Raw genomic sequence first — 68,790 nt, 5'->3', positions numbered from 1 at the left:
CACACAAGGAGGTTCAGGCGGGAGCGACCACCAGGTGGGGGGACTCAGCCGCCTGCAGGGAGACCCATCAGGGACACCAGCTGTCCAGGCACTGTCCTTGGTGCTGGCACACAGCTGGATGCAGGATCGGGGCTCCGTCCCCAAGGGTCACCCAGCCCCGGGACCCCCGCGGCAGCCCCCGGCCCTCGGAGCCGGGCCCCGGGGCAGCGCCGTCGGGCGAGGCTGCGGGAAGCAGCCCGGGCCTCGGCCCTCGAGGGGCCCCGGTCCCGGCGGATTCCTCTCCCCGGAGATAAGCCCCCGGCTCAGCCCGAGCGGGCTGGAAACCCAGAATCGCTGCCTTAATTGGCATTTTCCAGTTGAGAGAGCATCCCGGGCTTTTTTCGCCTGTGTCATTGAATTACCAAGTGTTTTCGTTTTTGAGAAGACCGAAAATTGCAGAGATCTCGGGGACTTAGCGGAGGAACGCGAGGCCAATTTTGCCTAATTACGGAACGTCTGGGCGGTCCCTCTGACGCGTCCCAGAGTAGGCGCTGCAGACCCCTGGGCCTCCCCGGAGGTGGGGGGCCCGGGCTCCGGCACAGATGTTTACCTGACGTCCCGGGGCAGAATCTGGTTTACATCGAGGAATCAGACTGTTTACAGCACGCCGCGTCTGTGTCTCCCTCTGCCCCCCTTTCGCCGGCGGTAACGTTCTGCAGGTCTCTCGGGTCCCCCGGGACCGTCTGCGCCATCGCGCCAGGCTCGCCACGTCCAGGCGGCCCCGTCCGGGGGACGCGTCGGCCCGTGGCCCGGCCACCCGCGTGGTCAGCCGGAGCCCGGGCAGGCAGCGCAGGTGGGGAGCGGGCCGAGCCACGTCAACCTGGGCAGCGGCGCCCCACGTGCAGGACGGGGGGCCTCCGCCACACCCCCAGTCCCCGCAGGCCAGTGCACGGGATGGCCGGCGCCCCCCGAGGCTGTGAGTGGGCAGCGGGACCTGGGGCGCTCCACAGCCCGAGAGACGCCCCGCTGCCCGGGGGACCCGGCGTCCGCACCCGTTCGAGGGGCCGCAGGGGTGTGGGGGGGTCAGGACGGCACAGGAGGAGCTGCCGGGGGTCCCACACGGGGCCCTGGAACAGCCCAACCACAGCGGGGACGAGGGGCCCCTGGACCCGTCTCCAGCCTCAAGCCGCAGGAGCCACGGTTACGGGGCTGCTCCGGGGCCACGGCCCCGCCCGTGCAGCGACAGAACCCCTGCCGGCGTCCCCAGAGCCCCGTTGCCCACCGCGGGCCGGCCATCGCCCGGCTGCACCCCCTTCCCAGAGGCCGGCCTCGGTCCTCCTTCTCCACAGGGTTTGACTGAGCCTCTAGCTCCAGTCCCGCGTCCTGCCACTGTCCCTTCCCCTTGTGGCAATTGCCCATGTCCTCCCATCATTCCAGAGAGCTGCCCCTCCCGGGTTTGCTGGTCGTGTTGTCCTCAGGACCTTCCCTCCCATCCTGGCCGGGGACCCTCGGCTGTGCCCTGTCCCCTGGGCCTCCTTCTCCCCCCTCCTGGCCGGGGACCCTGGGCTGTGCCCTGTCCCCTGGGCCTCCTTCTCCCCCCTCCTGGCCGGGGACCCTGGGCTGTGCCCTGTCCCCTGGGCCTCCGGTCCCTCCCGCCCTCGGACCCCAGGAAGCACCTGGTGCGTGGGCCTGGACCCCGGGGCTCACGGAGGCCGGCGCCCTCCTCAAACTCCCGGGAGCCCGTGCAGCCCCCACCAACACCCACTCTGGGGCGAGTGAGCCCTCCAACCCCACACGCTGCCCAGCATGATGTCCCGGGGTCTCCGTCCTGGACCGCTGGCCACCCCAGACGGTCCCATGCACCCAGGGGTGACTCCCAACTTGGCTGCAGACCCATGGTCTTCCTGAGCGCCAGCTGTGACACCCAGATGTGGCCGGACTGAGTCAGCACCCCCCTCCAAGCCTGTCTGAGCTGCAGCCCCCTGCCGTGTGATCATCCTTGAAGGACCCCTTGCCCTGCAGGAACGTCCTCTGTCGGGCGCCCCCACGAGCCATGTCGGGGTGGCACGTCGGGCCGGCTGCACGGTCCACACTGACATCCCCACCTGCAGTGGGGTCACTGCTCACTGTGGGGTCACTGTCACCGTGGGGTCACTGCTGACTCTTGGGTCACTGCTCACTGCAGGGTCACTGCCGACTCCTGGGTCACTGCTCACCGTGGGGTCACTCTCACTGCGGGGTCCCTGCTCACCTCAGGGTCACTCTCCCTGAGGGGTCACTGCTCACCCCAGGGTCACTCTCCCTGCAGGGTCCCTGCTCACCGCACCCTGACGTCCCCCTGCAGGTCTGGACACCCGGCACGACGTGTGCTCAGCCCCAGTGTTGGCTACCTGCTACCGTACTGCTGGCTGTGTGCTCATCATCCGGACCGTTGTGGTCGTGTCCCCATCCCTGCTGGGCACGCGGGGGCAGGGGTGCCAGTGTGCCGGGCCCTTCGACCTGGCAGTGCCCGGAGCCCCGCCCGGAGTGGAGCCCTTCGGGGGGACGCCGCAGGACACGGTTTCACTGGCAGCGGGAGGTTGTGGGCGGTGGTGAGGTCTGGGGCTGTGGCTCCCTTGGGGGACCCCAGAGTTGGAGGGAGGAGGGGCTGCTGTAGGACATGCTTGGGGCTCAGGGAAGGTGGGAGCCTCCTCTCCCCGATGGCTCCGAGCTGGTCCTGGTGGCATTTCCTGTGGCGTCTGTACTCAGGTCAGCCACGCGGCATCGGCTGCTCAGAACCGTGGGCAGCTTCATCCCGAGATCGTCTGTCCTGCATCATCTGCCGGAAACCTGTCCCCAAGCTTGGCTGAGGCCAGCCGTGGCCTGTCCCTGAATTCCCTCCCTGCCAAGCCTCTGAGCACCCCCGGGGCCAACGCCTCCCCTGGGACACGTCCTCCCACATCCTAGCCCTTTGAAATCCTCCCCGGGGTGCTCCCCAGAGGACTGGAGGAAGTGCTGGCACTTAGGGCAGGGCCACGAGCTCCTTAGCTGTCCCTGAAATTCTTGCGCTGATTAGACGGAGAACGGATTGAAGGATTACTTCTTTAGTGAAAAACAGACGAACAGAATAAACAAAATAACTAATTTCCAACTTCCGGGACAAAGCGAACTCATTAGCCTGGGCCTTTGGGACCTTGCCCTGCTCCCTCTAGGGTCAGCCCACCCCTGAGGGCCCTGGCCGGCCCCACACTCCTCTGCACGCCCCAGGCCCCCTCAGCTGGTGTGGGTCCCCTGGGGAGGGCGCTGCCTTCCCGTTTCCCTTCCCGGCTCTGCACACAGCTGGCGCCACATAAATGTTTCACGTAAGGAGTGGATGAGCAGCCGAGGGACAAAGGTGGATGAGACCTTGCCTCTCCTGCCAAGGCCAGGGGCCAAGGTGTCTGCACCACAGCGGGCCTGGGGGCCTGCGCCCCCGGGGCCTGATTCCCTGCTGGGGTCGGGGTCCGGGGAAGCTCCTGCAGACGCTGCCCAGGGTGGGCACATATGGGGCCTGGGGGCTGTGGGCACGGGGAGGGGGTGTCAGAGTTCCTGACACCTCCCGACTCTTAGCCGGCTCCTGGGTCAGGCCTAGAGCCGGGCGGGAGCCACCAAGGAGGGGGGACAGCAGGCTAGCCCTTGGCGGTGGTCACGCCGTCCTGAGCTGGTTGGGGGGTGAGCTGCGGACTGAGCTGTGTCCTCCCCCAAATGCACAGGTTGAATCCCCAGTCACCCACGGGATGGTGGTGGGATGGACGTGGGGGCCTCTGGGAGGTGACTGGGGGAGAGGAGGTCATGAGCGGGGGCCCCCGAGGTGGGATTAGTGTCCTTACAGAAGCAGAGACAGCCGTCTCTCCTCCAGGTAGGAGCCTAGAGGGAGGAGAGCCCTCAGCAGACCCCCCCACTACCCACTCCGACACCCTGACTCGGGCTTCCGCCTCCTGGTCAGCTAGAAGTGAACGCCCGCTGGTTAAGCCCCCGTCTGTGGCATCCGCTACAGCAGCAACGGCGGACCAGGGCAGGGCTGCTGTTGGGGCAGGTGCTGTCTGGGGAAGGAGAGCAGCAGAGGGACTCGTGAGGGACTGAGGCCAAGGAAGCTGCGGTTCCAAGCGGCGGGCCGCCAGGGACAGCCACGCTACGAAGGGCCAGCAAGCAGCAGGCATGAGCCTTCACGACTGTGAATCCTGCGGCGGCCCAGGGAGAAGGCGGGTGGCTTCACCCGGTTTGGGAACGCACCTCTCTCGATCCCTGGGTGCTGCCAGAGCCTTCCAAGAGGACTGACTCAGTGGTCAGTAGCCAGCAGGAAGAATAAAGTCTTTGGTGCATTGAAACGTTCTGGACGGAGAGAGACAATGGGGAGGGAGACCCCCCCCCCCACTCTGCAGGAGCCTCTCCCCGAGGCGGCCATGGCCCACTAGGTGGGTGGTGGAGGGGTATCGGAGAGAAGGGGCACAGACACCCACGCTTTCTGCATGCAGGGACGTAGCAGGGGGGTCCCGATGGCAGCCGGAAGCAGAAGACCCCCACTCGGGCAGGGTCCAGAGAAGACCCCCACTCTGGCAGGTCCGGGGCTGGACGTGCCCTCAAGGTTAAGATTTCAGCCTGCCCCACAGCACGTCCACCCCCAGGAGGCCACCCACCGCCCTTGGGGGTCCTCAGGCTTCCGGCCCCACCCCCGCCCATGTCCCCCGGGGCGTAGGGCAGGCACTTCCCCCGATCCTCGCTGACCTCAGCCAGACCTCTGGCTGCACCTGCTCAGCTGGTGACCCCAGGAAGAGGAGCCCACAGAAACCACATTTTAAGGATGTGTGATGTTATTTTTAAAAAACCATCAAAAGCACTGTGATTGGGAAGGACAAACTTCAGAGGACACATGGGCTAGTTTTGGTTCCGCATCATCTTTTCCAGATGGGTCAGGAGAGGACAGCCCAGGCGCTTTGGAGTCCGCAGGCGTTTCATCCGTCCCACCTGTCCAGCTGCGGACACGCTCCTTGAGAGGCCGGGGGACTCCTGCAGACCCCAGACCCCCAGGTCTGCGGGTCTGGTCGCTCTCTCCCCCGCAGAGCCCTCTGGGAGAGGAGCCTCCCTTCCACCGCCCCCGCCCCGCCATGGGCACATGCTGCCACCAGGTGGCGCCCTCCGGGGCGCGCAGACCCTGCTGCACCAGGGGAGCCCCCCACCCCAGCCCATCCCACGCACCCCCCCCCCCGCCCGCCCACGGACTTTGCTCCTTAACGTGGGCGAGCCCGGCGATTCCTGCTGCGACTCTAGAACGGAGAAAAGGAGGCGCAGAGAGCACGATTGACTTAGTGACAGTGCTGGTGGCGACCAGAGCCTACCGGGCACACAGCCCCTGAGAGATGGGGAGGGGTGCTCGGGCACCTGGAAGAACGAGTGGGCGGGGACAGGGGGGCCACGCGGAGTCCGATGGGCCAGGGCCCAGGGAGACAGGCGGAGCGTGCGGTGACCCAGAGGGCGGCAGACACGCCCGACCGCAGGGGGCACGCGCAGGAGGGGCTGGTTGCACGACCCGCACCTGCCTGGGGGAGCGGGGACAGCCCGGGGAGAAGCTCAGAGAGGTCGGGGACCTCAATACCGGGCTCTGGTCCCCGCAGGAAAGGCACCGGACCCGGCCTGGCCACGCCAAGGCCCTCACCTGCGGAGCGGAGCCGGGTTCCAGGCTGTCCCCGCCTCTGAGCCCCGGGGCAGGTCGGCTCCCTCCCTCGCGTCCCAGGCCAAGCTGACGCCAGGGGGCGAGCACGGCCCAGGCTTTCCGCTCCCACCTCTACTAACGCCAAGTGCGTGCGCCCCCAAGCCCCCCCACCCCGCCCTCAACCTTCAGGCCTGCCGTGGTGGGGGTGAGGGGGGTTGAGGGGAGTGTGGGGGGGTGGGGGGCTATGTGAGGGGCGGTTGTACTGGGGGGTATGGGGCGGTGGGCTGCGGGGGAAGGGGGAGGGAGGAGAGAGGAGGGAGGGGGGTGGGCTGTGATGAGGGAGAGGGGGCCAGGCCAGAGCACTGACCCCAGAGTCCACAGAGAGCAAGGGTGACCTGATAACTGCTCCCCCTGGGAGCCCGGAAAGGCCTGGAACTTCACTGTCATTGTCATTTGCCCTCCCCCTGCGTGCAACCCTTCCTTCACTTTGAACCCCACTTTACAGAGGAAGAAATTGAGAACCATAGAGGTTACGGGATTGCCTAGGGTCACATGACTGGAGGGGGAGGAGGCGGGGCTTGCACTCTGTCTGGTTGTACAAGAGACTGGAGGTCCCACCCCCAGGCCTATGGTCCCCACAAGCACGTCCTGCAGTCCCCATCTCACCCTGAGAGGCGGTGGACAGGAGTGAGGACAGGAGCAGGGCTTGTAGGCGACTTCCACTGGGATGGGTGTGTGTGTGAGTGGATGGGTGGTGGGTGGTGGGTGGCCAGCGGGGCTGGGTCCTTGGCGTGGTCTGCTTGTGACCGAGTCTGCTTGGAGGCACAGAATCTGGGGTGTGTCCTCCAAGGCCTGCTGGGTCTGTGGACAATCAGATTCCTGGTGGCCGTTGGACTGGGGCCTGGGGTGCCCTGTGCGTCTCTAGGCTGGCCACAGGCTTCTGTCCCTCTGCCCGGCGAGGCTCCCAAGGCTTCGTGGGTGCCACATGGCAAGAAAGGTTTGGCGTCCCCCTCTTGGCCGCTTGCCCTATGGATATCAGGGGCTGGCAGGAGGCTGGGGACTGTGGCTTGAGCCCCGCCAGAGCCACTGTCCTTCTAAGTCCACTATGAGGGGGTGCCAGAGGGGTCAGAGAGGCGGTCCCCAAGCCCCACCTTCCTGCCCAGACTGCCCACCCCTCGCAGCCACCGAGAGTCTCTGCTCCCTCTTCAGGAGCCCCGCTTAGCTCTGGGGCCACCAGGAAGAAGCCCTGCCTAGTGCTGGATCCCTCCCCATCCTGGGTTCTTGCTTCCCACCCCAGAGCCTCAAAGGGTGGGCGGGGCTGGGGCAGCGCCCCGACAAGGCCTGGAGAGGACCTGGGCTGGGCAGGGGTGCTCTGTGACAGGCTCGGCCCCTGCCCCCAGTGTCAGGAGCGTCAGAAAGGTGGCACCTTCCCGCCTGGCTGTCCTGGGCCAGGGGTGCTCTGCGGCCGGAGGGGTCCACCCCCTGTGGACCTAATCCAGCGTTTCCCTTAGCATGAAAACGGGTCACAAAACACTCAGAGCTAATCTTTACTGGGTGTCATGCACCAGGCCCTGAGTTAGATGTTTTACGTGCTTCATCCCAAGTGCATAATTAAAAACGCAGAGGACGTGAGCGTAAAGGAATTTTCCCCAAGCCATAAAGGCAGTAAGAGCAGAGCTGGGATCTAAAGCAATGGCCCTTTGTCCCCAAGGCCTGATGCCCCCCTGCCTTGCTTGGATTCCAGTTGACTCACCCAGAGGGTGTAGATTACCTCAGAACAAAAGCTCAGCAAGCATGTGACGGCCCAAAAGGAGAGAGAGAGTGGAGAACTCAGTGACATCGTGACATCCAGGTACACAGAAATGACAGCCAAAGAGCCCAGCTTTTGCTGTGAGCTCCCTAGCAGCCAGGACAAAAAGGGAAAGAGATGCCGCCTAGGCCTTGTCACCTGGGAGAGGGGGCGGAGAGGTTCACAGAAGAATGACTTGCATCTCATTTCGGAGTGAAGGGTCATGTGGGGTCAGGCCCCAGAATAGAGGACGCCCTCCAGGGCAGAGGATCCCCAGTGCTGCCTTAGGGAGACACGAGGACCAATTCACAGGCCTGATTTGGAAGAGCGGCACTTTTGCAAGCGTAAAGCTTGACGAATTCGTGCATGGGGCAATGGATTTGAGGTTAAAGTCCAGAGAAATCACGACCGATCCAACACAGAGCAAGGATGTGACCTGCGCATTCCCGACCGTGATGGCTAATCTTATGTGTCAACTTGGCTGGGCCGTGGTGCCCAGACGGTTGGCCAAACGCTATTCTGGATGTGTCTTCGGATGGGATTGAAACAGCAAGCAGGCTGCCCACATTGTGGGTGGGCCTCGTCCAGTCAGTTGAAGGCCTGCGGAGCATAAAAGACCGACTTCCCCAAGCGAGAGGAAATTCCGCCAGCGGACAGCCTTTGGGCTACAACTGCGACTCTCAGCCGAGTCTCGGGGGCTGGCCTCCCCGCTCGGATTTTGGGCTCACCGAGCCTCCGCGGTTCGTTAACAGAAGTACCGTTCTCTGTCTTCACATCCTGCTGGTGCTGTTGCTCTGGAGAACACTGCCCCACACACTAACCGATGGTTGCGGGGACGCCACCCACAGACACCTCTGGCCCCCCTGAGCCTCTTCAGCGCGATGGCTCCTAGGACAGCAGAAGCCAGAGCTCAACTAAGCAGTGCTGGGAAAGATGCCTCCCGCTCGGGAAGACCGTAGCCCTTCACCTCAGCAGGGGCTCACGCGTGCGGAACCCACGGGCCTCCTGGGAGACACAGGCCCCGGGGCTGCGGGGGGTCAGAGGCTCGTGAACAGCAGGTCGCCCACGCCAAAGGCAGGCAGTCTCAACATCAAAGACACGGCAGGGGTGTGGGAGAGGGCAGGCTGCCCACGCTGGTAGGAGGGGACGGTTCTCTGCTCCGTGCGATGGCTTCCGTTTCTAGAAACTCAAGAAGGCGCAGACCTGGAAAACCCTGCACCCTTAAAACCTTTGTAAAAATGATTGTGGGGTACGGTGAGCAAAATCCTTTTAAATCCTTCGCTAAGCTTATAGAAGCTCACGGTCACGGTGGAGCAACAAAGGGGGGCTGGGGGTGAGCGACCGCGCCCCTGGCAAAGGCCCCCCAAGATGTTGCTTCTCGTTTCTGGCGAACCGAATGGAAATGAAACCACAGAAAGGTGGACAAATCATGCAGGAGACCTCACCCGGTTTTCACAAGCCCCTGTGCACCCAGCCCTCAGATCGAGAACAGTCCGGCACCCCAGGAGACACTGCCCTCACCCCAGCTGACCGTCCCCTGACTCCCCCAGGTGAATGAGTCCCCCCTGTTGCTGGAGCCCATGCAAATGCAAACACACACTGCTGTCTCCTGATGCAGGTGCGCTCGGGGCTCCCCCCGCACGGCCGCAGGTGGCCACTGCTCTGGCCGAGGGCACTCCCCTGTGGGGGCACCAGCACCCGCACGCCGAGACTTTGGAGGGAGGGCAGGAGACAGACGCGGGGCAGCGTGGCAGGCGGTGGGGGCTGAGGGCTCTGCCTGCAGGGGACACTCCTGAGGCCCCCACCCTGGGCCCCGGGGGCAGGGTGGGCTAGGAGACTGCGTGGCATCCGAAGGAGAGGGCAGGACACCCCCCTGCTCGGAGTCTGAGGTCCGGAGAAGTGACATCTTCAGCTCCCGAAGGCGGGGGTCTAGGGGCAGGAGGGCGCCCCCACCTCTCAGCCACACCCACTCAGAAGGCAGCCCCCCAAACAGGCGACTGGGGCAGGAGGAGGGAGGTGAGCAGGGCACCCCGTGCTCGCGGCTGCGCCATGTGGGAACCCATTGGAGCTGTGGCGGAAAGGACAGCACACGTCTTGGTTCAAATACCACAGACCCCCGGTTGGCATCCGCGTTTACTAGATTTCACTGAATAAACGCTTCTTTTTAAAAAAAAATTTTTTATAATGTTTTTGTTTATTTTTGAGAGACAGAAACAGAGCACAAGTGGGGGAGGGGTAGAGAGAGAGGGGGACATGTGAAGCAGGCTCCAGGCTCCGAGCTGTCAGCACAGAGCCCGACGCGGGGCTCAAACTCACAGACTGCGAGATCAAGACCTGAGCCGAAGTCGGACGCTCAACCGACTGAGCCCCCCAGGCGCCCCGAGTAAATGCTTCTTCGTTTGAAGTGACTGTAGGGCCACGGCCAGAGACTAAGTGGCTGTTTTTGTTTTTTTTTTTTTTAAGATTTTCTCTATTTCAGCCCTTCCTCGAAGATGGCGCCGAAGGCAGAGAAGGAAGCCCTTCCTCAAGCCGAAGCCAAAACAAAGGCTTTGAAGGCCAGGAAAGCAGGGCTGAAAGGCACCCTCAGTCACAAAAACAGAAGGTCTGAATGTCACCTGCATTCCGATGGCCCAAGACACTGGGTCTCCGAAGGCAGCCCCAGTATTGTCCAAAGAGCCCCCAGGAGAAACTGACTTGGCCTCCAGGCCATCATCAAGGTCCCCCCGACCCCCGAGTCAGCCAGGAAGAAAGAAGGCACGACAGATGACACACGTGTGTTCATTGTGGATGTCACGGCCCAAACTCCAGATCCACAGTGCCATCAGGCCCGATGGAGAGAAGGCGTAAGTCCCCTGGCTCCTGACGAGGACGCCCCGCGTGTTGCCAGCAAGACCGGGGTCATCCAAACCAAGTCCAGCTGGCTAAATCTAAATATCAATGTTTTCATCAAAAAAAAAAAACCCAAAGAAACAAAACGATTTTCTCTATTTCACACGGGGGTGAACCGTGGAGCCCCCCTGACGTCACCCTGACGGCAAAACGCCCATAAGTGAAATTTTCCGATAACCACGAGCTCCCCCAAAGGCTTAAACATTTGGTGAAGAAAATGAAGAAAGCAGCTGTCCCTTTCGAAGGGACGCTTGACGTGACATCCCCAAGGCCAGCTTTCCCCTCCTTCCTTTGGGGAGAACAGTAAGGTTTTATTACCTTACCCCTTAGATTCAGAGCGGAATGAATTCCACTCAGTACTTTTGTTGCCTGTATGCAACAGTTCTCATTACTCAAGGTCATAAAGACCTTCTCGGAGGCTTCCTTCTCAAGGTTTGAGCGTTCTGGATTTTGCACGTACACCTGTGACTGACCGGGAGTTACTTCCGTGCAAAATTTGGGGTTTGGGCGCCACTGGTGGAGAACTCAACCTTCCCCAGTCGGCTGTCCCCGCTGTGTCGGAACGCGGTGGCCTGCTGCTGTCACCCGCATGCGGACCCGGTCCTTCCACGTCGGGGTGCGTGCGCCCCGGTCTGGACCGCCGCGGCTTTGCTGACTCGTGGTAAAGGAGCAAATACGTTCCTCCTACTTCATTTCCGTTTTCAAAATTGTTCTGGCTTTTCGACTGTTTTTGCCTTTCTACCCTAGATTTCACAAACACGCGAAACTTCATCTGGTCTGTATCTAGAGGAGAATCCTGCTTTTTATTGGAATTCCGTTAAACTAGCAGGTCAGGGCTGGGAGCGTATCTTTCAACCCGGGAGCACGTTCCCTGTGTTCACTCTGTTACGTCTCGTTCGATTTCTTTCACGGGTGTTTGTGCGGTGGTCAGCGGGCTGATTCTGGACAGGTTTTATTAGATTTACACCTAAATATTTCATCGGGGGGGGGGCTATATTTTAAAAACTGATGTTATTTATTTATTTATTTATTTATTTTTATTTTATTATTATTTTTAATATGAAATTTATTGCCAAATTGGTTTCCATACAACACCCGGTGCTCATCCCAACAGGTGCCCTCCTCAATACCCATCCCCCACCCTCCCCGCCCTCCCACCCCCCATCAACCCTCAGTTTGTTCTCAGTATTTAGGAGTCTCTTACGGTTTGCCTCCCTCCCTCTCTAACTTTTTTTTTCCCCTCCCTTCCCCTCCCCCATGGTCTTCCGTTAAGTTTCTCAGGGTTAAGAGTGAAAACATACGGTATCTGTCTTTCTCTGCCTGACTTATTTCACTCAGCATAATACCCTCCAGTTCCATCCATGTTGCTGCAAATGGCCAGATTTCATTCTTTCTCGTTGCCACGTAGTATTCAATTGTGTATATAAACCACAGTTTCTTTATCCATTCATCAGTTGATGGACATTTAGGCTCTTTCCATAATTTGGCTATTGTCGAAAGTGCCGCTCTAAACATTGGGGTACGAGTGCCCCTATGCATCGGCACCCCTGTATCCCTTGGGTCAATTCCTAGCAGTGCTATTGCTGGGTCATAGGGTGGATCTAGTTATCTTAAAATAGATTTTATTTTGGGGGGGTGCCTGTGTGGCTCAGTTAAGCATCTGACTCTTGATTTTGGCTCAGGTCATGATCTTACGGTTTGTGGGTTCGAGCCTCATCCTGGGCTCTGTGCTCAGAGCAGTGAGCCTGCTTTGGATCCTGTCTCCCTCTCTCTGCTCCTCCAGCACATGCACATTCTCTCTCTCTCTCTCTCTCTCTCTCTCTCTCTCAGAAACATATATAAACATTAAAATAAAATAGACTTCAGTTTTTAGAGCAGTTTTAGGTTCACGGCAAAATTGGGTGGTAAGTATGCAGGTTGACGAGCGGCCCTGCCCCCGCACCCACGTGGGCTCCCACTATCGACGCCCCCACGGGGTCGCTTGTCTGTACCGTTCGTGGACCTCCGTGGATATGTCATCATCAACCCGAGATGGACACTGGCACTCACTCTTCATGGTGTGTGTATTTTTTTCTGAAGAAAAAAAGGGTCCAATTATAGACGCCACCGAGCCAACCACACCCAGGAGTGTCTGCAAACGCCCAAAAGACAGAAACACGATGAAGTTCTCCCAGTGAAGAAACCCAGAATCTTCACTGGCCCAGTGCTTCTGAGGGTCAGGCCCGGAGCAGCCGCCTGCGAGGCTGGTTCTGTCATCACACACCTCTCGCCCCGAGCGAAGGGTGGGGGTTAGCGGGGGCCCTGTCCCCCCATGACGCTGGGCGCTCTTAGGAAGCCACCGGTAGGGCAATTGTTACGGGCTGAGCTGTGTCCCCCCAAATTCATGTTGAAGCCCTGACCCCCAGCACCTCAGGACGTGACCGTATCTGGAGAGGGGACTTACAGAGGTGATTGAGGTGACATGAGGTCCTGATCCCGTGTGACCGGGGTCCTTGTAAGAAGAGGGGATCGGGACACAGACACACACACAGAGATGACCCCATGAGGACACAGGAAGAGGACGGCCGTCCACACACAAGGAGAGGGGCTTGGGAGGCCCGGCCCTGCCCACGCCCAGACCTTGGGCTCCAGCCCCCAGGACAGGGGGACACTGAGTCTCTCCGGTGTCAGCTGCCTCGTGTGCCAACCCTCGTCACAGCGGCCGTGGCAGGTGACGCCAGCGGTGTCTGCAGACATTTCTGACTGTTACACCTGGCGGTGGGGGTGTCCAGGCATCCGGCCGGGGCTGGGCTGCTGCAAACAGTCTGCAGGGCACGAGTGGCCACGCCGTGGAGAGCCGCCTGGCACCAAGGGTCAGCAGAGCCGAGGCCCAGACGCCACACGGCACATGAAGAAACCTGCAGAGGGTCTGGAGACAGACACGCTTACACGGACGGCTGACGGTCCTCTCGGCAGAAGGCGCCGGAACAATTGGAATTCTGCGTGAACAATGCGCTTGGAGTCGTAGTTCAGACCATACGCAAAGATCACTTCCACTGGGTCCCAGATCGAAGTGCAGAGTCTGGGAGAAACTCTTGGTGACACTGGGGTTCAGCCGAATAGATGTGAAAGGAGAAAAAACGAGATACATTGGACCTCACCAAAACGGAGAGATTTTGCGTTCGGAAGGCACCGGGAAGAGAAGGGTGGGAAGAGGGCGTTTGGAAACAAGCGTCGTCGTGGGGAGCAATTCTCAACCACCAAGAAAAAGAAAACGGCGCAATATCAAGCCACGGGCCAAAGACGTAGGGACCCCTCCCCCCAGGGGCACTCGGAACAGCCCATGGCGTGACCCAAGGGAAGCCACGGTGAGACAGCCCCGTGCGGGCTGCCCTTGGCGGGTCCTTCCAGAATTAAGCGCACGCACATCGTATGACTCAGTCCTGCTGACAGACGCCGACTGAAGGGAAGGAGGAGAAAGCCTGTGTGCACACGTTGATCTGTGATCCCTGCCAGGAGAGGCGGTGTGGCCTGTCCCTCCCCCTGGGGGTGGACACACAGGGCAGCCACGTGGGGCGCCACCTCTTGGCGTGCAGAGTGAACGACCGCGGCACCAGCCACGGTGGGAGGGGCTCAGGCTCGGTCTGAGGACGGAGCAGAGAGCTTGATAGGGTGGATGCTGTGTGGTGCCATTTTGATGGTCTTCCGGAAAAAGCGACGTCTTAGGGACAGAAGACACACCCATGGTTGCCGGGGCCTGGGGCGGGGAGGGGCCTTGACCACAAAATGGCACAGGGGAGTTTTTTGGTGACGTGGCAACTCTTCCGTTTCTTGGTTCTGGTGGAGGTTATGCGGCCATGTATTTGTCCAAAGAACTGTGGCTTTTACTGCGTGTCACTTAAACGCTCCTTTTTTTCATGGAGAAGGAAGTCCAATCCCAGGAACACGTCCCTGTCTCCCGCCACTGTGCCCGCTTGTCCCGTGACTCTGGAGGGGCTTCGTCTGCAGCCTCGCCCGTCTGTCCGTCCGGGAAGTGCCAGCTCCGTCACGGGAGGGGGACCACCTCTGTCGGCTCAGAGTCCAGCTGGGTGTCCCCATCTCTGTCCTCAGGGTCCCTTACCTCCTGTCACAGCCATCGGTGTTTCTTTGTCCCTGGATGGGCATCGCTACAACTCTGCCCTAACCGCCATCTCTGCTGTCTCTCCGGGCCCCGTCCCTGTGTGTCCCCCAAACACCTGCATCGTCACACCCGCCCCAGGGCGCTCCTGCCCCGGGAGGGACTTCTCCTCATCGGCTGGGGTGAAATCTTTAACAAAACAACGGGGCCTCCAGGGTGTTCTAGGTGCCATCCGTGTCCCGTCTGACAACCAGATCAGGTGCCTCAACCCCCAGCACCCCCTCTCGGACCCTGTCAGTGGTGCTCCTGAGAGTTAGGGTCTTCTAGGGAACGGACACCAAGACAGGACCCAAGCAGAGGACTTCACTGAGGAAAGGCTGTGAGAGAGAAGGTGGGAAGGAGCCGTGGCCCAGAGACGGTGTGAGGCCAGATGCGCACCTGACCCCGACTCAAGGTTGGGGGAGGCGCGGGGGCAGGAAGCCTGTGAGACTGGGATGCACACTCAGAAGGGCCTGGCAAGGCCTCCAGGTGCCGAGGCCTCAGGCTCCGACAGAGGAGGGCGGCCCGGGAAGGGGTGACTTCGGTGTGAGCGACATGTGAGGTCTCGGGGCACGGCCACAGGGGCCCTGATCGACCGCTCCCCACTTTGCAAAGCCAGCAAGCCTACAGAAGACTGAACACCACAAGGAATGCATTTAACTGGAGGCCCCACAAAAAGCCCGACTCCAATGTTGTAAAATCAGTAAGTTTCTTGAGGGACATTTGGACACAGATTGACCCTAAAATAAGTGTCGAAACATCTCGAAAGGTTGAAATCTTACAGAAAGTATTCTGTGCCCACAATGCACTTATGCTACAAGTCTGTGAAGAAACTGAACTAGAACATTCACGTTTGGATATTGAGAGCCGTCCCTATGGACGTGCTGGGGTGGATGAAAATATAATGTGATGGGCGAAATGTTTTTAGCTGCAACTAATAATGTTACACCCTCTCAGGCCGACTGGATGCAGTTGCTAACACTTGACTCTTTTTACCTGGGAAAGCAGCCATTTCATTTTTTAGAAATTATTTAAAACGTTTATTTTTGAGAGAGAGAGAGAGAGTAGAGGGGCAGAGACAGGGACACAGAATCTGAAGCAGGCTCCAGGCTCTGAGCTGTCAGCACAGAGCCCGACGCGGGCCTGGAACTCACGAGCTGTGAGATCACGACCTGAGCTGAAGCCGGACGCTGAACCGACTGAGCCCCCAGGCATCCCTGAAAGTAGCCATTTCAATGGTTCCATCCAATGTCATGAAAACACTGCACGTCAAAGCTAGGAGAATGACTTTAATGAACGAGAGAGAGAGAAAAAAGGCATGGCTTAAATTAGAGCATTTTTTTTTTTAATTTTTTTTCAACGTTTATTTATTTTTGGGACAGAGAGAGACAGAGCATGAACGGGGGAGGGGCAGAGAGAGAGGGAGACACAGAATCGGAAACAGGCTCCAGGCTCTGAGCCATCAGCCCAGAGCCCGACGCGGGGCTCGAACTCCCGGACCGCGAAATCGTGACCTGGCTGAAGTCGGACGCTTAACCGACTGCGCCACCCAGGCGCCCCCAAATTAGAGCATTTCTGATCCCATGATGATTTTCTTTTTTCTCTGAAAACCCTGCCACTTGTGAGAAACTGGAGGCCAAAATAAAATTTCCCTTCATTTTAATGTGACAAATCACGATGTGTTTTGTCACAACCCAAAATGTCAAAAACTCTTTTAACAAACAGACACTTGGTTCCATCAAACAATGAAAACAGTCGGAAACGACTGTAGTTTGTGCCTAAAATGTAATGTCAGGGGGCACCTGGGGGGCTCGGTCGGTTCAGTGTCCGACTTCAGCTCAGGTCACGACCTCACGGTTCATGGGTTCGAGCCCTGCGTTGGGCTCTGTGCTGACAGTTCAGAGCCCGGAGCCTGCTTCGGATTTTGTGTCTCCCCCTCTCTCTGCCCCACCTCTGCTTGTGCTCTGTCTCTCAAAACTGAATAAACGTTAAAAAATTTTTTTTTGTAATCTATTTATATACTTAGGGGCGCCTGGATGGCTCAGTCAGTTAAGCGTCCGACTTCAGCTCAGGTCATGATCTCGCAGTTCATGGCTTCGAGCCCCGCATCGGGCTCTGGGCTGACAGCTCAGAGCCTGGAACCTGCTTCCGATTCTGGGTCTCCCTCTCTCTCTGCCCCTCCCCTGTGCACGCTCTGTCTGTGTCTCAAAAATAAATGAACATCACAAAAAAAATTTTTTTTTTTAATTTTTTTTTTCAACGTTTATTTATTTTTGGGACAGAGAGAGACAAAGCATGAACGGGGGAGGGGCAGAGAGAGAGGGAGACACAGAATCGGAAACAGGCTCCAGGCTCTGAGCCATCAGCCCAGAGCCCGACGCGGGGCTCGAACTCACAGACGGCGAGATCGTGACCTGGCTGAAGTCGGATGCTCAACTGACTGCGCCACCCAGGTGCCCCTCACAAAAAAATTTTTAAGAGGAAAATTACATAATCAAACCAGAAGAGGCAGGCAATGATTCCGTGGTATTCCGTATTAATTTAATAAGACTGAACCATTTCTGCTACGACGCACGTTCACAAATCGGCTCAAAAGCGATGCGTGAATACGGAGCTATGGGCCCGGCACGCGAATTAGGCCCGTGCGGACACACTTCCCCCCAGCGTGTCAATGAGTTTACATAACTGAGGTGGGCGTGTGCACAGTTCAAGAGAATCTCACGGACCCGTGGGGAAGGCCCCGGAGCCCCGGGCGGGCTGCAGCAGTCACGCGTTGGTTAGTGGATCCAGAGAGGCCCAGGCACCGATCAGGACCCTGGAAAGACACCCCCCTCGTGTGAAAGAAGGGCGGGACATGTGTGTGCTCTGGGCCGGACGATGAAGTCGGCTGAGACCTGGAGTGAGCGCCCTTAGGGACCTCGTGGAAATTAAGGGTGGCAAGTGGTCGCAGCCGGCAGAGAGTGTGGGTGGCCTGGGGCGCTGGCCGCAAGCCCAGTCGGGCCGCTTGGAGCCGCTGCCGCTATTTGCTGGGTCGCAAAGGTCCCCGGGTCTCGCGCAGTCTGCCCCCGCGTCTTTTCCCGTTGGCTCTTTTATTCGCAGTCTGTGCCTTTGCAGGGTGCTAAATTTCTCATGTCTGTGGCACTACAGCAAAAATGTCAATATTAGCATATTATGACTAACAGGGAAGTGCCTAAGCTAGTCGCGGAGGTCTCCAAACACCTAGAGCAAATATCATCCGAAATCATGCAGCCTGGCAAGATTTCTCTTGGAGATAAGGGTTACAAAAGAAAACCCTGCGGTCGCGACCTCTGTTTCCCAGTGTGACTGAAGTTCTAGCAAACGCACTGAGAAAAACAAGCATAAGGTACGTGGGTCAGAAAGGGAGAAAGGAAACTCTGATTTTGCACATCGACAGGCGCTGCGGCCGAACACGTGGAAAATCCAGACGTCACGAAAAATATCATGAAAATAAAAATCCTCTTAGCGAGGATGCCGAGTGCGGGATGGCTCCTCAAAAGGCAAACGCAACAGACGCTCAGGAAGGAAGACATTTCACACGGTAACATTTACCATAGCACCCAAATCAAATATCCGCAAGCAAGTCTCACGAGTCCTGTGCGAGACCTCGACGCGGGAAACCATAGCGCGTTTGGGGAGCGCTTTAAAGAGACGGAAGCAAACCAAAGCCGATGGCGCGCTTCCAGATTTGAAAAACTCAGTCTTCCAAAAATGTAAATTCCTCCCAAATGTATCTCTGTGGATTTAATCACAATCCCAGTCGTCTTTCCCCCCCCCCCCCACCCCGCTTGGTAAGTTCTCCAATTAAATGAATACCCTAAGTGCAATGGCCAAGAACCCCCTGAAGAAGACCGGTGAGGGGGGCCTCGAGATGTCTGGGCTCGCCGTAAAGCTACAGTGGTTCTGATCACGTGGCACCACGTCAAGGTCAGACAGTCCCTGCGAGAGCGGACACTTCCTGCACCACAGAGATGTCCACGCCGAGCCATCAACCGAGGGCAGCCGTCCAAACCTTAGATTAGAGGAAGCAGCCGGCAGCGTGAGAGGCGTCCGGGCGACGTGAATCCTATCAGCAAAAACATTAATCATGCGACAGAAAGCTTATGAATGAGACTTGATGACACGCAATCGCGTGGGTTTAGGGAAAGACCGCGCAGGCGCGGATCCTGTCGGTGGTGACCAGCTCTGACCGGAGCGGTGCCCCTCTTCCTGTGGCTCCCGTGGCCGCGAGCCTTCTGCAGAGGGCAGGACCCTTCTATTTGGTTACCCCTCGCAAGGGGCCTGTCTGGCACTCGCTTACGTATTTCTGGCCGTGTGTTAGTGAGCTCGGGCGGCGTGAGATCGCAGGGAACATCTCTGTGGGTCCCTGGCCGGGCTCCCGACACTGGCCTCCTAAAGCCCTTGGGATTTCCTGGGTGACGGGAGCATCCTTTGTTCTCCCGAGGTGACTGTGGGGTGGGGGTGGGGGGCCCGGGTGGGGGCGGCCACCAGAAAGACCGAGACCTCAAGAGAACCTCCAGCACGCGGTGGAGTTGACGGTCAGTCAAGCCTACGCGGGGAGGAGCCTCCAGGAACAGCCCGGAGACGTGCGGTCCGGCCGGCTTCCGGGCTGGGGAACACACGCAGGTTTGGGGCGAGGGCACGGGAGCCCCACGCCCTTCCCGCACGCCTCCCCCTGCCCGTTCGTCTGCAACCCCCAGGCGCCCCTCCCTCGCACACACTGACGAGTACAAGTGCGCGGTTCTCCGGGGTCCTGTGAACCGCCCTAGAAAATGGGGGGACGCCCAGGAGGGGAGGTGGGCCCCTCGGGGGTACCGCCCGCTGGGTCTCCGTCTCGCTCTGCAGTCGTGACCGTCCTCCAGGCTGGCCTCTCAGACTAGAGACCCCCTTGCTCACTGAGCCTCCGGTTTATTTATGGTTTCCTCTTTCATTCAGTGGATTTACCCTGAGGCCCAGTTGTCCCTGATTTGGCCGGAGTGGGGCTCGTACCTCATCAGGTCTTTGCTTCCTGGTCCCAGGTGCCTCGGGTCGTCTGGTACGTCAGGGTCCAAGCCCCCCCCCCCCCGGCACCGCCTGCAACCAGCCGTCCCCAGGGGGCCCGGTCCCTGCAGGGGGGCAGTGACCTTAAGAGCCAACATCTGGGTGCCAGTGAGCTTGTTGTTTTGGGGCTGTTGGGGGTCTTGCAGACCCTGCCAGTGGGGAGAGCTGGGGGTGCACAGGTTCCCCTAACCCCACCTTGGCTCCTCTCTGTCCCACTCCACTTTTGTCACAGACTCCCATCAGCCTTAATATATGTAATTATTGGCTGGGGGCGGGGGGAGGGGAGGCATCCGGGTGGCTCAGTCGGTTGGGCGTCCGACTTCAGCTCGGGTCATGATCTCACGGTGCGTGGGTTCCAGCCCCACGTCGGGCTCTGTGCTGACAGCTCAGAGCCTGGAGCCTGCTTTGGACTCTGTGTCTCCCTCTCTGTACCCCTCCCCCAGTCACACTCTGTCTCTCTCAAAAACTAATAAACATTAAAAAATATATATATATATGTAATTATTTGACCAAATCCTGTGTGTATCTGGCTTCCCGTTGTCTTTACTGACCCCACCCCATGCACCTGCCTTCTCCCCATAAACCTTGTTGGCTCCGGTCCCCCAGCGGTTCCCCTCTCTGGGGTGCAGCCACCGGCACCTGGGGGCCCCTCTCGCTCTTGTCTGTGTGGTTTCTTCCAGAGACATTCTGTCCTATGCATCGTGCTTATTTTGAATAAATAAAAGGCTAAGTTCCCAGGGACATTACAAGCAAGGCTGTGCATTTATCAACTAGTTTTCGTCCGTATGTGAAGATAGACGTTAACGCACATGAGTTTTTTCCCATCCGTGGCGTCTGTGAACATATTTGTGTAAGTGCACGGATGTCGTGCAGAGGGCTGCCATAAGGCATGACTACACAACATAATGACTCTTTAAAAATTGTTTTAATGTTTATTTTTGAGAGAGAGAGAGAGACAGTGTGAGCAGGGGAGGGGCAGACAGAGGGAGACACAGAATCCGAAGCAGGCTCCAGGCTCTGAGCTGTCAGCACAGAGCCCGACATGGGGCTCGAACTCACGGACCGTGAGATCGTGACCTGAGCCGAAGTCGGACGCTTAACCGACTGAGCCACCCAGGCGCCCGTATGACTTTTATAAAACAAACACTCACGTAACCACCACTGGAGTCCAGAAGTAGAACTTGATCAGTGCCTGAAGGCACCCACGTGTGCCCTGACTTGGCAAACGTGTTGGTGTTTTTCTCTCCACGCACTCCTTTCCGTGTCCTGGGCGAAAAGCCTCAACTGATGAGGACGGTGGTAGTTGTGACCGTATTGAAATTGGACACTTGTGTTTAGTAGAACATGCCAGGGAGAGAGGGCAGTGAGGGCCTCCGAGCGGGGCAGGGCTGTCAGGGGACGGAGGGGGGACGTGGGCGGAGACACCTGGGTGCCACTAAGAAACCCACAGCCCAGCAGGAAGGATGTGCTCTAGGTAATAAGACACGCGTTCAGCAAGAGGGCATCCGAACGGCAGTCCGCGTATGAGTCAGATGCATCAGGAGTGTGAGGGGGGCATAAACTGCAGCCACAGGGAGCCCCCCACCTTCCCCTTTCCTCCCCTCCCCCACGCCGTAGCCGAAAGGAAGGGAGCCGGGCACCGGAGGCGAAATTTCTCAACCGCTGCCCCTGCCGTGCTGCCCTTCAGCCCTGCTGGCCGGGCTCCAGGAGCCTCTCGTGTCCTTCAAACCACCCCTGAGCCACTGAGTCTTGGCCCCCGCAGCCCAGCAGGTGCCCTGGGTGGGGCAGGTGGGGGAAGGGATGGTGGCTCTTCCTATGGCAGCCGCCTCCCAGGCCCACCCCCATGAAGCGGGATTGAGCAGATCTCGGGGGGCCCTGCGGCCCGACGGGGTCAGCGACCTGTTCGTCTGCGTGCCCCCTGTCTGAGCCGGCGGTCGGTGGTCGCTATTCTGTGGGAGTAGGGGGCCTCCGGGGGGTATCTCCACACCCAGGAGGGAAGCCGAGGGCACGCGATGAAGAAGGAATCTTCTGCGCCTTTCCAGCGTGTGGAGAGGGTCAGGCTGGAGCGGGGGCGGCGTTTTTGGCCAGCGGATGACGGGGACCTGGAACACCTGGGGCCACTGTGGCCAAGGCAAGAGAAGCTGGGGACTAACCGCCCAGCAGCCCCTCATTGCACGGGTGCACACGCGCGCGCTTGCACACGGCCAGCGCCAGCCTCCAGACACTCTCTCCATCCTTGGGCCTTTCAAACCGGTCCGGGAGCTGGAGGTCACAAGGGCGGTGGCCAGGGCCAGTCGGGGCAGCATGGGGGAGGGGAGGGCGGGGAGAGTCCCCCCCGCAAAGATGCATGAAGCCAGGGGCACGCGGAGAAGGGCAGGAAGAGAGCAAGCCGAGGCGGCCGGCTCATTCGTACGAGTACCTACTGAGCGGCATGTTCCTGGCAGACACTGTGCAAAGCAAACGAAAACAGGGAGGGGGTGCGGGGAGGGGGTGGGGCGGGGAGGGTCGGAAGGTCAGGGCGGGGCCCAGAGAGGCAAAGACGCAGACCTGGAAGGCAGAGACCAAGGCAGGACCCTGTGCCCGCCCGCCCGCCTGCTGGGGTCTGGGCTGCACGGCCACAGACACCCCGCCCGGCAGGTGCCAGCACCCTCTCCTGAGCCCAAGGGGGCGGGGGGGGCCGGGGGGGGGAGGGAGCGCCTCCGCGGTGTGGCCCCCGCTGCCCAGGAATGGACACAAACGTCTGTGGGCTAAGCGTGCCTCCGGTGCCCGCAAGGCGGTCGTAACTTGTTTGCGACCGGAGCCCGCAAGCCTCAGCTGGGAGGGACGGGTTCCAGGGAGAGGCCAGGCCGAGGCCTCCTTCCTGAGGATGCGGTTCCCCCGGGTGACGTCCCGGGAGGTCAGCGGCTGCTGGCAGCAAAGGCTTAAGGAAAAGGAGAGAAGAAAACATTTTGCCTCCACTTTCCCGGCCCCGTCAGGGGTAATGAAGCCACCTGGACCCCAGGGTAGGGCCTGAGCTCATGACCTCCGGTCCCTGTCTCCCCAGATGCCCTCCCCGTGACCATCCCAGACCCGACTCCTCCGGGAAGCCGATGGGCAGTGGTGGGAACCCACCTGGGCCTGATCTGGAAGCTCCGGAAGGATCCAGGACTGAGCCCCTCCAACCGCCCTCCTGGGGGCCACCCGGAAGGCTCCCAGCTCCCCTCCACGGGTGGCCACAACATAACTCCGTGCAGCCCTGCAGGGGTGCCAGCCCCCCTGCCGTCCTGCCGCTGCCTGGGGTCAGGGGTCATGCCATGGTGTTCCGGCCCCTCCCCTGGGCTTCTGGGTGGGGCCGGGGCTGGAGTCTGGCCCCCTCACTAGTGTGCCTTTCGCCACCCACCCCGGCCCCCTTTGGCTTGAAGCCCCCACCCCCGGCCTCTTAGCACACTCACCTGGGAAACACCTCTCCGGACCTGACCCGCTGCTCTCGGAAGCCCTGACCCTCCCACGGCAACACTGCCCCACCCCCAGCGTCCCTCGGCATGGGGATTCAGGTCCCAGCAGCCCAGCCTGCTCCCGTCCGTCCTCGGCAGACGCCCAGCCCCACGTCCCGCTCCCAAGTCCCCTCCACGCTTCTGTCACCATGGAGCACCACGTGGGGAAACCACGGAGCCCCCGGTGCGTGCCCCCAGCTGACCACAGCCACACCGGTCCACTTGCCCAGGAAAGACCCCAAACACCTCACCCCTGCCCTGAGCCCTGCCCCCCCCGCGTGTTCCCCTCCCAGGGAGGTCGCAGGGGAACCCCAGTCCTCGGCCCCACGTCCACACGCCCACCCCATCGTCAGCACCTGTGCCTCTGTCCTGCGTGAGGGAGGAGTCTCTCTCCTGCTGTCTGGACGCTGCCCGGACAGGGCTCCGTCTGTGCTCTCCGCCCTTCTCTGACACCCATGCCCTGGTGGCCCCTCGGTCACCTGGCCTCCTCCCCGTGGCTGTCCATCACTGCCGACCCTGAGCCCCAGGCTTGGCACCCTGCTCTGATGACATCCCCGGGACTCTTCTCCCTTGGGGGCCACCTCCCCGCCCCACCAAACACACCTTTCCGCCCCTTCCTTACCTCCTTCCTTCCTCCATCACATTCCCAGAAACCTGATGGCGCCTCTGGCTTCTCCCTCCTCTGCCCCCGACACTCTGGGTGCTGGGACACCCCCTCTTCCTGCCAGCCTTCCGGAGAGAGGTGGTGTTCCTTGGGTTCCACGCTGGCTGTCACTGCTGGGCCCCTCTGCTTCCACAGGGCTCCTCCCCAGGTCCCCATGTGAGGGCATAGCCCCGGCCAAGTCGGACACGCAGGGACCCCCAGCTCCTCCCGCCCGCCTCACAGCACATCCAGTCTGTCACCAAATTCTTTCATCTGCCCCAGGCCCAGCCTGCACGGTTCCCACTTCTGTGACAGCCTTGTCCCCAGCCCCAGCCTGCACGGTTCCCACTTCTGTGACAGCCTTGTCCCCTGCCTCCCCCCCACCGTCCTCAAAGCCCACAAAGCAAGCCCAGTCCCTCCCCTGCGAAGCCACCCCTGGGCCTGGGGGTGAGGTCAGCAGGCCTTCCTCCTTCACTCTCTGCACCTGAGCTGCCCAGACGTCCTCTGGTTTCCCAGACCAGCCGTGACCCCGTGCCACGAGGGCTCTGCTCCCTCCCCGGGAACACGCTGGTTTTCTCCGCTCTAACTTACAGCTGGGCAGACAGCTCTGTTCGTGCTGCCTAATCCTCGAGAGGACTCGTGTTTGGGGCACGTTCTGCCAAAGTCCCCCTCGGTCCCCTTGCACCATGGGCAGAAGACCGCCAGGTCACGGAGCAAACCCTCCCCGGCGGTGTTGGCACTGGGGGGGGGGGCCTGAACCACCAGGCAGCACCTGAGTGGGGCCCCCAAAGCTGCCAAATCCACCCACCCCCATGCCCTGCTCGGCCCTGGGACAGAGGCTGGGCTGGAGCCAGACAGGTATTTTATTGAAAGTTCACAGATACAAGAGTTCTGAGCAGGGTCACAGCTTGGAGGAGGTGGGGTCGGAGAGGAGAGAGTGAGTCCCCAGATGCTGGCAGCCCCCCCAAGCCGGGGAGCTCCCACAGAAGCCCTTCTTGCTGGGTGTCGGGCCAGAGGGGCCCCAGGAGCCTGGGTGGGGCACAGGAGGGCGGGGCGGGGGGCAGCCGCTGGAAGCCAGGGTGCGGCAACACAGGGAGAAACCCAGACCCTGGGAACGGGCAGAGGCAGAGAGGGTGGGCTGGCCCGAAGCTCGCTGCCCCCTTACTGTGCGGAGCTTCTGGCGGCCTCGCTGCCCGCTTCACAGCTTCGGGGGGGTCCCAGGGCCCGCGCCCTGCTCTGCCCCAACCACTCCGCATCCCGTGTCGCATCAGTCATGACAACGGACGTGTCTCGGGGCTTCGTCTCCACGGCCGGCGGCGCCCGGCGGGGTCCTAGTAGTCGGTGAGCGGGTACCGCAGGAAAATGAAGACGAGGATGATACAAGAGGCCGCCAGGGCAGAGCTGGTGATGTTGAACAGCCGGGCGGTCTTGGCGTCTTCCACTGCTCCATTCAGGTCATTGAGAAGCTTCTTGTCTCGAACCTGCAGCCAGAGGGGGGAGGTGAGGCCCGAGGCCAGAGACCAGGGAAAGGCAAATGCGGGTAGGGGGCACCTCTGTGCGGAGGGCACCCGGGAATTCTTTGTGGTTCTTTTTGCAACTTTTCCACGTCTGAAATTATTTAAAATAAAACAGGACTGTTTAACAATACTGTACTATTCGATCGAAAGTTACTGAATCAAGGAGGCGGGGGGGGCGGGTGGTGACACCTGGGTGGCTCGGTCAATTAAGCATCCGACTCTGGATTTCGGCTCAGGTCATGATCTCACAGTTCATGGGTTCGAGCCCCGAATCGGGCTCTGCACTGTCAGCGCAGCCTAGGATTCTCTCTCCGTCTCTCTCTGTCCTTCCCCTGCTTGAACTCTCTCTCTCTCTCTCTCTCTCTCTCACACACACACACACACACACAATAAATAAACATTAAAAAAAAAGAAAGTTGGCGAGAGCAGATTGTAAGTGTTCCTACCACCAAAAACCCCACCAACCACAAAAACAATAATTATGTGGGGTGGCAGATGTGCTAACGAACCCTCTTGTTATGATCATCTTGCAGGATGTACGTGTATCGAATTGCAATGTTGTGCACGTTGGACTTCTCCAATGTTGTATGTCAACTGTAGCTCAATAAAGCTGGGATCGACAAATGAATTCACAAGATAAAGGAGAAAGTTGGCCTCAGAGAGTTATATGATCAGCCAATGGAGGTTGTAAGTGTGCCCTAGTCTGAGCGTCTCCTTAATCTAAAATTCACAGGGGTTACCTAAGAATAGGCACTAGACAGAACAGGCAGCGGGCCCCGTGGTCTCTGGGAAGGGATGTTAAGATACGGGGAAGACAGTGGGCAGAGCTGGACCCATTTCCAAGATTCTCTGGTTGTGAAGAGGTGTTCCCAAGGAGGAAGCCACCCTCACGCAGGGTAAATCCTAGGATTTCCCTCTCTTCAGCACGTTCTCCCTCCACAAAGTCCAAAGAAGCGTAGCTGGATTTGTGGATGGATGAGAAGGGAGGGAAAATAGAAAGAAATGATAGTGCATGGGTCATATGGATGGATGAGATGACATAATGGATAACAAGGTGAGAGTGAGCAAGGGTGAGTGTGAAGACAGGTACGTGATGAATGGATGCACGTGGCTCAGCCAGAGGAGCAGAGGAAAGAAGGGATGCTGTCAGCTTGAAGGATGAGTGGAGTTATTGGTGTGCTGGGTCAGAGGATGGATGGATGGCTGACATGTCGAGGTGGTAAGTAAAACAGTGAAAGTTACTGGGGGGAAGTAAGGTTAGATGAATAGTTAAGTGAACTGATGTACAAAATACATGGGGATGGGATGGGGCAGAGTATGGAAGGGAGGAGGAAGCAAAATGAACATGTATAAACACAGATGAATAGAGGAGTGGGTGACTATTTGAATGGACTGAAGGGAATAAAGGAGCAGGGATCAATGTATACGGGATGGTGGATGGATGGATGGATGGATGGATGGATGGATGGTGGATGGATGGTTGGATGGATGGATGTGTGTGTGGATGGGTGGATGGTTGGTTGGATGGATGGATGGATGAGTGGATGGATGGATGGTGGATGGTGTATGGATGGATGGATAGATGGATGGATGGTGGATAGACAGATGGATGGATGGATGAATGGATGGTGGATGGATGGATGGATGGGTGGATGGATGGTGGATGGATGGATGGATGGTTGGTTGGATGGATGGATGTGTGTGTGGATAGATGTAGATGGATGGATGGATGGGTGGGTGGATGGATGAGCGTGTGGGTGGAGGGATGGGTGGATGAATGGATGGTGGATGGATGGTTGGTTGGATGGATGGATGTGTGTGTGGATAGATGTAGATGGATGGATGGATGGGTGGGTGGATGGTGGATGGATGGATGGATGGTTGGTTGGATGGATGGATGTGTGTGTGGATAGATGTAGATGGATGGATGGATGGGTGGGTGGATGGTGGATGGATGGATGGATGGTTGGTTGGATGGATGGATGTGTGTGTGGATAGATGTAGATGGATGGATGGATGGGTGGGTGGATGGATGAGCGTGTGGGTGGAGGGATGGGTGGATGAATGGATGGTGGATGGATGGATGGATGGATGGGTGGGTGGATGGATGAGCGTGTGGGTGGAGGGATGGGTGGATGAATGGATGGTGGATGGATGGATGGATGGATGGGTGGGTGGATGGGTGAGTGGGTGGATGGATGGATGGATGGATGGTGGGTGAATGGATGGTGGATGGATGGATGGGTGGATGGATAGATGGTGGATGGATGGATGGGTGGGTGGATGGATGGGTGAGTAGATGGGTGGATGCTGTTGACATTCAGAAAGCAGGTAGTGGGCAAATATGTATATACAAAAACTGACACAATACCCCCCCCCCCAATCAATTTTTTTGACTTCCCTGTCACTGGGAAGTCCACAACCTCCTGGGCCCACATGGAACAACCACCATATCATTATATCTGCTCCTCGTCTCCTGCCCACCATGCCTGCCCTGGTTCAAGCCATGTGCCCCCTTTCCTGGACACCACACTGGGACCCTAGCTTTTCTCTGCCCTGGGGCTCATCCTCTTCCTTCAAACCGGCTGCAGATTTCATAGCTCTGGTCATATCTTCCCTTCTGGGTCTTCCACATGATGACATCCAAACCCCTCACATATTTTTCCAAATCCTTCACTGCATGGCCTCAGTCTGGCTTTGCAGGACTGTCGTCTCGCCCCCAGAGAATATGGGGGCCTTGCAGTTCCCCCCAGATCGCCCCACCCTCATGTCCTAGTTTATATCTGGAACACCTGTCACCTCACCTGCCCTTCAGAGCCCAGTGAAGATGATGCTTCCTCCCGGAAGTCTCCCACTCTGGACTCCAAACTCACCCCAAACCAGGAAGGAAATACTCTTTTTCTGAAACACCATGACATGTATTCCACCTTGAAGGTGCCCTCTGTCCACCTACCCCCTCGTACAGCCCCGTCTGACCCCTACAGTGGCCGGCCCTGCCTCGGCACCGGTGACAGCAAGAAGGAGGGATGGGTCTGGTTGGGTGGGCAACCACGCCTGGGGCAGGGGAGTGTCTCAGACCCAGCTGGCATCGAAGGGAACGGGCCCACGTGGGTGGAGACAGCGGACGGACAGGCGCCCGTGACAGGGACACAATGTCTGCCTCACACCCACCGAATGCCAGCCTCTGCCCCGCTCACGCGTGCTGACTTAGGCGTTGTTTTCATTTCTGTTTGTTTTGTGAGCAGACACAGGAACCAGCTCAGAGGAAGGTGGTTTGTGAAGAGCTCACCCCTCTTCAGGGACCAAGTTTGGGACTTCAGCCAAGGCCTTCTGACCCCAAGTCCGTTAGGCGCCCTTGGAAGTGCCCATGACTGGCTGCAAATAGCGTCGGGTGCAGTAGGCCAGGAGACAGCTGGATGGACAGATGGACAAGCTCCCAGGTGCAGGAGCCCGAGCCCGCCGCTCCTGCACCCCCTCTGCCCAGGCCAGAGACAGCTCACCTTGCACACTCCTTCCCCAGAAGCCCCGGGCCTTTCTGCCCTGGCTGTCCCCCAGGAAGGACGTGGGGGAGCAGCCCCGGGGTGGAGGCAGCGTGATCTCCCTTCCACCCCTCAGAAGGACCAATTCCTGCCCGCCCCGTCAGAGCACAAATCCTGCACCATTCAGAAGTCTGTGACCTACCTACAACCTGCACCAGATGGGCCTGCCCTGTGCCAGCCGGCGCCCACAGCCGAGCCAAGGGGAAGGGGGGGGACAGCTTCCGGACGGGAGCCCACGCGGCCGGACCCGTGTCCACAGGCCATCGTCAGGGCACGGCAAGAGGGCCCCAGGGGAAGTAGAGCGTCACCAGCTGCCCCCACCACAGTGCCCTCTGCCTGGCACTGTTCCGTTGGGGCCAGAGCTGGGGTTGGCCTGGGGGCCTTCACCCCTAATCCCCAGGGGCCCTTTCCGGTGTGCTTTCACAGCACACACAGGCACACACACGCACACATGCGCACAAAGTCACGTACCACTCACCCACACACTCACAAATATATGCACACTCACGCACGCACACGCGATGCAATGAATTACATGCACACCCACACCTGTATACACTCGCACACATATGCACAATACACACGCACACTCACTTATATACCTGCACACAAGCGAGCCCACACATAACACACTCACGTGCACAAATATACACACGCATTCACATCCACACACTCAGGCACACATGCAATTACACTTACACATCCACACCTACACACCTGTGCACACGCGCATTCACACCTACGTGGGCACACACGCTCGTGCATCCATGCACACTCACACACACTCATTCACACCACACAGGCCCCACATGGCAGAGGCCCAGAGCTCCGTGCGCCAGCCTGGAGGCGAAGGTGTGCCTGGCGGTGGGGGACGCTGACGAAGAGTCAGGAGGTCGGGAGAGCCAGGCGGCTGGGGCATGTGATGCCAGGGGCAGGGGTGGGGCTCGACGATGCACAGAGGCAGAGCTGTGTCCAGGCTGCTGTCCTTCCCCCCCTGCAGCCTCCCTGGCCCAGACCCTCCTCTCCCTGCAGCCCCACATCCCACCGCTGCCCACCCCCCTGCCCCCACCTCACCGGGCGGCTGCAGTCGGTGATGTGCACCTGGCCTCGGACACGCGAATCCAGGGACAGTGGCCTCCGACTCTACAGGAGCCAAACCCGTCCAGAGTGACAGGGAGGCGGGTCCTGCTGCTTGGGTTCCAACGGCCCTGGCTCTTCAGTTCTTACACACTTGCACGGGGCTCCTCACCTCAGATGTGAGTGGGTCACAGGCCCCTTCCTGCAATCTGGGCCCACTTTTTCCCCTCTGCCCCAGGGACGTGGGGTCCTGTCTGCCTGGCACCCTGCTCTGCTCCCCGCCGGCTCCTCTGCCAGCAGTCAGGGGCTTCCCAAAGTTGTACGCACCCAGGGTTTGGGGTCACGCCTCTCTCCCCCTGGACACCCCCCCTCCCCGGCCACCAGGACGGACGTCTAGAAAGAGTGTGGGAGAAGGAAGGCAGAAAGCAGTGACCTTGTCCACCGTGGTCGGAGACCCCGGCTACCGTGGCCTCCTTCTGAAGGTCTGCCTGGTTTCAGGTTCCCCTGTGAGGGGCCCGAGCCGTCCTCCTGCTGACACGGGAAGGGTGCTGAGGGTCTTCATCTGTGTGCTGGCTCCCCCCACCCCCCGAGTGCCCAGGGGCAGCTACCTCTGAGTGTAATTCCCCCGGCCCAGAGGACAGACCGAGCCCCGAGTCTGCACCTTGAGGACTAAGCTGGCTGTGTAGAGAACCCAGTCCTGCGGCCCCCGAGGCCTGTCAAGAAGCCCTGGAAGCTTCCGCAGCCCAGGATGGGGAGGGCAGCCCCTCCCTGCGGGCTCAGAGCTGGCCAGCATCCACGTGTCTCCGGATCCCGCAAGGCGGCCCCCACCTGCCGGGACCCGCTCCTCTGCCCCCCGCGCCCCTGCCCGGCTCACTTTGAGGGAGTAGGCCAGCGCAATGAAGCCCAGGCAGCAGAAGTTGAGGTAGACGAAGTTGAAGATGGACCACAGGTAGTAGTCGTTGACCTCGGTGGTGTCCGGGTAGACCTCGATGACCGTTGTGGGGTTCGTCATGGTCTTCTTCTCGGCCAGGTGTTTGCAGGCCTGGGGGGCGCCAGAAGCCCGCATGCTGTCCGTCTTGCTGCTCTTGGATTCCATGGGGAACAGGGTGGGCGCCATGGGGGGCGATGCCGAGGGCTCAGGGGCCGGGGCCGCTGGAGCCTGCAGAGCCGGGGGCTTGGACACGCAGGCAAAGCAACCCTTCGGGGAGCCTGCCGGGGGCCTCGGAATCCAGAAGGCCCCGTCCAGGGGGACTCGGGCTTCCTGGGCGCCGTCCGTGGTGCTGGCCGGGGCTCCCAGCGGGGCTGGGCACTGGCCTGGGCCCTGGGCCTGGAGGCGGGGGGAGAGGAGGAGGGAGCTGGGTCCCGCCCGCCCTGCAGGGCTCGCCCTGATGTCCTGCAGCATCTCCCCTGCAGACTCGCCAGCAGCCCCAGAGGAGCTGGAAATCCCCGCCGAGGCCGCCAGCCTGCCACCTGCCTCCCCCACCCGCCCCAGGCACCCCGGTGCCACAGCCCTTCACAGCAGCCTTGGCAGGAACATCGGGGGCTTTTCATCACTTTGCCATCTGCGCACAAACATTCACCCACTGACACACAAGAGCACCCCCCCCACCCCGTACCCAGCAACGCCCCAACCAACACGCTGTTGCAATAAACACAGCACGCCAGCGTCCCAAACACCCCGGTACACGCACAGGGCACACAGACCCACGATGACGGTGTCTCGGCCACCATCTGGCAGAATGAGCAGAGCCCTCTGGGGCACCTGCACGCTGACGCCCCTAACACATCGGACACCAACGGCTCCCCAGACCCTGGGCACGCTGTGCGCCGAGATGCCAGGGAAAAGCCCTGCCCTGTGACACGCAGCTTGTACACACACAGCCACACAGGATCCGACGCAATCGCCCAGGGATGGCAGCGGGGCGACTGCAGGGGCTCCAAACTCGCGCACGCCGTCCCCGCCCCCAACCCCGGCCCGGCCCAGAGCGGGCCCCGGGACCCCAGCACACGCTCCCAGGGAGCCACCCAGCCCGCGCCACAAACAGACGCGCAAGGACACTCTGCCAGACGAGCACCCCTCCGGCCAGGCACCGAGACGCTCGCGCCCTGCGCCGCCCCCCCCCCCCATCCCCGCAGGGGTCTGTGGCCGTCGCCCCGCCGCCCAGGGCCGCTGGGGTCTGAACGGCCGCGCGGACGGCGCGCCCTCACCTGCTGGCGACTCCTGGGCGGGCGGGCAGGCGGATCCCTGCACCGCGGTCCGCGCGTCCTTCCGCCGGCCCGCGGCTCGCTGTCTGCCCGGCCGCTCCGCGTCCCGGCGGCCCAGCCTCGGCGGGGGGAGCACGCGGGGCTGGCGGCGCCGCTGTCCCCGCTCCTGAGCTCCCTCCGCAGCGCCAGGCCGGCCGCGCGGCTGCAGCCCCAGCCTGACTCACGGCGCCGGCGGCCGCAGCCACCTCCCCGCCTCCTCCCGCCCGCAGGGTGGGGGCCTCAGGCACCGGCCGGAAGCCGGACCCTGGGGAGGGGGCGCAGAGCCAGGGGTGAGGGTTGTGGGGGGCTTCGGGAAGGGTCCTCCCACAGGGCCACCCGGTGTCCTCTCCTGCTGTGTCTCCCTCGCCTCCCTCCCTGTCCCTCCCTCTTGCTGAGCCCCCAGGCCCACCCTTGTCTGTCTCTCCAGGCGGGAGCCCCTTCATCCTCCTGCTGTCCCCCCTCTGCCCCACCGTGGCCACCGGCAAGGCTGTCTGAGCCCTTCCCCTCCGCTGCCCCCTCTCTGACTGCTGTGTCCCTCCCCTCCCCACATGTCCACCCTTGCCCCTTCTGGAGTCCTGGCCTCACCAAGCACCCAGCCCGCACAGAGCCCCCGGTACTCTGGCCCGTGCCCCTCACCCAGCCCAGCCCCCATCTGCTCTCCTGTTCTCGTGTACCCCTCGCCAAAACCAAGCCCCTCGAAGGCCCCAGGTCCCCAGCTGTAGCACCTGCCTGAGCAGGGCGCACCTCACTGAGCCCCCATCCCGTTACCCACCTCTGCACAATCCTGCCACTAGCCAGGTCCCCAGCCCCAGAGGCCACCAAGTCCAGGCCTTCCCTGAGCCGTGCTCGCTGGCCCCCACGTGGCCCTGTCCTTTCTGGGCCCACCCTCGTGGAAGCTCCAGACCCCCTTTCCCCAGGTCTGACCCCACACAGCCCAGCCCAGAGCCGCGAGCCCCACATTCTGAACCCGCATTCCTCATACAGCCCAGTCTCCAAGGCCGTGACCTCTCACCCGTTCGTCCCCTCTGCCCATGGGGCCAGATGTCCTTGTCCAAGCCCCTAATGACCCTTATCTCCTTGGAGACAAGTCCACTCAGCTGCCCATGCCTCTCTGCCAGCCCTGCCTGGCCCACCTGGGCCTGGTCCCCTGCAGATGCCCCTTCCCCTAATCAACACCGGACCACCCAGCCCAGCCCCTTCTGGGAGCCTCCATTCATGCCACACCCTCTCATTTCCTCTCACACTTGTCCCCAGCTGACCTCCCCTTCCTGCAGAAGTCCCAGCGGGTCCGTCTGCAAGGGAGAAGCCGCGGCCCTCTTTGCCTCTCCCGGAGCCCCTCACCTCACCATGCAAGTGCCCTCCGAGCTGGGTTCTCTTTACCAACCCACCAGCCTCCACAGAATCCAAAGCCTCCAAAGCCCCCCAGAAGTTGTGTCTATGCACCGGGGCCCCAGGTTTCCTTCCCCAGCTCCCTCCAAGTCCCTGTCCTCCTCTGAGGCCCTGACTGCACCCAGAACCTCTCCTCTCCTAAAGCCCCCTTTTCCTCTGACCAGCTCAATCTGGTCAATCCACTGTCTCCACGACCCTCTCTCCTCTGAGCCTGGGCCTTCCCAGGGGCCCCTTCTCTCCTGGAGTCCTTGCCCGCCTCTGCCCCAGTCCTCTGCCAAACCCCCTGCTCTCCCAGAACCTCTGTGTGCTATGAGCCCTAGGCCCTCTCTGAACCCTGGACAGGCCCCACCCCCTCCGCAGCCCTCCCTTTTCCAGCCCCGCCCCCGGCCTCCCAGGCCCAGCCTCATCCATGGCCTCAGGAACCCCCAGAACCTCCAGGAGGCTGACAAAACCCTCTGTGAGTGGGAGGGGTCCCAAGCACCAGGGCCACCCTCCATCCTGGCCCACGCCCTGGGCACGGCTGGACCCAGACCAAGAGCCCACGGGCATGAAGGTGACGGGGACTGTGGGGGGACCAGGATTCAGTTCTCCTTCACGCGACACCCACTGCCCCCTTGCCAAGGGCCCTCGCTTGGGGGCACCTGGACCCCCAGGCCTCAGGAGGCGCCTGACCTAAGGTGTGGCCCGTCTGCGGTCTGCAGCCACACTACCGGGTCCCCCGGGGCCCAGCACTGCCTCACCTGCCCCAGGCCCCGCCCCACGCTGCTCTAGGCAGGCAGGCTGCAGGCAGCGGCCAACAGAGCTGGTCTGCACAGGAGTCCTCCTGGCCCCCGGGGGCCTGCTCCAGACTGCCTTGAGGCTGCCTCCTTCTGAGGACCCCAGAACCCAGGGCGGTTGGGGGAAGGGGGCTCCAGCCCCCACGGACCTCCACCCAGTAGGTGAAGGAAGGGGCTCGATTTGGGTGGGGTGTCCTCCAGGCAAGGGCAAGAGGCAGGAGATGCCCACTGGAACCTGCGGTGCTGATGCAGAGCCCAGCAGGCCCGCCAGGAAGAGTGCCAGGCGCTGAGCTGGGCACCCCGTGGGTCTCCGCCAGGCCCCTGGCGAGGAGTGCCCTGTTATCACCCATCTTCTAAAGACAGACCAGAGGCTGAAGGTTGGTTGGACCGTAGAGGCTGGACCTGAGCCCGGAGTCAGACTCCGGAGTCCGGAGGACGCCGACCAGCAGCCCAGGCCCGCCAGCCGTAAGGTCCTGGCTCTGGGCAGGGGCGTCAGCACCCCAGTGGCCGGTAGGGGCTGGAGGCCCAGCCTGCGCTCATCGCCGTAGCGTCGGGGGAAGGGCCGGGGGCATCCAGCGGTGCTGGTCCCCAAGTCCCAGAGAGGGGATGGGGGGGGGGGCGTCCCGGCCGAGGGCCAGAGCTGTGTGGCAAGTGGCACGGCGGGTGGTGGGAGACAGAGCCCAGGGCAGCCGGCAGGAGCCGGGCAGTGGTGCAGAGTGCGGCCTCCCTCCCGGCCCGCCCTGACGCCAGGCCTCTCGGCACACAAGGGCTCGGATGAGGCGCCCCCCCCCCCCCCCGGCAGCCTTGCCAGGCCTGCGGCTCTGCGACTCCAGGCTCCCCACTCATGTTTCAGGCGCATGTTACCAGCCTCCCTGTGATTCTAGCTGAATGTCTGTTAAAGGAGCCAGTGAGGGCTCAGTTCTGGGGTGCGGCCCCCTGACCCCCTCGACAGCCACGCCCCTGGAGGCTGAGGGGGTACCGGGACGGTGCCGCGTGAAACGTTTGCCGTTTCTTCACACCTGCAGGGGGTGGGCTCCCGGCAAGGGTCCGGAGCCACTGATCCCAGCTGCTCACAAACTCCTGTTCATCCCTTAAAACCTCCTGGCCGTGCAGCTGCATCTGGGTAGATACTCCCGAGGGCCCCTCAGGGAACTCCCAACAGGCTGGACCACCAGGAAGGTCACGCCACCTGAGGGATTCCTAACTGGGACCCCCGAGCCGAGGTCTCAGGACCCCAGGCTGGCCTGCTCTGGTGCCGGCTTCGCACAGAGGCTGCGTTCAGGTGCTGGCTGGGAGCCCCAGGGGGAGGCGGGGTGCCCTTGCCATCAGCCCCACTCAGGCGCCTGTCCTGGACTCTTAACGGGTGTGCAGGGGGACCAGGGAAGTCCAGGGCCCCGCCGCTGGCGGAAAGCGTGGCAGGTGCTCCCCTGGACCACTCTGAAAGCCCTGTCCTGTGGCCTCCCGCCAAGGCCACATCCGGCTGGTCATAGCCCCGGGCCTCACTACCAGCCCGCTCCCTGCCAGTGGCATCTCAGCCTCGAGGCTGGGCGGCAAACCAAAGCCTCCAGGGTCCCTTGTGCAGGGCAGGGGGGTGGGGCCCGGGAGCCAGGGCACCCCCAAAGGCCCCCCCCCGACCCCGCCCCAGCCTGGCTGTGAGTCAGCCCTCTGAAACAGCCTCACACTGGCCACACCAGCTCCTTCCCACGTCCGCATTCAGAACCTCCCTCCCACCAAACACGACACATGCCAACACAGAAAAAAGAGGCCCAAACAACTGTATTTTCACATCAACATTGGCTCCCAGCCACCAGAGACAGTGGCACCAGCCCCCTTCCCCTTTTTCCCCAACCCTGGACCCATGAGCGCCCTCCTGGACGAGGTCAAGCCCCAAGATGACCCCACACGTGTCACAAGGCTGGCTTTGGTCTCTGAGCCCCTACCCTTCCAACCCCTTCCTGCTTGTCCTCGGGCCTCGGCTGGCCCTTCCTCAACGGGCCCACGCAGAAGCACGGGTGGGGCCGGGACCCCAGGCCGGGCAGAAGAGGAACCCAGAGAACAGCCTGGCACAGGGTGTGGGCTTAGTCCAGAGGCCCTGCCTGGGCAGCCAGGCCCCCAGGGCTGGGGAGGCGGGGGACGACCCGGGGGATGGGTCCTGGGATACAAAGGGGCCGGCTGCAAAGCGGGGCCCGGTCGTCCGAGTTAGTGCAGTGGCTCTGCGCCGATCAGCCCACAGCTGCTGCCCGCACCGGGCCCTCCATCAGACAGACAGACAGACGGACAGACGGGCGTGTGGGCGGGACTTCCACAACCAGGGCTGGGGAAAACCGCAGAAGAAATCGGCGGGCCAGAGGCGCCCGCAGAGCGGGGGTGTGAGTGTGAAAGTGTGTGGCGGGGCGGCCAGGAGGGCGGGGGCGGCCGGCCTCCTCCTCCTGGACTCCCTCCTCCGAGGCGGGCGCGGCGGCTACAGCCTGGTGGCCTCGGCCAGGCCCACCCGGTTCTCGTCCCGGTCGAACACGGTGTAGTAGCGGCCGATGAAGACGTCACCCAGGATCCAGAGCGGCCCACCGGGCGGGGGGATGTCCATACCCATGAAGCCGCTCAGGCATATGGTCCTCCCGCCCTGCGACACCTGGGACGGCCCTGGTGGTCAGCGCCCCGCCCACCTGCCCCTGCCCTGCCCCCCCAGCCCCTGCTGACCTCGAGCGTGTAGGCCTTCGAGGACAGCTTGTGCCCTGTGCCCTGGTGGTCAGCGCCCCGCCCACCTGCCCCTGCCCCCACTGACCTTGAGCGTGTAGTCCTTCGAGGACAGCTTGTACCCTTTGCCCCCCAGCTTCACAGTGACCTCGGGCAGGGTGGACACCTTCTCGCAGGGGATCATGTACTGAGAGAGGGAAGAGAGTTTAGGTGTGGCCGGCGGGGGGGGGGGGGGGGGGGGGTGGCAGCATCCTGCCCACACTGCCGGGCCCGCTCACCTCGCCCTGGATCAGCGGCACAGCCCCAATGGCCTTCTGCAGCTCGCGAACCTCGTCCACGGGGCCCACCATGAGGGAGGTGCCCGTGTCTAGGATGGCCTCACAGCCCCCCTTGCACAGAGTCAGGCTGGTGCCCACGTCCACCCTGAGGGGGAGGAGGTATGAGGCCCCTGGCTGGGGTCGGGGTGGGGCCAGGGGGTTGGGGGGGGGGCGTCAGTCCTACCGCCAGGGCCGCCTGGGACCCCCGCCTCTTCAGGACCCTCTCTTCCTCTCTTTGGCTGGGGGTGGAGGCGGGCTGGGGCCCAAGAGGCCAAGAGCAGGTCAACAGCCGCCCTTGACATCACGAGCGGGGCAGGGCCCGAGCCCAGGGGCCAGGGGCTCAGCTGGGTGCCAGGAGGTGGGACAGGCACCCAGGGCCAGGGGGGTCCAGGGCCCAGCACGCCCACTGCAGCCTCCCAGCCCCGAGAGCTGGAGCTGCCCAGAGGCCTGCTGCGGGGGGGCTGGGAGGGGCCCCACACTCACTGGTCCATGTGGACCTGCCAGTACGCCTTGCGGGTGACGTTCAGGTAGGACAGGGGGCCCTTGTAGTACTTGGAGTCCGTGCCACCCAGCATCAGCTCACCCCCGGGCTGCGCGTTAGGGTCCCTGGGAAGAGAGAAAAGAGGAAGTCGGCCGCCCTTGCCCCTCGAGCACGGGGGACCCCTGCCCGCCCCCACACCAAGCCTCCGGCCTGAGCGTCGGGCTGGAGCCAAGTCAGAAGCAAAGGGTGGAGGGTGGAGGGTGGAGGGTGGGGGGGGGGTGCTCTCCGAAGACCCACAAGGATGGAAGGATCCAGAAGGGAGGGGACTTCCTTCTCCCCAAGGGGAGGGGCTCCAATCCCACACCCCGTGTAGCCTGCAGGCCACGAGATGCCGCCCAGACCTCAGGCGCTCCTGGTCTGCCAGCGGAAATGGGCCAGGGTCAAGGCAGCGGGCAGACAGGGAAGTGAAAGCTAGGAGCCCAAGGAGGGGACCTTCCTCTGCGTGAAAACAACACAAACCAGGAAGGGCTCGCAGGAGGCAGCACCGAAGTCAGCTCACTCCTGCCCTGGGGCCCGTGCACGTGCTGTTCCAGGGACGTTCTCTGTCCACATCCTCACCCAACCGCCCCCACCCCCACATCTCCGCTCAGCCTGAGCTGAGCACCCTCCCACCTCCAGACCCTTCTCCAGACTTAGTGTTTGAGCTCGTGGTCTTCTTCCTGGGCTGTCCCCACACCCAGAAAGCACCAGGCCAAACGCGGCCCTCCCTCTACTACCTGTGGCCTCCAGCCCTCCCCCCTGGCCTTCACCTCCCATCACCTCCGAAATCCCAGACCACGGCCTCCTGTCAGCTCCCCACCCGCAGCCCTGCCCCACCTCCCTGCCCTTGTCTGTCGGCCCCCACCCAGCACTGACAGCACTGACAGCACTGACCACACTGTCCGTCCCTGGGCCTGGGCCTGGCCCTGGCCAACCTCCTGGGTCCCTCCCCCTGTCCACCCACCCTGGGCCCAAGGCTTCACAGGAAAAGACCAGCCTCCAGGGCTGCTGGGTATTTACACCGACCAAGCTCTGATCAAGGGACAGAGCGCAGCACCCAGGCAGGGGCCAGGCTGAGGGCAGGGTTCGAGCTGGCATTCAGCCAGAAGGGCAAGTGGGCAGGCTCTGGAGGGTGAGGGCTCTGGGGGGGGGGGGGGGCGCGGTGACCACCAGTGGTCGGCAGGGTTGCCCGCTCACATGCTGCCCACACGTCCAGGCCTGGCACACCCCCATCAGGGCCTCTGGCACCGCCCTGAGGGGAGAGATGAGGCCCCTGCACGTAGGTGACCCCACCCTCCATGTGGGGCAAGGGCCACCGGGGTGGGGGCCTTCTCTGCGGCAGGCACAGACACACCGGGGGCTGCTTCCAGATGGCGTGACGGAGGCCGCACTCCACACCAACCTTGGCCCACGGCCGCCTCTAGCAGCATCTGGCACTCAAGGCCCAACTGGGGTCACCTCTCGTGGAAAGCCCCCAGAATCCTCGTCTCCAGAGGCCCTGCTTCAGGTTGGGGCCCATGGCTTTGTCCCCTCGAGGCCACCAGTGACCCAGGGGCCACGTCTTCCTCTCATCAGGCCCAGGGAAAGCCGGGCTGACGGACCCAGGAGGAGTTGTGGTGACTCCCGACCAGGGTCCGGTTCTCCCCAGGCGGCCTGCTGAGCAAGATGCTGGGCCCATAGCCCGAGCCGCTCCCGGTGGGAAGCCCGGGCTGTGCGGCTGCCCGTGGGTCTGCAGGAGGGTGGCCAGTCCCGCCTCCGGTCAGAGGTCAGAAGCTGCAGCCCGGCGCCTGGAGGGTGGCCAGGGAGGTGGTGGCCCGAGCCCCCTGCACTCAGCCACACTGAGCTGGGAAGCGGGGTGAGGACTGGGGCCGAGAGGGGGCCGGCCCTCCCACCCCACCTGTTCAGGTAGAAGGAGAAGATGTTCTTCTCCACCAACTTCTGCTTCATCAGGTTATCAAAGACGGGTAGCACGTCGTCAACGGAGATACGCGGGTAGGCCATGCCAAGAATGCCGTCGAACTTGGCTGCGATGAAGGTGATGCCCGGCTGCTTGATGGCCTCACCGAAGATCTGCCTCTCCACCTTGACGCCAGCCACGGTCGGAGTCTGGCAGGGTACCTGCAGGCCGGAGGGGGGTGGTCTGCGGGCTGCAGGGGCCTGCGGGGCCCGGCCACAGCTCCAACACCCGCTCCGTCCCCACGGAGCGGCGGTGCTCGGCCCCCGCCCGCCACTGCACACCCAGGACCTGAGACGGGCAGAGGGCCCGGGAGAAGGGCTGGCGGCACTGGTGGGACAGGGACGTGGGGTCTGTGCTGGTCGCGGCACCGACTGAGTTGGAGTCAGCTCAGAGGGCTGGGCTCCGTGCTCGGCTCTGGCCTCCTGGCCCCCTCCCCCCGCCGGCCCAGGCCTGCTCCTGCCCTTGGCCTGCTGGAACCCCATGACCCAACCCCATGACCCAACTCAGCAGACTTGAGGCCACGCCGCCCCTCCCCCACCGCGGGCCAGGCAGCTGACAGAGAGGCAGAGCAGGATGTGGGAAGAAATGTCTGTTTGGGGTTGACACCCTGCGACACCGGGAACAGGGGAGCGTGGCAGGCGACATCCTGTTGTGGACCCACAGAGTCCAGGAGGAGGGGACCCTAACAGAGCAGGTGGATATGGGGCAGGGGCAGTGCGCCTGCAGGAAGGTCCCCAGCCGCCACGGCCCTCCCCACCGTCCAGACAAGCAGGCCCTGGCGTGCCCTGCAGCCTCCTGGTCCGGCTGGGGCTTCGGGTGCCCAGACGGCCCTCCTGGCGTCCTCCACAGGGGCTCTGGCACACCTCAGCCCTCCCTGACCGGCTCCCCTGCCTGGCCGCCGGCCGTGAGGCTGGGAGGAGGCCGCACCGCCAATCACTCGCTCGCCCGTCGGGTCGCGGTTCCACACCCGTGCCCCGGTGGCTCCACGGGTGTCGAGACCCTGGCTGGCCTGCTCTCCCCCCTTCAACGCTCAGCGGCCCGGCCCTGCGGTGGGGCCGGGGTCACGGGGAGCATCCCAGGGCCCAGGAGCGGCCTCGCCACAGACTCACCGACACGGTGTCCTGGCTCAGGTACCCAGAGAGGCTGCCGGAGCCATAGTGGATGTCGAAGGACGTGCCATTCTTGACGTACGTGCTGGACTTGCCACTGTTATACTTGTTGTGGAGCCCTGCGGGCAGAGCCACCGTCAGCCCGCTGCCCCCGCCAGGCCCTGGGCGCCTGCCACGGAGCCCCCCCCCCGCCCCGCCCACGCCAGCCTGGGCCTCGGCCAGCGGTGCTCTGGCCTGGCCTCCTCCATCCTTGGCCACCCCGGGGCCCTGCACAGAACCCTGGAAAGCGGGGTGCCCGGGGAGGGCAGAGGGGCCAAGCGCGTCTGGTGGGGCTGAGAGCTGGAAGCCGCACGTCGCCCAAGAGGGGCCGAGGCAGGGCCACCGAAGGCCCAAGGCCTGGCCTGCTGGCCCCCGCGCACGGGGCTGCACCCGAGGTAGGGCGGCAGGGCCAGGAGCCCGGGGGAGAGTGTGTGGCCGGGGGTGGGGGTGGGGGTTGCATGCGTGTGAGGTGGCAGCCAGGCCGCGTACCCACAACCTGGGGCCCTCCCCTCCCTGCCTGCTCCCTTCGGCCGCACGAGGCGGGGCTGTGACTCACAGCAGGCGATGTCCAGCAGCTTGCAGTGGATCGAGGGGACCCACAGGTTGGCAGAACCGGTGTCGAAGACGACCGTGAAGCACTGTGGGGGCGTCCCAATGCCGATCTCCCCGTAGTACTGGGCCTGGGCAGGGGAGGGGCGTGCCTCAGGACCGCGGCGTGGCGGGGGGCATCCCGCGTTCCCGCTGGGCCACAGAGGGACCACTGGTTGCCTTGGGAGTCAGACTCTGGAAGGCCCAAGTCTGAGGAGACACTGGAGCCTACCCCCTCCCGCCCCCCTCCCCCCTCCCCCCCAGCCGCTGGTCCCCGTACCCTGGAACACCCCTCTGCCTCACAGATCCAGGCCCAGAAGGGGAGACTTCTTCCCCAGGATGGGAGCCAGGTCACAGCTCGCCTCTGGGACCTCAGTTCCCACCCTGCCCTTGCCCCACAGGGCCAAGCCTGGAGGACTTCTAGGTGGAGGCATGCGAACAGCCAAAGGGAGGAGGTGCACCCTGGAGACCGACAGTGTTGGCTCAGAGTCCCTCACTGCCTAGACTCCCTGCCTTCCCTGCTCTGAGCCTCAGTTTCCCCATCTGTACACAGCGGAGGAGGGCAGCCTGGGAAGCCCAGGGTACTTGGCTCAAGGCTCAGGTGACCATGAAGGGGGCACATGCCCCCTGAGCCTCAAACCTCGTCGTCGATGCTCTCATAAGTCAGAGGACACGAGGGCTTGGATGTGAGATACGAGCTTGAGGCCCCCCGGGTCCTGCCGGCCTGGGTGCCCCCGTCCCCTGAGAGGCGGCCTAGACCACAGGTCACCACGGGATTCCAGCTCTGGTCCCTGTGGGAGCCTCTCTGCTGCCACTTGGCTCCAGGGAAAACCCACAGCTGCTGCCTCATGACCAAGCAGAAGTGTCCAGATATGGGGGGCTGGGGGATGACTCAGCAAATGTGTGTGTGTGTGTGTGTGTGTGTGTGTGCCTGAATTGGGGGACCAGGAACCGGTCAGTCAGCAACCCCCCCCGCCCCGAGTCCAGTCACATGCCCGTGAGGCCACAGCTTCCTGGCACTGCTGGGGCTCTGGCAAGAGAGGACAAAGGCCGCAGCCACCTGTCCCAGCCACAGGTGGGCCAGAGGCTGGATGGCAGCAAGGAGCGAGGTCCCCAAGACTCAGGGGCAGGAGAGACAGAAGGACGCGCACCCGGGCAGCCCCAGAACCTCACCCCAGAGGCGGGACCAGGCCGGGCCAGCTCTGGCGTGCTATGTAGCTTATAAAACATCCCTCAAGGAGCACGGGGCAGGTGCAGGGCTGGCTGCTGGCCAGAGGAAGGAGGTAAGGAGGCGGAACTGGGTCGCGGGTGGCGCCAGGCCTCCCGGCGGGACAGGCACCCCCACAGAAGCTCCAAGGCAGTTAGTTACGCCTGGGCGGGCTGGCCCAGATGACCCACGAGGACCCCACAGCCTCTCGGGGCCTGACGCAGGCTCCTCCGTGCCCAGCTGATGGCCCTGGGCCCAGCCCGGTGATTTGCAGAGGGTGGCCCTGTCCCACAATCCCACAGACCGGCCTCAAGAACAAGGTGGCTTCTGGGGGGCCTGGGTGGCTCAGTCAGTCGAGCGTCCGACTTCGGCTCAGGTCATGATGTCACGGTTTGTGAGTTCGAGCCCCGCATCCGGCTCTGTGCCGACAGCTCGGAGCCTGGAGCCTTCTTTGGAGTCTGTGTCTCCCTCTCTCTCTGCCCCTCCCCTGCTCGCACTCTGTCTCTCTCTCAAAAATAAGTAAACGTTTAAAAAAAAATTAAAAATAAGAAAAGAACAAGGCGGCTTCTGAGGTCGGTGATGGTCAGTGGGACGCAGGGGGAGAGGTCATGGAGGGGCCAAGGGCACCCCAACCCATCCTCACCCTACACAAGCAGGCCCTGCAGGGGAGCCGTGCAGACCCCCCAGGACACCGTGCGAGTCCTCCACCTGGCAGGGGTGACAGGAGGGGCACCGCAGGGGAGGATGTGGCTGAGCAGAAGCCCCTCCCCCACACCGAGCAGGGGGGTTCAGCAAAAGCGCTGCTTGCTAAAGAGTATTTCGGGGGCGCCTGGGTGGCTCAGTCGGTTAAGCGACCGACTTCAGCTCAGGTCACGATCTCGCGGTCCGTGAGTTCGAGCCCCGCGTCGGGCTGTGGGCTGATGGCTCAGAGCCTGGAGCCTGCTTCCCATTCTGTGTCTCCCTCTCTCTCTGCCCCTCCCCCATTCATGCTCTGTCTCTCTCTGTCTCAAAAATAAATAAACGTTTAAAAAAAAAAAAAAAAAGTATTTCGTGCTGGCTTATCAGTTCCCGTCAAATCAGTGTATGCCACCGACCGGGCCCCCGCCCCAAGTGGAGACCCCCATACTCACGTCCAGGTAGTTCTTCAGTATCTCGGGAATGGGCCCCCCAGTCACAGCGGGCACTCCCTGGGCGTATTTCGAAATGGGGCCCTTGGCAATCAGATCTTCCACGGGGCCCCCCAACTCCGACATGGTTCGACGCACAGATGTGAACTTGTGCAGCGGGATTCTGTCAAGAGGAGGGGGCCCGTCAGGGCTCGCCTCCCCCTCTGCACCCTCAGCCACCAGGGGCTCCAAAAGCGCCCACCCCATCCCCGTCCCCCGCTTTGTGTCTGCTCTGGTCTCTTCTGGGACAGTGGCCCATGGGGGTCTGTTAGGACATCGGCGTCACAGGTGACCCCTCCGCCTGGCCCTCTCGATCTGTTCTCCACAGACGCCAGGCAGACGCCAGTTCTCCCCACTTCCCCTGTGTGGCCTCCGGTTGGCCGTCTCCTGGCCACCAGATGGGACTCAAGACTGCCACCCCGGAGGAGCCCTCCTTGGCCATCCCTCATGTGACCCCGTTTTCCCTCCAGGGCCCTCTCCCATGCTGTAGTGAATGTATTCACTGCTGGTCTGTGCTCTGTCCCCACCACGGTACAGACCCCAGGAGGGCAAGGACTGCACTGGAAGGCTAGGGGTCCGTGCTCCCGGGTCTGCCTTCCTCGGAGATGCCCCAGGGCACCCCCACGGGCAGCCCCTGCCTCCCAGCCTTGGCAGTCTGCCTGGGCAGAAAGAGCACGGGGTTGAGGTCAGGTGTCCCGGCTCCTGTGCCTGAGGTCCCTCCCCCACCCGGACCCTTGGCTCCTCCAGGCCTTAAGCTTGCACCCCTGCTTCCATGGTGCAGGGGTGGGGCAGGAGAGCAGACCTGAGCAAACTCACACGCCTGGATGACAGGTCCTCCCAGCCCAGGGGACTTGGGAGTTCAAGGTCACGGCTGGCCCTTCCCAGCAAGCCAAGGGCTGCTTCAGAAGATGGGACTCTTGTCTAAGACCTGGTAGGCCGTAAAAGCCCAAGGTTCTTGCTTGGGGGGAGAGGGGCACGCCCTCCAGTAACCCAGGAAACAGGCACCAGCAGTCCCAGAGGACGGGGAGGAGGTGTGAGGGGCTCTGGTTCAGCTGCCCAGCCCCCAAGCAACCCAGGTTCAGTCCCCGGACAGCCACGCATCCCTGGAGAGGAGGCCTGTGGGTGATGTCAGGGGAGGCTCCATTAGGGGCCACACGCCCCCAGGCCACAGCCCATGGGGCAGCCCTTTGGCAAGGCTGAGTCCCACTGGCGCCCCCCCCCCCCCAGCTCCCACGGCCCTATGACCTCACCCACTTGCCCCTGGGCAAAAGGCCCACCTTGGAGTTGGAAGGATGCCTTCCCAGGCCCGGGGCGGGGGGTAGGGGGGGGCAAGGGCGGGTGCAGGAGCAGAGGGGCTGGCCCACCACACCCCTCCCCAAGCGGGGGGCTCAGGCTGCCTTGCGAGAGCCCTCCTCGGCCTGGCTGGCCCACAAGGCCTGGGGTTGGTGGCCTCTCCTGGTACGGGGGGGCAGGCCCTAGAGACCTGAAGAAGGTGTGCTCCTCACTAGAGCAGAGGGCACAGGTGGAGAACCCCGCAGCCCCGTGCCAGCTGCGCCCCTCACCCGGACCCTCTCCTTAGGCTAACTCCCTACTGTAGCTGAGACCCCCGGGGGCCCCCAGCACCCAGAAGGTCTCCCGGGTAAGAGCCCAAGACCCAAACCAAAGGCGACCATGCCCATTCCGCAGCTGGCAAAGGGCAGGGCGAGAAGCGGGAAAATGACTTGCCCAGATACACCTGGGTCTCCAGACTTCCACACAGGTGGGCCTTGAGTACAGGTGCCGCGGCCCCACCTGTCCTGGGGAGGCTCGTCGGCCTGGGTCTCCGCCATCCTCCCTCCCGCCGCCTCCTGCCCCCCCCCCCAAGGCAGACTCCACCGTGGTAGAGAAGAGGGGTCCCCGGGCTGGCGGGGGACCCCGGGTGAGGCCCTGCAGGAGGCCGCGCGGGCCGGCACAGCCCGCATTCCAGAGCGCAGGGCGTACGGAGGGCACCGGGGGCGCGGGGTGCACGGGAGGGTGCACGAGGGAGGGGTACCCGGAAGGGGGGGGTACACGGGGGGGGTCGCGGGGTGCACGGGGTCGCAGGGCCTCACCTGATGAGCGCGGCGGCGGACGCGGCCAGCAGGCCGAGAACGAGCAGCAGCACGCTGGGGGGCTGCATGGTGGCGGCGGCCGGGTCGGACCGGAGCGCCCAGAGGTCGAGCGCTTATAGCCTGGATGACGGCGCACTTGGCAAAGTCAGCTGACCGGACTGTTTGCACCCGGACCGGTCACGCGGGCCTCGGCCGGCGTGCGCGGGGCGGGGTCTGGGCGGGGCGGCCCCGGGCCGCGTTCCCGCCGGGACCGCGCACGGCGCTCGGGGACGCGCACGCAGGCCTGCCGGCGCAGGGGGACGCGCGCGCGGGGCGGGAAGGTGGCTGAGAGCCCCGACTGCCGGGACCGGGCGCTGGGGCTCTGGGCGCCGGCGGCCGGGGAGCCTCCGGAGCCTGGGGCTCCGTCGCCGCCGTAGACACGCGGGCCGTGCGCCGCGTGGGGCCTCGCAGCCTTTCCGGGGCCCCTGCTCCACCTTCCTGCCCCCGCACTGCACCTGCTGCACCGCCCTCCTCCCCTCCCTCCCACCGGTCGCCCAAGCTTCTATCGCTGTCACTCTTCTCTCAACCCTGGGGTCGTCCGCACCTCATCGCCTCGCAAGTGTCCACCTGTCCTACCGGGGCCACCCTGCATCCTGCTTCCTCTGGGGGGCCCACTGGCCCTTTCCAGGCCCCATCTCAAAGGACACCGCCCAGTGGGGTCAGATGAGGAACAGGTCTCCCACCTTGAGCAGCTCAGGTGGTTTTCACCAGCCTCGGAGGGCTGAGAGAGTGAGTCCCTCGCTGGGGCCACAGTGACCCGCTGACCTCCAGGACCCCGCCAAGTCACCCAGTCATGCCCAGCTTGCTGTCGCAGGGCAGGGCCACATCCCGCTTCTCCGCCCTCACTCCCAGCCAGAAGGAGGACCGGGCATGAAGGAGAAAAGGAGCTTGGATGGGTCATTTCAGAGAGGGTCCATGTCAAGAAGGAAATCAATCGGAGGAATGTGCTAGAAAGTGACCACTGTTGAGAGCAGGCCTCTCTGGGATGGTGGTATTTGAGCAGGATGGGAACAATGAGGCACTCTCACAAAGGGACTCCCCTAGGGCACTTTTCCTTGAGTGCCCCACTCACAGGGGGCAAACAGGTTCTGTGACCCCTGAATAAATCAGGACCCCGACCCCAGCCAACACCCTCCCACCCGGCTTGGCCTGATGGCCACAGATGAGTGCCCAGCTCTACACAATTGACCTGGGCTCATCATCTGGTGTGGCGCCGGATATGGGGACTCAAGCCAGGACTGAAGCAGGCAAACATCCTGCCCTCAGAGTCTGACCCAGGCACGTGGGTCCAGGCCTCGCCCCATGCAGGCCCAAGCGGGACCCTTGCACTGGTCACTATCACCTCCCTCTCCACCCTCCCCCCCCCCCCCCGCCCCCAGCAGACCTGTGTTGGGAGGTCAGCTGGGCTCTGGATGGGCTGGACGCCACAATCGCTTGAAGGTGGTCCCAGCTGGTGTCCCCCTGGGTCCCAGTGCCCACTAGCGGACAAGACCGTGTGTGTCCCATGATGCTCAGACACAGATGTGTGAGAAAGACACCTTCGCAGGGTCCCATCTGCTTTACCCACCGAAGCATGTACAAGGCCGGTGAGGCCAGCAGCCGGTGTGGACAGGAGAGGCAGAGTGGCTGGTCAGAGAGGTCAGGGGCGTGACCAGTAGTCAGTTGTGCCGGCCTGAGACCCTTGGCTTTCCCCTGAGGACAGTGGGGAGCCGCCGGTGGCCCTGGGCGGAGAGACCGCGTGTCCATCCGTTCCGTGGGCCGCGAGGACGTTGTGTCTGTGCTGCTTGTTGCCACGATCCCCCAGCACCCAGAGCAGGGCCTGGCATGTGCCCACCAACAGGCGTTGGCCCTGAGTGGTGCTGGCTGGCTCCTGGCTGGTTTCTGTGCCCCTCCCCCACAAAGCTCTCGGCAATACCCTGCCTCCCTACCTCTCCAGCACCCGGGAGAGGCTCGGGGTGGAAAGGGAGCGGAAGGGGCTGCCCCCGGGGCCCTGCAGCTGCTCCCCAGAGGGCAGTGCGGGGCTCCATCCCCGGTGGGCGGTGCCACAGGACCGCGTGGGCTGGGATCTGGGCTGGGCTGGGATCCACGGCCGGCACCAGACGGAGCTGTGTCCCCACCTTACACAGCTGCCCTGGCCCGGGGCCTTGTCTTCCCCAAAACCCTGTATAGCCTCAGCCAGGCGCAAGGGTCCCGAAGAGGGCCCCGTTCCCTGCCCCTGCCAAAGGCCAGGAGAGGCACTCCCCTGTTGGACCAAAGGCAGTGGGCCCAGCACAGAACTACAGGGCCTAGAGGCATTTTGGTGCCCACTGACTGGGGGCCCCAAGGCAAACCTGGTGGGAACAGGTCTCCCAAGTCAGTCCAGCGGGGGTGTGTGTCCCAGAAAGCTGAACCCAGTGAAGAGTCCCGCGCGTGGTTCTGGTGTCTCTGGCTCCTAGTGGGTGGGGCCACGGTCTGGAGACTGTCCAGCCCGACCCTGGACTCTAGCAGGGAGAACCAAAGCCCCGACGGGTTGGGTGGGCCTGGGTGAGTCAGAGGGTGAGAGCGGTTGGAAGCCACTTCCCTTCTTTTTTTTTAACTTAAAAAAAAAAAAGTTTTTTTAAATGTTTATATTTATGAGAGAGAGAGAACACACACACACACACACACACACACAGACGTGCGCGCGCGCACGCACGCGAGTGGGGGAGGGGCAGAGAGAGGGGGTGACAGAGAATCCCGCACAGGCTCTGAGCTGTCAGCACAAAGCCCGATGTGGGGCTCCAACCGCCACCTGTGAGATCATGACCTGAGCTGATGGCTGACGCTCAACCGACTGAGCCACCAGGCATCCCGGAAGCCCCTCCCCTTGACCTCCTCTCCCAGGCCTCCCGGGTCAGCCCCTCTGGGACCTTAGGCACCTGTCTGTCTCTCCCCCGCACAGCTGTCCAGCACCTGCCACAGGCCAGGCACTGCTCTGGGTGCTGAGGAAATGTAGGGGACAGCACAGGGGACTCGGGACACAGGGAGGACTCAGCGGAAACGAGGAGGAGCGAAGGGAGGAGCTCCTGAGAGCAGACTAAGGAGGTGATGGGTCAACACACTGGGCAGGAGCAGGCTGAGCGCAGCGGGTGGGGGCCGAGAGCAAGCGACGGTCCCGGAGCCAGAGAGGGGCTGCCCGGCTGGGTCACTCTGCTGTGCGGCCACCGGGAGGACCTTGTTTGTCTCTGAGGGGGGCTGAGCTGCAGGGAGCACGGTTGAGGGGCAGCTGGGGGCGGAGGTTGGAGGCAGCCAGGGCTGAATGTAGACGGAGACTACGAGCCCCTCGACCCTGAGAGGTGAGGAGATCGAGAGGGAACGACAGCAAAGGAGACTGGGCAGGAGCGGCCGGGGACGGGAGAGACCAAGAAGGGACAGCCTGGAAGCCGGACGAAGACCAGCCGGAGGAGGAGGTGGCGGCCGGCCGTGTCAGCCCCACCGCGGACCAGGTGCAGGTTGGGATTGCACGCCGACCACTGGATTTGGCAATCTGACCTTGAGGAGAGCAGTTTCAGGGAGGGGCTGGGGCGTAGTTGTAAAGATCCAGTGGTGAAGACAGAGGGGTGTTGACACAGAGAAGCCAAGTAGACGGCGGGGACGGCAGGGTCCCACACGCTGAGAGGGACGAACGTCTCCGTAAATGGGCAGGTGGACGGGAGGATGTGGGTCCCCCTCACGGCAGGCACAGCCATCCGGTCCAGGGGGATTAGAGACATAAACAGTCAAGGGGAAATCCCCGAGGGGGAAGAAGGCGGAGGAGAACATCTTCGTGATCTTGGGATCACGGGTTTCACCGACCGAGATTTCGTTGTTGAAGTAGGAAATACAACAAATGAGGCCAAACCTGCAAGAGACGTTATCGAGATAAGACGACAAACTGTACACGGAGGAACACGTTCGTAAAATACGCCCCTGGTAATGGACCGATGTCCAAAATGTGTGAAGAACTCCTTTTTTCTTGGCATGTATTTCTTGGAGGAGGGGGAGGGAGGGAGGGACGGAGGGGCAGAGAGAGGGGGACAGAGGATCCCAAGTGGGGCTCTGCACTGGCCGCAAAGAGCCAGACGTGGGGCCCAAAGTCTCAAAGCATGAGATCGGGACCTGAGCTGAAGCCGGACGCTCGACCGACCGAGCCCCCGCTCCAGGCGCCCCAGACCGTTTAAAACTCAACAACAAGAAGATGAACAACCCGTGAAACAATGGGCAAAGACCCGAACGGGGACCCCGCGGAAGAAACAAGAGTGCAAATAAACCCGCGAAAAGATGCTCACGTCAGGGGGGAAATGCACATCCAAACGACGAGATCCGCCTCCACGCTTGTTAGGATGGCCGGACCCCAGCCAGCGACAGCACAACACCGAACTTACGCCGACGTTCCGCCAGCCCTCACGCTCCTTGTCATCGATTTACCCGAAGGAATTGAAGGGTATGTCCACTTGAAAACCTGCATGTGGACGTTCATAGAAGCTGTGTTCTTAATCGCCACAACTTGGGAACACCCGCGACGTCCGAGTAGGTGGTGAATAAACCGGGGTCCGTTCAGCGTGGAAACAGAATGAGCTACGGACCGTGAAAAGACAAGGAGGCGTCTTAAATGCACCTCACTCCATGCGAGAAACCAACCGGGTGCCCCAGACTGTGTGAACCCCACGGTAGGATGTTCTGGAAAAGGCAAACCAAGACGGTAAGAAGTTGTCCTAGGTCGGTGGCATCTCTTCAGGCCACATCCAACCGAAACGCACCCAGCCACCAAGTCGGGGACGAGGACGCCAAAGCCTGGAGAAGCTGGTCCCCAAGGCTGTAGAAGGGACGACCGATTCGTGACAAAGTCACACGATGGGGGCTCATGTCCTTGAGAATGAACGAATTAGCATCACGCGCACCGCGAGGAACCCCTCAAACCCCACTGCACCCGTGGCCCTTCTCTCCCTCGCCCCCCACCCCTCAGTTAAAGGAGGGGGGGGGGCGCTTGGGAGGCTCAGTCGGTTGAGTGTCTGACTTCAGCTCAGGTCACGATCTCACAGTTTGTGAGTTCGAGCCCCACGTCGGGCTCTGTGCTGACAGCTCGGAGCTTCAGATTCTGTCTCCCTTTCTCTCTGCCCCTCCCCTGCTTGTGCTCGGTTTCTCTCTCTTTCTCAAAAATAAATAAGTATTAAAAAATTAAAAAAAAAAAAAGAAGGAGGAGAGTGGGGACTCCCCGCTGGCTCTTCTCTGCCTTGGTCTCCCTGCCCCAGGCCAGGATCTCTTGCGGAGGCTCTGAGACCCCCCCCCCCAGCGGCTCCCTGTGCAAAGCAGGCTGGAAACTGCCAGGCCCTCCCTCCCACTAGAGTTCTGGGCTTGCACTTGCGGCTTCCTGGACCCCCCCTCCCCCCGCCCTGACGTAAAAGGAGGGTCTGCGGGTCCTGAGCTCAGCCCTGGAGCTGGGGGACTTGCCAAGGGGCAGAACCCCAGGGAGGGGATAATGGTTTACATCAGGTCCCTCCTCCCACGGGGCTACAAGTGAGCCACTGAGATGCTGAGTCATGCCTACTCTGCCTCTTTCCGTCCTCCCTGCCCTGCCCTCCTCCTGGGCCTGAGTCAGCCCACGCTCAGCCCTCAGAGCCGGCTACACTGGCCCTTGGGAGGAAGGTGAGGGTGCAGCGCCCCGGGGCCCCAGCCACAGGCCCATGCTTAGTTCTGGAAGGGCTGTGTGGGAGGCCGTGTGAGGGAATTAGCTTCAGATCAGCTGACCTTGGACAGCTTGTGGGGGAGGGTGGGAGTGGCTGACACAGTTAGGGTGGGGGAGGGGGTGCCCAGGCACAGGTGGAAGGAGGGAGGTGCCTGGCACGCCACCCCGACTTCTTCACCTGTGGCACAGTTAGGGTCCCAGTGGCTCACAAGTCCTCTGGAGTAGACCCTCCCAGCCCCAAGGGTTGAGCCCCGAGCCGTGGTCTTCCTCCATCATGGCTGCCCTGGGGAGGCGGGGTGAGGGTCTGGCGGCCACGTGGGACCTTTAGGGGTCCCCAGCGGCCCAGGGGTCAGGGACCTGCCTCAGCAGCCACCCCAAGCCTGGAATCAGTGTGTGCAGACTCTCTGGTCCTGGAGCTTGGTCGGGGACCCCTGGTTTTACTCTTTGTCAAAACCCACCGTCCTGGAGGGTGCCGGCCACTGGGCTACATACACCCTGGGGTGAGCAAGGCAGATGCAGGCCTGCCTTCTTGGGGCGGCTAGACCCAGACCAAGTCCTCAGCCCATAAATGGCCTCGTATGGGCTGCGGCATGGGCCGAGGGACAGCTGAGGCTGCCGCTCTAAAGATGAGGGCGGGGCACCAAAACCCATAAAGTATGCAGGAATAAACCCAACCAAAAAGGTTAAAGATCTGTACACTGAAAACTACAGAAAGCTGAATGAAGAAGATGAAGAAGACACAAAAAAATGGAAAAAGATTCCATGCTCCCTAGGAAGAACAAATATTGTTTAAATGCCGATACTACCCAAAGTAATCTACATATGCAATGCAATCCCTGTGAAAATAACACCAACATTCTTCACAGAGCTAGAACAAACAATCCTAAAATTTGTATGGAACCAGAAAAGACCCCGAGTAGCCAAAGCAATCTTGAAAAAGAAAACCAAAGCAGGAGGCATCACAATCCCGGACTTCAAGCCGTATCACAAAGCTGTCATCATCAAGACAGTATGGCCCTGGCACAAGAACAGACACCCAGATAATGGAACAGACTACAGAACCCAGAAATGGACCCACAGACGAAGGGCCAACTGATCTTTGACAAAGCAGGAAAGAATATCCGATGGAATAAAGGCAGTGTCTTCAGCAAGGGGTGCTGGGAAAACTGGACAGCGACACGCAGAAGAATGAACCCGGACAGCTTTCTCACACCACACACAAAAATAAACTCAAAATGGATGAAAGATCTCAATGTAAGACAGGAAGCCATCCAAATCCTCGAGGAGAAAACAGACGAAAACCTCTTTGACCTTGGTCGCAGCACCTTCTTACTCAACACGTCTCCGGAGGCAAGGGCAACACAAGCAAAAATGAACTATTGGGGGGCACCTGGGTGGCTCAGTCGGTTAAGCGTCTGACTTCAGCTCGGGTCATGATCTCACGGTTCGTGGGTGTGAGCCCCATCTTGTCACACTCAACACCCAAAAACCAAACAATCAAGTGAAGAAATAAGCGAAAGACAGTAAGAAATGGTCAGAAGACCTCCAGATGGCCGACAGACACATGAAGAGATGCTCCACGTCACTCATCATCAGGAAAATACAAATCAAAACCACAATGAGATACCACCTGACACCCGTCAGAACGGCTGACATGAACAACTCAGGCAACAACAGATGTTGGCGAGGATGCGGAGAAAGGGGAACCCTCTGGCAAACTGGTGCAGCCACTCTGGAAAATAGTAGGGAGGGAGGTTCCTCCAAAAACTAAAATAGAACGACCCTAGACCCAGCAATGGCACTACTAGGCATTTATCCACGGGATACAGGTGTGCTGCTTCGAAGGGACACAGGCACCCCCATGTTTATAGCAGCACTATCGACAAGAGCCAAAGTATGGAAAGAGCCCAAATGTCCATCGTCGGATGAATGGATCGAGAAGATGTGGGATATACATACGATGGAGTATTACTCGGCAACCGAAAAGAATGAAATCTTGCCAATTGCAACTATGTGGATGGAACTGGAGGGTATTATGCTAAGTGAAATTAGTCAGAGAAAGACAAATATCATATGACTCATATGAGGAATTTAAGATACAAAACAGATGAACATAAGGGAAGAGAAGCAAAACATAATATAAACACAGGGAGGGAGACAAACCCTAAGAGACTCTTAAATACAGGGAACACACTGAGGGTTGCTGGAGGGGCTTTGGGTGGGGAGATGGGCTAAATGGGTGACGGGCATTAGGAGGGCACTTGCTGGGATGAGCATTGGGTGTTATGAGTAAGTGATGAATCATGAAATTCTATCCATGAAATCATTATTACGCTATACGGTAACTAGCTTGGATGTATATTTAAAACGATAAAAATTAAACATGAAAAGAAAGGTGAGGAGGGAGCTTGTCTTCAGGACAACGGCGAGGTGATGAACAGGGGCTGGCCTGGGAACGGCGCGGGGCTTGGGGGCTGGGGGGCTGGGGGCCGGGAAGGTAGGGAGAGGCTCTCAGGCTTGGGAAGAAAACTGCAAAGACCCTAAGCCGGAACTGAGTCTGGTGGCTTCTAGGGATGGAGAGAAGGCTCCCGGGGCTGGGAGAGGTGGGGAGCATGCACGAGGCGGGGTCAGAGGGAGGAAATTCTGTCCACAGATGGGCCTTGAGGCCAGAGCAACATCGCTCTTCCCTGGTGTCCAGCCTGCAGCCCCCCTGACGATGAGCCAATTCCTTGAAAGGAGTTTCTCTCTGTGTGATATTCACACCCTCTTGGTTTTAGTTTCTCTGGGGCACCGGGTTCAGGAAAACCTTCCTGGGGAGGGCGCCCCCGAGGTGGGTTGCGCACCACGCCAATCAATGGGGGTGACCAGGCCCCGCAGGGTGGGAGGTGACGGGGTCTGGTCTGCAGGCTCTGGGCAAGCGCCCGGTTAGAGCACCGACGACGCAGAATGAGTGACGTGGCCAGCCTGCCTTGTGGCAGGGTGGGGGGGGGGGAGGGCCCTGGGGGACGGGGAGGGGACGGGTCCGGGCCAAGCCCACTGTGTTAGGGATCATCAATCGGTGGCTTGAAATAACACCAAGTATTCTCCCAGTTCTGGAGGCCAGAAGTCCGAAACCAGCCTCACTGGGTTAAAACAGACATGTCACAGGTCTGGTTCCTTCTGGAAGCTCCGGGAAGGCACCTGCATTCCTTAGCTCAGGGTCTCTTGCCCCGTCCTCACAGCCAGCCACCTAGCATCCTCCCTCTCCGCTCTGACCCTCTGGCCTCGCTGGTACTTGGACATGAGGGGCGAAGTCAGAGCGAGGCCAGGGGAGGGACAGTTGTGGGAGCAGGCTGCCGGGGGGGGGGGTGCCAGGGGGCACATACAGGAAAACTAGAGCAAAGGGACAGGTAAAGAAAGGAAGGGCATCTGAGTGGCCCATAATGGGGCCCGGGGCAAGTGCATACATAACCTGAGGGAGGCTGAGTTGAGGGGCTGGAGATGGGATGGGTGGGTGGCTGGACTTGAGAAAGCTGACTGGACTGTGAGAAGATAGGCCACGGGGGATGGACTCGGTAGGATGGGGCCCTAGGGGCTGGGTTGGATGGTGTGGGTTATGGGGGCTGGACGGGGTTGGATGGTGTAGGTCTTGGGGGCTGAGTTGGCTGGGTGGGATGGGGCCCTGGGGGCTGGGTTGGATGGTGTGGGTCATGGGGGCTGGACGGGGTTGGATGGTGTAGGTCTTGGGGGCTGAGTTGGGTGGGTGGGATGGGGCCCTAGGGGCTGGGTTGGATGGTGTGGGTCATGGGGGCTGGACGGGGTTGGATGGTGTAGGTCTTGGGGGCTGAGTTGGGTGGGTGGGATGGGGCCCTGGGGGCTGGGTTGGATGGTGTGGGTTATGGGGGCTGGACGGGGTTGGATGGTGTAGGTCTTGGGGGCTGAGTTGGGTGGGTGGGATGGGGCCCTGGGGGCTGGGTTGGATGGTGTGGGTCATGGGGGCTGGACGGGGTTGGATGGTGTAGGTCTTGGGGGCTGAGTTGGGTGGGTGGGATGGGGCCCTGGGGGCTGGGTTGGATGGTGTGGGTCATGGGGGCTGGACGGGGTTGGATGGTGTAGGTCTTGGGGGCTGAGTTGGGTGGGTGGGATGGGGCCCTGGGGGCTGGGTTGGATGGTGTGGGTCATGGGGGCTGGACGGGGTTGGATGGTGTAGGTCTTGGGGGCTGAGTTGGGTGGGTGGGATGGGGCCCTAGGGGCTGGGTTGGATGGTGTGGGTCATGGGGGCTGGACGGGGTTGGATGGTGTAGGTCTTGGGGGCTGAGTTGGGTGGGTGGGATGGGGCCCTGGGGGCTGGGTTGGATGGTGTGGGTCATGGGGGCTGGACGGGGTTGGATGGTGTAGGTCTTGGGGGCTGAGTTGGGTGGGTGGGATGGGGCCCTAGGGGCTGGGTTGGATGGTGTGGGTCATGGGGGCTGGACGGGGTTGGATGGTGTAGGTCTTGGGGGCTGAGTTGGGTGGGTGGGATGGGGCCCTGGGGGCTGGGTTGGATGGTGTGGGTCATGGGGGCTGGACGGGGTTGGATGGTGTAGGTCTTGGGGGCTGAGTTGGGTGGGTGGGATGGGGCCCTGGGGGCTGGGTTGGATGGTGTGGGTCATGGGGGCTGGACGGGGTTGGATGGTGTAGGTCTTGGGGGCTGAGTTGGGTGGGTGGGATGGGGCCCTAGGGGCTGGGTTGGATGGTGTGGGTCATGGGGGCTGGACGGGGTTGGATGGTGTAGGTCTTGGGGGCTGAGTTGGGTGGGTGGGATGGGGCCCTGGGGGCTGGGTTGGATGGTGTGGGTCATGGGGGCTGGACGGGGTTGGATGGTGTAGGTCTTGGGGGCTGAGTTGGGTGGGTGGGATGGGGCCCTGGGGGCTGGGTTGCATTGGATGGGATTGGTCATGAGGGCTGGGTTGGATGGAATGGGCCCCGGGGCTGGGTTGGGGTCGTGGGGGCTGGGTTCGGTTGGATAGAATGGGTCATGGGGTCTGGGTTGGGTTGAATGGAGTGGGCCCTGGGGGCTGGGTCATGGGGGCTGGGTTGGGTGGGTGAACTGGGTCATGGGGGCCAGGTTGGGTGGGAAGGGAAGGTTGGTTCAACTGGGGTGGCAGTGGTGGTTAGACTGTCTGTCCCAAGTCTGCTGGGCTGGATTGGGTGGGTTGTTTGTCAGTCCTGCTCTGTGTCAGGAAGAGCTGGGCAATGCCTGTGGCTTCCCCTAGGTACTCCAAGTGTCCCACAGAAGAAGGTGTGACTTCTGTCGCTCCCGGCAGGTGGAGGCTGATGCCAGGGAGGGGTGCTGCCCAAACACCTGCATCGGGCTCCACCCAGATGTGCCAGTGACCACCTTCCCGGCAGCTGGCTGCAGCTGACCTTTCCCCAGAAGCATCCCATTCTAAGGGGACCCGGCTTTGCCCCTGGAAAGGGGCCTGGGGCCATCTTGCCTCAGTCCACCGGAAGTGTCCTTGCAGGGGAAGGGGGTGTCTGCCTCAGTGCCCCGCAGGGGCAGGGCCATGCGAGCCCAGCACAGCCTCACATCGATGGGTGCACAGGTGGGTGCGGGCCAGATCCCAGATCATCTCCACTCCTGGGAGAACCTGCTTGGCCTCAGTGTGACCGGAACAGATGTTATCTCTCCTGCAGCCCTCCGCCCTCTGCCCACGGCCCGAAGGGCTGCCAGGCTTGTTCCCAGGGCTGGGCCGGTGGCCGGCGGTCAGTACCCACCTGCTCTGGGGAATGCCAGCTCCTCTGTGGCACCCAGCCCCTCCCAGGCAGCCGGACAAACGGGTCTGGGGCTGTAACGCCCCCTCTCTTGGGAGCGGTGACTCAGAAAGGCAGGGAGGGTGGGTGGGGGCAGTGGCCCCGTGTCCCGTGCACAATGCCCCGATTCTTCCTCCGTGACCCCAAGTGTTCCTTCGACTCTGGCTCAGACAGTCAGTAGGCAGAGGGACAGGGACGATGGGCCTGGGCCCCGCCCCCTGGAGGCCTCCACTTTCAGTCTGGAGGGACCCAGACCGTGGGTGCCAGTCCCCTGCCCTGCAGGTGACCCAGGGCTGTCCCTCGCACTTCCCACACTCGCTCTGGGGAAGCGTGGCTCTGGAGACAGGCGGGTCCCCTGCTGCGAGACCCCAGGCAGGCCCTCAGAGGCTGCTCCTGGAGCCTTGGCCTCTTGTCCGTAAAATGGGACTGATACAGAGCCTCTCCTGCAGGGAGGGCGCGGTGCCCGGTGCCCGAGGCATAGCCCACCCCCCTCTGTCTGAACGAGGACTTTGGCCACCTCTGTTCTGTCCTCGTCTGTACCTTCTAATTGGTGAAGTTCTTTCCAGCTGGCCTCTCATCGATCGGGCAGAAGCCCCCTGGGCAGCATCCCCTGATGGGGACGGAAACTATGTCTCCAGCACAAGCCTGCCGGGAGCCAGCGAGACTCCCTGACCGCCCCGAGATGGCAGATGGCACCCACCTGACCCTCGCCGCCCACCGGCACACGCCCACCCACCCGCCCCATCTCCCTACGGAAACCAGCCAGTCTCAGCACTGAGGTGACCGTCGCAGGCCCGCCGTCCTCCCAGAGCTCGCCTCGCTGAAACAGCCTCTGTGTCACCGCCACCACCCGGCCTCTGCCTTTGGATGTTGTGAGCGGCGAGCCGCCGAACCCGGTCTGTTCGGGACCCCTGAGCCAGGGGTCCTTGCCCCCCGCGCCCCGGCCACGTGCCTCTCTGAACTTTGCCCCCTCTGGCCACATGCTGAAGGGGGGACCCGAGGAGGACCCCCACTCACTGCTCTGCCGCGAGTTTGCAGGACGGGCCCCTACCCTGGATGCTGGCAAAGGAGGGCAGGGGGAGGCCCAGGCCCTGGGCAGGGGGTGGGGTCTCGCAGGGCCCCCGGAGGGCACCTGGGCTGTGCAGGCCTCCCCTCAAGAGTATGTTCGGGAAAACCTGGTACCACGGAGTGCCTGCAGGGGTGGCCTCGGGAGGAGCGGCCACAGCAGGGGGACATCCATGCGGCGCCCATGGGGGCCCTGGGGACGCATGATGGGCAGAACCCACGCAAACCCTGCCCTCCGGGAGCTGGGAGCCTGGGCAAGTTGGGGGGGGGGGTGGCAACTTCAGGAGCCATCGAGGGAGCGGGCACAGGGCACTGGCTGGGGGCACATCACAACTTACATGGGAGGTCAGGGTGATGACCTGGGGGGAAAGCGAGCCTCCTGACCACTGGGGCAAGCGTCCCGGCCAAGGGACGGGGCAGCAAGTGGGAAGGCCCCAAAGTGAGCACAGGAGGTGGGGTCGGCCAACAGGAGGGACGCCGGGGGCCCCAAACCGCTAAGCCTGGGAGCCGCCCTCAGAGGTGCTGGAGTGGCTGGTGCCCGTCGCTAACCCCGGGGAGCGTGGCAGACCAGGCGCAGGACCGGCCCCGAGGGACGTGGCCAATGCGGCCAGAGGGACAGCTGGGGACAAGCCTCCCCAGGGAGAGCCCCCCAGGGGAGACAGGGAGAAGGAGGCGGATCGCCAAGATGACTGCGGGGTCCCGCCTGGCACAGGACAGCGGGGAGGCCCCAGGCCCTGCTGACCTCTGAGCACATGATGAGAGGCCTTCTTGTGGTCAGCAGGGCCTGGCCGGCCACTTCCTTCCCTTTCCCGAAGCGGCCTCTGCGCGCTGCGGGTGGGGGCGGTCGGGGGAGGCTGGGCTGCGCCCTGGGCCATCCTCTGCCTTGCAGCACCCCCTGGGGGAGGCGGCCCCTCTGCTCAGCCTCGGCCGGTCTCTGCCCACAGCCGCCTGTGCCTGGAGCGGGGACAGAGGCTCTCGAAGCCCCTTCAGAGCGGCCACAGCCCGTTGGCCCTGCTGGTTTCTGCCATCCGGGTGGCCCTGCCTGTCCTTCCCCCCGCCCCCCGGCCATGGAAGATCTCAGGACCTGCCCGGCGGCGAGTGGGGTCCAGGCCCCGTGCCCCCGTGGGGAACAGAGCACGAATGCCACTTCTCCCCGTCCCTGACCCTCAGTCCGCTCACCCTGCCCTGTCCCTTCCTGCCAACCGGTCCCCTTGTCCTTGTGCTGGGTTGAATAGCGCCCCCTCCCAACAAGAGATAGGCATACCTGTAAGGGTCAATTTTATGTGTCAACTGGTCTGGGCCATGGCAGGTGGGGCAGGGGGAGGGCTGACATTGGTGGAAGTTGATTCTGAGTGTGTCTATGCACGTGTTTCTGGATGAGACTAACATGTGAATCGGTGGACTGAGTGAAGTTGGTTTTCCACAGGGTGGGTGGGCCTCGTCCAATCAGTTGAAGGTCTGACTAGAACAAAAGGCTGACCGTCCCCTGAGTGAGAGGGAACTCTTCCTGCCTGATGGCTTGTAGCCTGGGATGTCGGCTTTTTCCTGCCTTTTGGACTAGAACTGGAACGTCGGCTCTCCTGGGGCTGCAGCTTGCCACCTGGAGATCTCGGGACTTGCCAGCCTCCGTAATCATGTGACCCGATTCCTTATAAAATAGACAGGTGGATAGATACACAGATCGATTGATGATAGATGATTGACAGATGATAGACAGATAGACAGACAGACAGACAGACATCCTGTCGGCTCTCTGGAGAACCCTGACTAACACAGCATCCTAATCCCGGGAACCTGTGAGCACATGACCTCACACAGCAAAGGGACTTTGCAGATGGACTTGAGTGGACGACCCTGAGCTGGGGGGATTGCCCTGGGTGGTTTGGGTGGGCCCTAAAGGCAATCACAAGTGTCCCGATGACGCGGAGGCAGGAGGGCCAGAGACGAGGAGAGTCTGGAAGACGCCAGCCGCTGCCCATGTGGTTGGGGGACGGGGCCACGGACTGGGATCCCCAGAAGCTGGAAAAGGCCAGGAACGGATTTGCCGTGGAGCCTCCGGAAGGAGCCAGCCCCGGGGGACCCCTGGACTTGAGCCCAGTGACACCCACGCTGGACTCCCAGCAGCTCCCAGACCATCAGGTGGTGGTGGGTGTGGCTTTGAGCCTTGATGTTGGCTGTGGGAAGGGGACACGGGCCTCCAGCCGGCCTGGGGGCATTGGGTCAGGCTCCTGGTCCCCCTCACGTGTGAGTCCCTGACTTGCCAAGGGGGGGCGACATTGTCCACGTGCCGACGCCTCAGAGCCAGGGGAGGGATGGAACAGACTGCTCAAGCAGCTCTCGGGGGGGCCTGAGCCCTGCCACCACCCCCAGGGGCACAGGGAGGAGTCTCCCCTCCAGACTGCGCCCCCCCCCGAGCAGGGGTGCTTTCCCGGCCCCCGCCCCTTCCTGGGCCCCTGTGCTTCACCTCTCGTTGACCTTGCCGGGTCACCAAGCACAGCCCCCTGCTGAGACCCAGGAGCCCTCCGGGAGTGGGTGCCAGGAGCTGGGTCTGGCGGGGAAAGGGAGCCCCCAGTCAGTGGCAGGTGCACCCCGGCAGGGCGGGGACAAGAGTCTGCTCCGCCCTCCTCCTGCCCTCCCCGCTCCCCTGTGGCCCGGGGACAGAGGACAGGGCCCTGTCACCTCCTGTACCGCCCTGGGAGCGGCCCCACAGGATCGGGGGCCTTCCCGCCCCCCACTCCCAAGGAGCGTTGTTTCTGTTGGTCACTTTTACACTCTCGGTGGTGCAGGCAATTAGCTCCAAGAGGAGTATTCAGAAAAGCAGTGCACGCACGTGTTTGGAGCCGCGTTCACACCCCCCCCCCACACACACACACGGGGCTCAGACCACGTTCACACCCCCCCCACACACGGGGCAGCTCACACCGCAGGCCGGAGCCCGAGGTCCAGGCGTGGGCGGGCTTGGGTCCCCCCGAGGCCCCTCTCCTGCGTGTGGACGGCTGTCCTCTCCCTGCGTCCTCACGGGGTCACGGGGTCGTCCCTCCGTGCGTGTCTGGGTCCCGATCCCCTCTTCTTACAAGGACCCCGGCCACACGGGACCAGGGCCCACCCCGGTGACCCCGTGTCACCTTAAACCTTCACAGATGCCATCCCCGTGTGTGGTCACGTCCTGAAGTCCTGGGGCCAGACCTCCGACATGGATCTGGGGGCACAAGTCAGCCGTCACGCAGCACCCCTGCCTCTGCCACGTCCTCACCCCCGCACACGCACCTCCTTCCTGTGCTCACACGCACCTGCGTATTTCCAAGTAGCCTCCTGGAACCGCGGCCTGCTGACCTCCCGCTGTGCTGCAGAGACGGGGCTCTCCCCGCTCAGGCCCCGGGTCCCCACGACCCCCTCCGCCGGCCCACCCGGGCCCACACCCCTCTGTTCTCTGCACCCTGGGGCCCGCAGACTCCTTTGCCCCCCCTACAGCTCCCTTTCCGCTCCTCTGAACACCTGCCAATGGTTCCCGGTGAACTTGGACACAGGACGCAGGTCCACGTGGTTCTCCCCAGGCCCCCGCGCCTCGTGCACTTCACCCCTGCTCAGCCCGGCCGCCGGCTCGCCCCGCAGGCCTTTCCCAAGCAGCCTCGAGAGTGCCGTCCCCGGTGCCTGCCTGCTCTGGGCCCCCATCCCCTCCTGTCCTGAGGTCCTGCCCCCGCCCCGTGCAGAGAAGCCCCCCCCAGGGCCCCGACAGGGGGCTCCCCAGCCCAAATCTGAACCACCTGGCACCATTTCCACCGCACCTGCCCGCGTATTCAGATGGCGCAGCACCTCTCTTCCCGCCGCGTTTGCTGTCCCGGCGACCTGTGGTGCGAACCCGTCCTTAAAGTTCGTCTCGCCGGTCTTGACATACGGCTGTCCCAAGGCACGCGGCTCTGCGGTTGAGGGGGGTGAGCACACTGGGGGCCCCCTGGTGCCCTGTGACCCGCTCACCGACATCCTCCCGGCCCCTCCCTGCCCCCACCCACCCAGCAGCGCCTGCTGCAGTTTGCGCAGTCTGGACTTGAGTGTGGTCGTAGTCAGGTGGCGCTAGTCTCTCTCTCTCTCTCTCTCTCTCTCTCTCAATGTGTATTTATTTATTTATTTATTTAAAAAAAATTTTTTTTTTTCAACGTTTATTTATTTTTGGGACACAGAGAGACAGAGCATGAATGGGGGAGGGGCAGAGAGAGAGGGAGACACAGAATCGGAAACAGGCTCCAGGCTCTGAGCCATCAGCCCAGAGCCCGACGCGGGGCTCGAACTCCCGGACCGCGAGATCGTGACCTGGCTGAAGTCGGACGCTTAACCGACGGCGCCACCCAGGCGCCCCTATTTATTTATTTTTGAGACGGAGAAAGAGGGAGGCAGAGGACCGAAGCAGGCTCCACGCTGACGGCACAGAGCCCGACGTGGGGCTCGAACCCACTAACCATGAGATCATGACCCGAGCCGAAGTCAGACGCCCCACAGACTGAGCCACCCAGGCGCCCCTTCCTCTGGTCTCTTGCCCCTCGGCGTAATTATTCCGCGATGTGTCCTTGTCACTGCCTCTATCAATGTTGCTTTACCGTCGCCCGGTAACACATGACCATTCTCTCAGTGCCTCGAAACAACACGAATATATCATTTTACGATCCCGGACGTCAGAAACCTGAATGGGGTTCACTGGGCCAAAACCCAGGTGTCCCCGGGCCGCGCTCCCTCAGAGGCTCCAAGGACACCCCGGCTCCTTGTCCTTTTCTGGCCGCTCGAGGCCCCACACTCCTCGGCTTGTGGCCGCCTTCCATCTCCGGAGGCAGCCACGGCGGCCAGTCCCCTGTGGCCTCCCTCCGGCCCTCCTTCCGGGAAGCCACACGCCCCTGTCCCACCTTAAGCCCCCCTGTGATGACAGGGCTCCCTCAGCTAATCCGGGATGATCTCCCTCTTTCAAGGTCAGCTGCCTAGCAATCCTAACGCCGTCTGCAACCTCTCCTCCGGGGCCACCCGCCGTTCCGAGGGTCGGGGCGCGCCCGTCTTCCGGGACGTTGTTCTGCCCGCCACGATCGATGTCACATTACTTTTCACCGATGAATAGTGTTCCACAATATGCGTGTGTCGCAACCTGTCCCTCCTTTTCAGCACGGGCGCACGTTTGGGCGGCTTCCGGTTTCTGGCTGTTCCAAACAAAGCTGCTAGAACATTCACGTACCCGTCTTCGCGGGGGTGTACGCCTGACTGTCCCGTGGAACAGATTGCTGCCTCGTGGGGAGGGGCGCGTGGGATGTTCAAAGGCCTGTCCAAACGGCCTCTGCAGAGTGCCTGTGTGGCTCTCCCCTCGCGCCAGGGCCACGTGGGGGCCCCCGTGCCTCTAGTGCCCTCCCCGGCGCTTGGTAGGGTCCCTACTTCCCATTTTAGCCACTCTACCAGGTGTTTCGTGGCCTCTCGCCGTGGATTTCTTTTGCGTGTCCCGAATGACTTAGGAATTTGGGCATCTTTTCAGGCGCCCATCGGCCACTTGTGAATCTTCGTGGAGCGTGCCTGCAGACCCTTCCCCATTTCTTTATCGGTCCACTTGTCTTATCGTTGGTGGGGAAAGTTCTTTATATATGCCAGCTACACGTCCTTTGTCGTTTTGCAAAATATACGTGTTTTGCAAATATTCTCTCCCAGCTGGCGGTTTCTTCTCGCATCCTTTTGACAGTGTCTTTCGAAGAGAAGTTCAAAAATGTTTTCGGTGAATTCAAATTTATTGATTGTTTTCTTTTATACTGCTTTTTCTGTCAAGTATCGTGTTTTTTTTTTTTTAATTTTTTTTTAACGTTTATTTATTTTGAGACAGAGAGAGACAGAGCATGAACGGGGGAGGGGCAGAGAGAGAAGGAGACACAGAATCGGAAGCAGGCTCCAGGCTCCGAGCCATCAGCCCAGAGCCCGACGCGGGGCTCGAACTCCCGGACCGCGAGATCGCGACCTGGCTGAAGTCGGACGCTTAACCGACTGAGCCACCCAGGCGCCCCATGTCAAGTATCGTGTTTCATAAATCTTTGCCGAGCTCAAGGTCAGTAAGATTCTCATCCCTGCTTTCTTCCACAAGCTACACAGTCTGATCTCCGACATGAGGTATACCCTCCCTTTTGAATTAATTCTTGCAAAGGCAATCCTTTCTCCACAGGATTGCCTCGGCAACCTGGCTGAAAACTGGGCGACCTCACGCGTGGACGCTGCTCCGACAGGAGTCTCCGGGTCAGGTCACTGAGTTATTCACTGTTCCTCTGCATCAAAGTGAGTTCACCTCCCTTACATCCTTGCATTTTTACATAGTCTGGAATCAGCTTGTTAATTTGTAAAAAAAAAAAAAAAGAAAGAAAGAAAGAAAGAAACAAAAAAAACCTCCCGGGATTTGATTCACACTGGGTTGAATCTATACAGCAGCTTGGGAACAGCAGGCACCCCGGTCACATGGAGTTTTTTCCTGTCCGTGAACCCTGCCTCTGTCCATTACTTCAGCTTCCTACCTTCTCTCGGAGCATCTTAGTTTTCAGAGTGTGAGTCTTAGACGCCTTTTGTCAAATTTACCTACAAATATTTTCTATGTTTTTATTCTTTTTAAAATGGCATTTTGAAACCTCGATTTCCAAATGTTCGTTTCTAGTGTAAGAAATACAATAATAGGGGCGCCTGGGTGGCTCAGTCGGTTGAGCGTCCGACTTCGGCTCAGGTCATGATCTCGTGGTTCATGAGTTCAAGCCCCGCATCGGGCTCTGTGCTGACGGCTTGGAGCCCGGAGCTGCTTCCGATTCTGTGTCTCCCTCTCTCTCTGCTCCTCCCCTGCTCATGCTCTCTCTCTCTCCCTCTATCTCTCTCTCTCTCAAAAATAAATAAACATTAAAAAGAAAGAAAGAGAGAAACACAACGGATTTTGTGTGCTGACCTTCCATCCTCCAAACCCGCTGAGCTCACAGGTTGATTCTAGCGACTCCCAGATTGTGTAGGGTCTCTAAGAAGATGATTGTGTCTTCCTCAAGTAGAGCCAGTTTTACTTTCTTTCTGCTCTGGATGCTTTGCTCTCCTTCCCTGCTAGCACTGGCGAGACCTCGAGCACGTCATCGGACAGGAGCGGTGACGGCAGGCACCCTCCCTCCCTCCCGTCGGCGGAGAGAGTGCTCCGTCCTGCACCAGGAAGGGCCATGTCCGCCCTGGTGGTGTTATAGACGCCTGTCATCAGGTCGTGGGATTTCCCTTTTATTCCGTTTTCTGGGACCTTCTCTCAGGAACGGAGCGTAGGTTTTATAAAATGCGTCTTCCGCCCTTTTGAAGATGATCACACACGTTCTCTTCTTTCAGTCTGTTTGTGTATATGACGAACTAAAACTCATCAGTTTTCAAGTGTCACAACCAGCGGGCATGCCGGGAAGAAGCCCCACTTGGTTGTGTATTATCTGTGTCATGTTAAGATTTTGTTAAGAATGTTCGCATTTCTGTTCACGGCCTGTAGTCTCGTTTCTGATAACTCACACCTGTGCCTGGTTACGGGCGCAGAGCAACGCCGGCCCCGGAGGAGCCCCGGGAACTGTTTCCTTCCCTTCAAATTTCTGGAATAGTTCACGTAGAATGAGTGTTCTTTCCTTCTTAGGTGTTGGGTAGGATCCATCACGAAGACGTCCGGTCCCGGACGTCTCTAAGGCTTTCAAGCACAATTTCAGTTTCTTGGTCGGTTTGAGGTCATCTGGCTCGCGCGCCTCCTTCGGCAAAGCCGGGGCGTGTGGTCGGTTCGCCTCCGTGGATGAACTGGAAGAAAGGCGCTCGTCACAGTCCCTTACTCTCCTTTGCGCTTCTGCTGCATCTGCGATCACCGCCAGGGTCTCTCTCCCGATACCGACAATCCGTGTCTGCTCTCATTGTTTGCATCAATCCGACGCATCAAAGGTTGATTAAGTTGTTTAATCTGAAAAAAAAAAAAAAAACAAAAAAACCAGCTTTGGTTTCATCGATTTTCCGTTTCCAATTTCATAGATTTCTGCCCTCACGTCCGTCGCTTCCTTTCTTCCGCCGACCTCAGATTTCATCTGTTTTCCTTCTCCAATCTCTTCAAGCGGAGGCTGAGGTCATAGATTTGAGACCTCTCCTCTTTTCTCATGTGACTTAAGCCAGAGCCAATGAACTTGTTAAAAATTAATTTACTTCTTTTTTTTTTTTTTTAATTTTTTTTTCAACGTTTATTTATTTTTGGGACAGAGAGAGACAGAGCATGAACGGGAGAGGGGCAGAGAGAGAGGGAGACACAGAATCGGAAACAGGCTCCAGGCTCTGAGCCGTCAGCCCAGAGCCCGACGCGGGGCTCGAACTCACGGACCGCGAGATCGTGACCCGGCTGAAGTCGGCCGCTTAACCGACTGCGCCACCCAGGCGCCCCAAAAATTAATTTACTTCTTAAATCCCAGTGTGGCTAACGGACGCATCGTATTAGGTTCAGGTGCGCGGTATGGTGACTCGGCAGTCCTGCTCAGTCCTCCTCGGTGCCTGCCAGGAGCACACGCCTGCGTCCCCGCCCCTGTCGCCGCCCCGGCCTCCTCCGCCACCGGACACGCGGGCCCTCTGAAGTTCAGAGTCTGCTCCTTTGTCTCTTTTTCTCTGCTCCTTGGTTTTGTTTCTTAAACTCCACGTGCGTGCGAGTGAAATCACATGGTGTTTTTGCCTTTCCAACTCCTCCCACCCAGCACTGTCCCCTCGAGGTCCGTCCATGTTACGTCCAATGAATGGTTACGTCGTGTTTCCGTTTTCATCCTGTTTGAAATGCTTTCTGGTTTTCCTTCTTTGACGCATGTGTTATACTCGAGTGTGTTGTTTGCTTTCTATATTGTATCAGTTTCCTGCCGCTGAATGACCGGTTACGCAAATAGAGGCCTCCAACAACACCCCCTTATTTTCACCCGGTCCCAGAGGCCAGGATGTGGCGGGACAGCGTGGGTCCTCTCCTGCACGGACACCCCCCTGCCAGAACTCAGGCCCTTGCCGCCGGAGGACTGAAGTCCGGGCCTCCTGGTGGCCACCCGACTGCTGTTCGCAGCTCCCGGAGGCCCCTCCCAGGTCATCCTCATGCCCCTCCACCTACCGAAATGACAATGAACCTCTTCTCCCTCAAGCTTCAGATCTCGGACTTAGAACTCTCTGACTAGGTTGGGCCCATCCAATCTCCCCATCTTAAAGTCAAGTGAATAGCGCCTTAATCACGTATGCAAAAATCCCTTTGTTTAACAGAAAATTCACAGGAGTAACACCAACACCAGAGGGCACAGGTCACAAGTCCACCTTAGAATTCTGCCCACCCCACTCACGCCACCCCCCACCCCCCCGGGGATTTGGGGTTTCCCACATACCGCCCTCTTTTACATTTAGAATTCAGTTCTACAGTAGCCGCACTTGGTCTGATTTGAATCCTTTTAAGCTTATTTAAGAATTGTTTTACGGCCCAAAGTATGGTTTACCTTGGTAAATGTTTCCTGGGTGCCTGAAAAGAATGTGAATTCTGCTGTTTTCAGGGTGGAGTGTTTTATGAATGTCAATGATGTCCATTGGGTTGGCAGCGGGGATCGAGTTCACTTCCTTCCCGACTTTCTGCTTACTTGTTGCCGCAATTATTGACAGAGTTGTTGAACTCTCCTACTGCCGTTGTGGGCTTGCCTACTTCTCCTTTCAATGCCATTAATTTTTGTCTTATGTATTTTAAAGCACTGTTATCAGGCGCGTTAACTTGTAGTAGGATTGTTACACCTCTCGATGAATTGACCCACTTACCACTATGAAATGACTTTTTTATGCCTGGTGATATTCTTCGCACAAAACGTACTTTGTCTTGTTGGGAAGATAAGTAAAGTTCTGCACCATAAGATGGCTGATGGGACCAACATAACTCTAGTTCCTAGCTTAGAAACTCCTTCCGGGTTCTTCTTCCTGCCCTGCTTGCCGTGTGAGCCAGATTAGTACCAGCGCGGGACGCAGAAGTAACGCATTATGATAAACTGTCCCCCTTGCTTGTGCTCAAGACTCAGACATCTGGAGAAGGATCTCCTCTGAGCCCGCCGGTGTAAAATAAAACTCCGATCCACCAAGATCTCCGAGTGCTGCTTGGTTTTTCCGCCAGTGATCCGGCCTGGTTCCGTAAGAGTCTGAAGTTAATATATGCCACTCTCTTCTCTGTTGACGAGGGTTACCGTGGTGTATCTGTTTCTGTCCATTTACTTTCACCTATTGGTGTTTTGTGTCTTCACGTTTATTTTTATTTTTATCATATGTCTGTTAAAGATATTTATTTATTTTTGAGAGAGAAGAGAGTGTGAGTGTGGCAGGGGCAGAGAGGGTGACAGA

At 61.1% G+C, this 68,790-nt stretch overlaps 2 protein-coding genes and 1 long non-coding RNA gene across 3 annotated transcripts; 1 reads left to right on the top strand and 2 right to left on the bottom strand.

The window, feature by feature from the left end:
* Nucleotides 1-24,479: 24,479 nt before the first annotated feature.
* Nucleotides 24,480-35,295, bottom strand: IFITM10 (interferon induced transmembrane protein 10). The gene is made up of 5 exons (XM_045482592.1): nt 35,196-35,295; nt 34,141-34,269; nt 31,976-32,250; nt 30,642-31,094; nt 24,480-25,115 (listed from the first exon to the last, which is right to left on the bottom strand). The coding sequence occupies exons 1-5, from the start codon at nt 35,293-35,295 to the stop codon at nt 24,966-24,968; spliced, it is 1,107 nt and encodes a 368-aa protein (XP_045338548.1). The 3' UTR covers nt 24,480-24,965.
* On the top strand, nt 26,673-28,788 carry LOC123602105. Its single transcript, XR_006714363.1, has 3 exons — nt 26,673-26,706; nt 26,869-26,884; nt 27,408-28,788. It is a non-coding gene; the product is annotated as an uncharacterized LOC123602105 (long non-coding RNA).
* Nucleotides 35,296-35,934: 639 nt separating the features above from the next.
* On the bottom strand, nt 35,935-46,088 carry CTSD (cathepsin D). Its single transcript, XM_045486353.1, has 9 exons — nt 45,864-46,088; nt 43,738-43,897; nt 41,369-41,492; nt 40,774-40,892; nt 39,605-39,825; nt 37,671-37,793; nt 37,149-37,293; nt 36,959-37,057; nt 35,935-36,805 (listed from the first exon to the last, which is right to left on the bottom strand). Exons 1-9 carry the CDS (start codon nt 45,929-45,931, stop codon nt 36,638-36,640), a joined length of 1,227 nt encoding a protein of 408 aa, XP_045342309.1. The 5' UTR covers nt 45,932-46,088; the 3' UTR covers nt 35,935-36,637.
* Between the last annotated feature and the right edge of the window lie 22,702 nt (nt 46,089-68,790).

Source organism: Leopardus geoffroyi, chromosome D1 (assembly GCF_018350155.1).
Source record: "Leopardus geoffroyi isolate Oge1 chromosome D1, O.geoffroyi_Oge1_pat1.0, whole genome shotgun sequence".
Lineage (NCBI taxonomy): Eukaryota > Metazoa > Chordata > Mammalia > Carnivora > Felidae > Leopardus > Leopardus geoffroyi.
This window is presented reverse-complemented; position numbering and strand designations above follow the sequence as displayed.

Coding starts and splice junctions, on each gene's coding strand:
- IFITM10 (XM_045482592.1), bottom strand. CDS start 35,295: ATGCAGCTGCACGGCCAGGAGGTTTTAAGGGATGAACAGGAGTTTGTG. Junction 32,251..34,140: donor TGGGGCGGGGCCTGGGGCAG/GTGAGGCAGTGC, acceptor CCGGTGCCTGAG/GCCCCCACCCTGCGGGCGGG. Junction 25,116..30,641: donor CGCTGGCCTACTCCCTCAAA/GTGAGCCGGGCA, acceptor CTCTGGCTGCAG/GTTCGAGACAAGAAGCTTCT.
- CTSD (XM_045486353.1), bottom strand. CDS start 45,931: ATGCAGCCCCCCAGCGTGCTGCTGCTCGTTCTCGGCCTGCTGGCCGCG. Junction 41,493..43,737: donor TACTGAAGAACTACCTGGAC/GTGAGTATGGGG, acceptor TCCCCTGCCCAG/GCCCAGTACTACGGGGAGAT. Junction 37,794..39,604: donor TTCTCCTTCTACCTGAACAG/GTGGGGTGGGAG, acceptor CTCTCTTCCCAG/GGACCCTAACGCGCAGCCCG.